Source organism: Oryza glaberrima, chromosome 4 (assembly GCF_000147395.1).
Source record: "Oryza glaberrima chromosome 4, OglaRS2, whole genome shotgun sequence".
Classification (NCBI taxonomy): Eukaryota; Viridiplantae; Streptophyta; class Magnoliopsida; order Poales; family Poaceae; genus Oryza; species Oryza glaberrima.
In genome coordinates this window covers 20482469-20538759 of record NC_068329.1, presented here as the reverse complement: position 1 = coordinate 20538759, position 56291 = coordinate 20482469, and the positions used below count along the sequence as shown (strand labels likewise).

Here is a 56291-nt window from a genome sequence, read left to right as displayed (position 1 = left end):
TTGGGCTAAATTAAAATACGTGCACATTTGTTGATTTTCTTCCCCACAAGCAGTGGTGAATCTTAAACGAAAATTACCACATATTAAACAAACTAATACGCTAATTATTTTTATAGTATAGTGTATATTTTGCAAATTCAACCTGTGTCCTACGCACCATATGTACCGTCAACGTAGCTTCGCTCCTGCCTTGATTTTGAAGTCCCAAATAACCTAAGATTTCGCAGGGGGTGAAAGAAAAGAGCACCGCATATACTAAAACTAATCATGAAAACTTTCGACGACATTATTGATCGATCCCTCATCCGGCCACATAGTACCACCCCCACCCCAGAATCCAGATACGGAGCGCCTACCAGTACTAAAACTGATCATCGGTTGAAACCAGCTGACGTCAGTCTTAGGCCAGCCGTTGCGAGCGAACCGGAATCGAGAAGGAAAAAAAAAAACACTGCGGATCGAAATGACCGAGACGCGCAGGACGCGAGGACGAGGACACACACCCCCGCATGGCCACGAACAACGCGAGGACGAGGATGCATTGCTAGCTGCACGGGTGGTGGATCCACTCAACGAGACGAGAGTTTTAATGCCCCCCTCGTGCGGCCGCGGGGGAGACGATCGAGCGAGCGAACGAGTTAACGGTCAAACCAAGCCTCGCCTCGCCTCGCGCCGCGCCCCCGCGCCCGCGCGCGCGCGCGGACGCCCGTACGCCACGCCCCCCCCCCCCCCCCCCCCTCCCCGGGGTGCCATGGCAGCGCAGAGGCCGTAGGCTGCGGCGGTAGGCCACGCACGGGCGCGAATCCCCACGAGCACCACCCCCCACCCGCGCCGCGGTGCGGAGGAGTACGAGAGTGGAGTACGCGGCATGCGGTGGCAGGGAGAGGTGGTGGTGGTGGTGGTGGCCGCCTGCAGGGACCTGGGTGCAGGCTGCTGTGGCCCGCCTGTGGCCTGTGGGTGGTGGTGAGGTGAAAGATGGTCAGTGCAGGGGGAGAGGAGGACAGGGACCTGGGCTGAGCCCTCGTGCCGTCTCGAGACCCGCGCCTCCGCCCCGAGGACGGCACGCTCACCGAGGCGCCTCGTGCGGGCAGGGCCATCAGTTTTTTCTTCTTTTTTTTTTCTGTTCTTTCGGAAAAGACGAGATATATATGCATGCATGCCTCCCCTGCCTGGTGCCCTGCCGCCCGTGTCCCCGTGACCAAAGTCGCATGTACGTCTCGGCGATCCATCGACCGATCGCACGTCCGGCAGGCCTGCTGGTCCCGACGAATCATGATCGACCGCACCTGTACGTGTGCAAGTAGACAAATGTTAAGGTATACGTAAGACCTTACACCTGCCGTGGTTTTGGATCTCCCAGCCATATGCTTCAATGCTTCATTGAACGGAACCCACTCGTACGTGCTAGTGTTAGCTAGCTACCACTACTCCGGTAGTACGTACACCGCGTTTTCAATGCAGCACTGTACATGTGGCCGACCCGTATCTGCGCCAAGTGCATGATCCAAAAACTAGATTATTTGGCATCTCGCATCACATCGTTAGATACTGATCCCTACTCTACTTGATCTGTGGACGACGACAAGACAAAGAGCCGGAGGATCGCGTGCAGCTGCCTGGAAACAGAGGCCGCCATTCAATCGGAAACAGGGGAAACACTAAACCCATTCACTTTAATATCGATCAGGACGGATCGATCGATCGATGATCGTCGTGTGGCATGCCAGCAGGTGGAGTACGCGCGTAGCAGCACACGTACTGCCGATTAGTTAATGGCGAGGCACCAAGTGCGCCGGGACAAAACAAAAAAACGCACAATTAAGTAGCAACAGCTTCCTCCAGATCTCGCGCCCCCCATGCGTATGCATGGACGATCCATGGACGGCTGAACCGTCCAAGATCGAGTACGCTGCGATCGTGCCGCCACCACACCGCGCGCTTAGCTGCTGCTGCTGCTGCATGCTGCGAATCCATCGGAAGATACGGGCGCAGCAGCAGCGCAGGTAGGTGACAAGAGGAGCGCACGGCGAGCGAACAGAATAATAGGACCTGTTCAGCACAACTCTAGTTTCAGCTCCATCTCTCATGAAGCTTAAACCTAGCCAAACGGTTTCATCTCCATTAAAAATGAGGGTGGAGCTGAATTTAGATTACTCCACAACTTCATTTTAGATTCAATTTCTGAATCTAAATTTACGAGTTGAAGCTTTACCAAAAAGTCGAATAATCAACTATTGATGGGAGCTGTGGCAGCCAGCGAGAGGGCATCTTGTTTGGCGTATGCGGCTACAATTCGTCAAAAAAAACGCCCTGCCCCCACATGCGCCCGTGCGTGCCGTCTCGTCTCTCGCTGCTGATTATATCAAACATGCAAGAGCGATCGATCTGGTGAGAATATAGTGATGACAAGATGAAAAAAAGAAAAAAAGAACACCACAACTTCTCCATGTGGATCAGATCGTGACTAGAGACTAGACTGCGTGCATACTTGTGTGCTCCGCTTTGAGAGGATAGCTAGCTTCCCCGTTCGGTACTCGTCCATTTTGACCCATATCACTGTGCCCAATCGTATGGTTCAGGGCTGGGCTGCTAGTGGAGACTACACACACTACAGTAGAGAAACGACTGAACCCCGGCCAGGCGGTGCTAGCTTACGTGATTTTTAAATTCTACAGGTGTCAATGTAGCACAGATGTTGTTCGGCGCATAGCTAAGCTAGCACCTCTCTCCTTGACTTGTTTTTGTCGTCTTTTATCTCTAGTCCACCCCCTCGGCCCACTGTCCAAGGTGTACACGTACACAATTGGCCAAAGTGAATCAATACTATATATATCCAAATAATAATAATTATTATATAGCCGCTCTTGCATACTCCCTCCGTTCCATAAAAAACCAATTTAATACGGGATGTGACACATTCTACTACTTTAAATCTAGACAGATGTATATCCGGATTCATATTAATAGGATATGTCACTACATTCGCTTTTTATGAGACGGAGAGAGCACTGCACCATCGCTACTGTCTTTATGCACAAATCAGTGGCCAAGATGTTGAAGAGATTAGCTAGCATTTCAATCACATTGACACTGAAAAGTGAAAAAAGGAATATATATGCAAGAGACCACTCGATCAAATATACTGATATCTGTCCTCCATTATCCGTACCAAAAGAAACGGCAGCGAGTTAAATCCATTATATATATAGTACTTGACATGCCACATCAAGGCCGGCTAATTGCAGTTTTTTTTGCCACCCGGCAAATTAGGTCAGCCGTCATTCTTTGTCAGAGAAAGTGGAGAATAGCCAGCACAAGCTAATCGAATTCCTGGTATTTTCACGAATATATGGTTTGTTATTTTTACAAAGAAAACCATCAGTTCAGGCTACTTAGACGCTAAAGCATCATTCCATAGGGTGTGGTCCTTCTATCGTAGCGTTTATTCCCAGCTCATGAGCTCAATCGTACTAATGAAGAAAGTAGAAGTAGAGAACTAGATAGATGTCGTCTCAAGTCTCAACACTGGGCATTCGTTTTTTTTTTCTTTCTTCGATCGAAACAATTCACACGACACAGTGTGAGGTTTATTGATATAGCAAAGAAAATTACAGGATTACAGTTTCGGGAGATTGTAATTAAGAAGAAAAAAGAACACCACCATCCTCCAATAACTCTGAACACACTCCTAATTAAGGAAAGGACTCCTCACCACTCTGCATTCGACTTGTTTAGGAGTAGCTCGTCTAGTTAGCATTAACCATTTTGATATCAAAGTATTGACAATATTTAGATGGCTGCTATTATATTTATGTAAATCTTTCACGTTCGAAGATGTATAGACAGTTCACATAATAGTTTGTCTATTTAGTTACCTATAATAGATTTACATAATTAATGATTTAGTTGTATATAAAAATGACATATATAATGATTATACGGTCTATTAATCAATAGACCACATTTCTCTATCATCGTTCTCTTCCTTTTTCTCACGTCGTTGAAAATCTCACGTGGCATCTTCTTCCAAATTAAAGAATGATGTGGCGTCTTCTCTTCCTTTTGTTCATGCCCTCATACATGTGTGAACCTGATTATCATCGCATGAGTATATTTAATATTTTATTGGACATATTTATTCTTATGAATTGGCAGCCTGGTAGACAAGTCCAGCGCCCCAGATATTATTCATGTCGAGTTAACCATTTTAGCCTAGTAGTTTTTATTATATTATTATTATATAGAAGGACAGAGTATTTGTGAGATGAAAAAGAAATGCAAGATCACAACCAATTACAACTGGCATAACCAATCAAACACTATTTATCGAACAGGATCCTGAAAATATGCTGGACAACTTGATGGCTAGAAATTAATTTGAAACCAGTGGGCAAAATCTGCCTTGCATTCTATAGAAGATTTTAGCATTCCTCTGCTTCCAAATATATCAACATGCCCAAAACATGATATCAATGAAACCTTTCTTAAAAAAACGCAGTGTTGAGCCAAGACAAGCATTTGGAATGATTTCTTGTTGGTGTTCCTCCTCAAACCAATTATGCATCTTTTTCTTTCTCTTGGACCAGAGAAGCAAAGAAAACACACATCTAAATTTGGCCATGGCCTCTGCCAATTTAAGAGAGGTTCTAGGAGGCTGCATGTGTTCCCTTTCCTTATTGATTCGGTATGAATGCCAACTTTCTCCGAAAAATATCACCATATTTGTTCCAAGGTTTAGAAATTACTCGTTAATCTAAGAAATATATGTGCATAGTCATGGTCAGCCTATTATGTAAATACATATTTATAATCAATTTAGTTGTATATGAAAATATAATTATATTTAGTAACAAAAGTCTAAGAGTATGTTACATTTGAAATCTAGCCCTCCTCAAACTTGCCGGGGAAAAACCTTTGTACAAAGGAAGAAAAAAAAACCCTTGAAATACCAATGCTAATAAAAGGATCACGCTCTGCTGCACTGCCCATTGTTTTTGGATAAAGCTCCAATCTTTGCTAAACAACTAGATCATGATCGAGCTAAGTAAAGAGAAAAGGGGTAATACAAGAGGGAGGGCACAGAGAAAGGTATGGTTAGATCTGACCAATTGGGAAAAAAGAAGTACGAGTAAATGAGAGATTAAATTTTGTGTTCGTGTGGGCACTCCAATCGATGAGGCTAAGGTGGACCTACCTGTACTGCAACCGCTGCCACTCGTGCGGTTCCTTAAATATATTACCCACCACCACCACCTCAAGGAATATTTTTTCCCCAACTGTTGCTCATGTCTCTGTGTACTCTCGGTCAAGCAAAGCCATTGCTACAAGTACATCTAAAATGTGCTCATGGAAATAAGTGTACAACCCAATTAAAATTTTAGAAACTTTCTTTTGACCTTTTTATATTTGGTGGGGAAGTACCAATTTATCTAGGTATTTTATCATGGTTAAAAAAATATTTACTGTTATACTTCAATCTTTTTTTAGTTGCACCTTAATATATACTAATATTGAGTTGTATCATCGCTACTCTCCACACCAGAATAAGATCACTTTTGGCTCCTCCCATTTGCCCTAACATAAATTATTTTTGAGTAATCATTTTATCGGAGTTTGTGAAAATGAAAAATGAATGCATTGAGAGTAGATAAAAATAGGAATAATTACATCGTGATTTGAAGAAGTTGGGGTATTCTTTTTTTTAGCTTTATATTGTTATGTATGGGATAAGTGAAAAATGTACCCCTCCGTCCCAAAAAAAAAAAACCAATCCTATCAACGAATCTGGACACATTCGTCTCCAGGTTTATTGATAGGATTAGATTTTTTTTAGGACGGAGTAGTACTTGTTTAGAGATAGATGGAGCACAATCTTAGGGCATGTTCACTTTGATGCTATTTTCAACTATACCAATTTTTAGGCAAAGTTACAAAAAAATATCTACGTTTAGTTTGTTGCCAAATTTGGTAAATATATAAGAAATCATGCCAAAATTTTGGCAATATTGTTATTTTGCCAAAATTTTAGCATTGCCAAAATTTATTAAGGTTTATTTTGGCTACAATCTAAACATGCCCTTTTAATTTGTGATGTCATGGTAACATGTTTCTCTTTTGTTAGCTTTAATAATGTCATCTTGTGCCAAATATCGTGGCTAATATTCTAGCTCGTTCACGTGAAAACTCTGGTGATGATATCCTTCGTAAAGTAATTCCAGATGATATTCGGGAGACACTATGTAATAATATGCCATGATCAATAAAGGGCGCCATTCTCTAAAAAAAGCAGGAGGCCATGTACAATTGTAGCTAACAAAACAGAATAGTAAGTGTAAGCTACTCTCTCCATCTCATTTTAAATATATTTGTGAAATTTTTGTTAAACGTTTGTCTGTCTGTCTGATTTATTTTTTTATGATTAGTATTTTTATTGTTATTATACGATAGAAACATAAATAATACTTTATGTATGACTTTTTTTATTTTTTTATAAAATTTTTAAATAAGATGGACGGTCAAATGCTGGATACATATACCCATAAATACACTTTAAATGAGACGGAGGAAGTACTCTTCTTGCGGTGGGCATAAGTAACAAATGCGAACATATATAAGAGAGTCAAGTCAGGACATCTGGTTGTGATAGTGATACGACGATGAATGCAGCAGTCAAGGTCCTAGGTGCGAGGACAACACCAAGTTTTTCTCCTTTCGTTTGATAGCATCAGGGCATCCTCAATCCACTTATATGCATATCTTCAATTCTTATGTGCTTAGTTTTCCTTATCCACCTATCCACTTAGAATTTTTCTGATTTAGTGAACTAAAGATGGCACAAAGCCACTGTATATGTCCTCATAAATTCGATCACATATTCTAGTTACAATAGAATAGGAGTAGAAGCAAATGGTATTTATAGCTGAGACTTGAAGTTTAATCCAGTGGATTCTTTTTAAAGTCCTACTCAAAGAAAGTTAATTGTTGGTGCTTGGTGTTGGGTACATTTTGGTGGCCATTGTAGGAGTAGGTCTAATAATTGCCAGTAGAGGTAAGATTATACAGGGCGGGGAGGGTGGCAGTGGTTGTCGGAGTTCCCCTGTTAGCAAGAGACCAGTTCCTGTTTGGTGTAAAATTTATACTTTGGCAAAACTAAAAATATCGGTAAAAAATGTATTACTGTAGAGTTTTAGAGGATAACTATCTTTAATGACAAGTTAAAAATGAATAACTATTTTCTCGGTGGTTTTCTACCGTTAGTGCTACTATAATCACCGGTAGAAGAAATCTCTCAGTTGTTGATTTATAAATTCTACCACCAATAGATAAAAAACATTATACTAATAGTTAGGGTGGCAGTATAAATAGATAGGATCCAGTAAAAAAACAGTCTAGATATCTATTATCAATAGAGACCATCGTAAAACACCTACTTCCTTCATCCTAAAATGTTGCTAGACAGATAATGTCCAGATTCATTGTTCTAGGATAGGTCAAATTACATCCTAGATAGCAACATTTTGAGATGGAGGAAGTATAATGTATTACCTCGCGACCACTTGTTATACGAATGATTTGTAGTATATATCTAGTTGAGTTAACTTGACACACTAAAACTTGAGCCATGCGCATATGCAATGTTTATACATATTATAGCGTCGCAGGATTTTGATTATGTTTTAATGTGACTTTCTTTCCATGTTTCTTATGAGATCGGATTGTTCGCACTTTCATTCTTCGTACACGTTTTTCGAATTGCTAAATGATGCGTGTTTTTTTATAAAAAAAATATAGGACAGTTGCTTTGGAAAAAAATGTATTAATCTATTTTTAAACTTTAAATAGTTAATACCCATTTTCTTTAATGGCTTATCTCGTATTCGTATTCCGTACTTCACAATCTTCTCATTTTCCTTCTCTCAAATACTCCATCCGTCCAAAAAAAAAAAAGAAACCCACTTCTGGGTTTGAATCTGGACATAAGTGTTTTTTTTTTTGGGAGAGTTACATGTTGACCTAGGACGACGAGATTGTGCATGCATGGGGAGACGTTTGACTTTTGAGCATAGCTCGGCAAAGGCCGGCCAGATTGCTAGGGAGAAACAGGGCCAGGGGAGACATGACATATGTTGTACACTATACAACATCTTCAGAACTGTGACAAAGCACACACAAGTCACCATAAAAAACACAGACAAACTGAAGTGAACAAGGCCAAATCGACCCCTGTTGCTGTAATTTTTGTCATGAAAAAGAAGGGCTTTAGGAAATGACACAGATATGAGTCATCGAAGCAGGGGATCCCCAAGAACAGATTGCAAAGGCAAGGTGTGTGCGCGCGCGCGCATAAGCTTCATCAGATTCAGAGAGCTTAATTATCACCGATGTCCCATGCATCGATCTGCACCTGGCTGTGCATGTACTACCCCAATGCATTTCTCTCTCTACCTGCGTGTTTGACTGCACCTTGAGCAGCAGCAGCAGCCTAGATGCTAGCTACTCTGCATTGGACCATCCTCCTAGTCCTAGGCTGTAGGCTCATAGTCCTCCTTGATAAAAGCTACTACTGGCACAGTATATGCATGCAGCCAATTCACTTCACTGCAGTAAAAAAAAAAAAAGAAAACAGAGAGAAACAGAGATCAAACAATGCAAGAAAGAAATACCCCTACTTCTACTTTAAAACAAGGCCAAAGCAAGGAAACAAAAGGCAGCCTCTATTTTTTTTTCCCTTCCCCCCCTGCTCATCACCCCTTTCCATCACTCCCTCCCTTTGCAAAGATCCTTCCTGCCTTTGCTTCTACTGCTATATAGCCTCCCCCCTCACCTTCCATTCCAGAGAAAAATAGAGGGAGGGAGAGGGAGAGAAGCAGAGTGTTGAGCACAAGCTAGTGAAAGGGTTAGATAGAAACTTGGTAGAATAGACAGATAGGCAGAGAGAGAGAGAGAGAGAGAGAGAGAGAGAGAGAGAGAGAGAGAGAGCTTAGCAAGCTAAGGCTTAGCTGCTGCAAGGCTCCATCCATGCTTCTTGTTGTGAGATGAGATTGAGATAAGATGAGCAGGGGGTGGTGGTGCCTGGTGTGAGGCAATAGGTAAGATGGTGGGAGGAGAGCTTGTGCTGGCTGCTCTGGTGATCCTGCTTGCTTTGCTCCTGACCCTGGTGCTGAGCCACTTCCTGCCTTTGCTCCTGAATCCCAAGGCTCCCAAGGGAAGCTTTGGGTGGCCTCTCCTTGGTGAGACGCTGAGGTTCCTCAGTCCTCATGCTAGCAACACCCTGGGCAGCTTCCTGGAGGATCACTGCTCCAGGTAAATTAAAATCATATGCAGTAAACATTTCTATCAGTATCACCACCACAACCACACAGGAGCAACAAGTGTCATCTTACCATGCAATTAAGTACTGTACCATTATTTCATGTGACAGCAAAAGGTAATGCTGCTGTCCTGTCCCAGCAGCTTTATCACGCCCTTTTTCTTCCTCCCTGATGAGGGGGGTGCTGTAACATGAATTGGACAGTGTTTAGCATCTTGTTAAAGAGTTGTGCAAACCTTTTCTTCCGATGAACAAGCGAGAGAAAAGGAATGTAAAGGTTGCACAACACTTAACTAGCTAGCATGCATGGTGGTAGTAACACTGATGATGGTGTGATGATGATGATGCAGGTATGGGAGGGTGTTTAAGTCCCATCTGTTCTGCACCCCCACCATAGTGTCCTGTGACCAGGAGCTGAACCACTTCATCCTTCAGAATGAGGAGAGGCTGTTTCAGTGCAGCTACCCCAGGCCAATTCATGGCATTCTGGGCAAGTCCTCCATGTTAGTGGTCCTAGGGGAGGACCACAAGAGGCTCAGGAACCTTGCTCTAGCACTGGTCACCTCCACAAAGCTCAAGCCCAGCTACCTTGGCGACATTGAGAAGATTGCACTGCATATAGTTGGGTCATGGCATGGCAAGAGCAAGGACAAGGGGATGGTCAATGTCATCGCCTTCTGCGAGGAGGCAAGAAAGGTTAGCAAGTGTACTAACTTGAAACCAGAGCCATATCACCACAAGGACATGATCCCTTGAAACAAGGGAGGGAAAACTTTGCACATGTTAGCTACATACCATCATCATCATGTTGTTACTTGCTGCTGCATGAATCTTTGTCCCAAGGTCACTTTGACTTACCATGGTCTTTTTTACCTTTTCTTTTTTTTTTCTCTCTCTGGTGTGCTCTCTTTCCTTGAGAACCACAGTTTGCATTCAGTGTAATAGTGAAGCAGGTGCTGGGGCTATCACCAGAGGAGCCGGTCACTGCCATGATACTTGAAGATTTCCTCGCCTTCATGAAGGGTCTCATCTCTTTCCCTCTCTACATCCCAGGGACGCCCTATGCCAAAGCTGTGCAGGCATGCAACTCAACATCTCATTTACACAAGTCGTTAAACTGTCAATAAAATTTTCAGGCCATTTTATTTTTGTATACTTACCATAATAACTTCATCCTTTTGTCCGCGAATCCTCACAGGCCAGAGCGAGGATATCAAGCACTGTGAAGGGTATTATTGAGGAGAGGAGGAATGCTGGCTCCAGCAACAAGGGTGATTTCCTTGATGTGCTGCTTTCAAGCAATGAGCTCTCTGATGAGGAGAAAGTGAGCTTTGTGCTGGATTCCTTACTGGGAGGATATGAGACCACCTCACTCTTGATCTCCATGGTTGTGTATTTCCTTGGGCAGTCAGCTCAAGATCTGGAACTAGTGAAGGTATACAGACTTCTCATGCTGAAAAAGACAGAGCAGTACTGGTAAATAAGTACTTAATTAAGTGGCCATCAATAAAATATATATTAACATGTTTGCATGCAGAGGGAGCATGAAGGCATAAGATCGAAGAAAGAGAAGGACGAGTTCTTGAGCTCTGAAGACTATAAGAAGATGGAATATACCCAACATGTAAGATGATCGTTCAATACATGCTTTAGGATTAGTTAGTAAGCCAGGGGTACCTTTTTTTCCTATTATCAGCAACTACACAAATATGTGACCCTCCAAATATGAGGTTTACTCATATTCAGAACGATTCTCCTATGCCTACCCATATATGCAATTTTTGAATTAAGCAAAAAAAAGAAAAAGAAACAGAGAGAGAAAGAATCTCATTACAATAGAGTGAAAAGGGCGGAAGGGACATGTTCTTCAATAATGGAAACTGTATGATGATGCATATGCTATGCCCTTACAGGTTATCAATGAGGCACTGAGATGTGGCAACATTGTCAAGTTTGTCCACAGGAAGGCTCTCAAAGATGTCAGATACAAAGGTAATTAACCCTACTTGAGGCTTTCCTTGAAGATTCCATTGTGCTCATCACATGATAATGGATCAGGCAAAGTGGATGGTTGCACCTTTATTACTGATTTTTAAGCATTGTTATTCCTAAAATACCTCAGCTTTTCATAGAAGATGCTCAAAAGCAAGTGGCTCTTTTTTCTTTGCTCTGTTGCAGAGTATCTGATTCCTTCTGGTTGGAAGGTCCTACCTGTTTTCAGTGCTGTTCATTTGAACCCCTTACTTCATGGAAATGCCCAACAATTTCAGCCCTGCAGATGGGAGGTACGTTTGTTTCCATAATCTGTGAATGCTCCGCAATACTTACTAAATGTTTATTGTTAATGACCTAATGAAAAATGTTTTGGACCAGCTAGGCCACGAAGCTTAGCTTTCACGTAGTATACTTTTCTATAATACAAATTTATAAAATGAAAAGTTCAGAGCACCTATCAAGAGAGCTTATCTGGAGCCTTGAAAGAATCTTCTTTAAAGGGTGTTCTCTAACTAATTGCTACCTTTAATTAGTGAGCGCCCAACTATGACATAATTACTCGCAACTATTCTGGTGTCTTCAGATGCCAAACAAGCTCCCTGTGGCTGCAATGCCTTTTGTGCATGGTCCTAACCATGATTCCTCTCATTCAAAGCCAGCATTCTTGGCTTTGCTTCCTTTTCTTAGTTTCTGTGATGAAGCTAATGGTCTGATTCATGTGTGTTCCTAATCTGATTGATGCAACAGGGTGCAAGCCAAGGGACAAGCAAGAAGTTTACGCCGTTCGGCGGTGGCCCCCGGCTCTGCCCTGGATCAGAGCTTGCAAAAGTAGAGGCTGCTTTCTTCCTCCATCACCTTGTGCTCAATTATAGGTAAAACAAAAGGGTATATTTGTCCTACCCGAGTAGAAGATGCATGGATCAAAGTTGACTGGCTTAAACAGCAATGAACAAAATACGTTCAGAAGTAATATTTAAGAAGCTGGTGCAGAGTAGTTGGTGTTTAAATAGGCCATAGAAAACTGTTGAGGCAAACATGAACAGGAAAACATACTGATGCAGTTACCACTCTCATACTGATAATACACACTACACTAGACCACTAGTAAGTAATGGCAAGAAGGCCATGACAGCAACTAGGCAAATTATTTATGCTTTTGTCTGTAAGGACCGCAAGTCTGAACTCAGCTATCTTGTGCATTTTCATAAGTGGCACTGTAGAGCATAGAATCAGACGACAACACACAGAACAAACATGACAGCATGGAGTTTTCGATAGGTAGGCTATGCAAGTTGAGTTGAGGGCTGCCATACAAGATAAAATATACTACCACGATATGATCAAACTCTTTTTTTTAAAAAAAAAAACTAGGTTCATTAGCAACAATCTATACGTGACAACTGACAAGAACAGGCAGATTTATGTAAATTATGCGGTTGTTTCAGAGTAGAGTCTACATGTACTTACTGAATATCCATGCCAGAGAAAGGCTGATCATCGTTCTTCGTTTCTTTCGTTTCTTGAAAACCTGTGCAGATGGAGAATCGATGGCGATGACATTCCGATGGCATACCCATACGTGGAGTTCCAGAGAGGTCTGCCCATAGAAATCGAGCCACTTTGCTCTGAATCCTGACAGGTTTGCAGTTGCAGCCACGGTGAGCGAGTTCATCAAATCATCCCCGCAAGCGAGGGGGAGATGCGCGCGAGAACGACGGACTGAGAGGATTAGTCAGTGAAACAAAAAAAGGAGAGAAAATATTTCAAGAACTGAAGAAATGCACTGGGCATTAGCTAGTAGTACCTATCAATGAGCCAAGCTGAGATTGTAATTTGCTGTACATGGTGTAGATATATTTTGTCCATGCCGATTGCTTGCGGTGGTGGTGGTGCGGTGCTTCACCCTGTAACATCCTCCACTGTTTCAACTTTCATCTGCTATTCTATAGAAGAAAAAAAAAAGAAGAAAATTGGGCTATTGGGCTATTGAAAAGATTTTGGATGAAGCCAAAGATCTTCAAAAACAAATCATTGAAACTTTGAAAGAGTACTCCTATCCTTTAATAATATGAACATGAACATGTATGGACTGTACTCTGCACTACTTCTCAGGGAATTTCGGAGCAGACAAATTCGATCGTGGATAATCCCTATCAATCGGAGATGGCTGGTCCCGTTTGGATTGGAGGAATTTCTGAAGGAATCCTTTCCTGCAGGGGAAATCTTAGTTTCAGTGTTTCTGGACTGAAGGAAAAAACCGGACGAACAGCAGCATTATTCCATAAGAGTGGAGTCCCCCCCCCCCCCCCCCCCCCCCTCACATCGCTAGACGATTTCACGGGATAACATTCCCCGAATCCACCACGCGTAACCTCGCCCAGGATCGAGGCCGAATTCCAGCCGAAGCCGCGCCGCGCCGTCGTCTCCGTATCCAATCCACCGCGGCGTCGACTCTCCCGCCGTTGCGCCCGGCCCAACGCCGGCGGCGGTCCCGCCTCTAGCGGCGCCCGCAGGATCATCTGCACACCCCCGCGCGACACCGCCGCCCGCCATGCCCGCCGCTCGAGCTCAACGTGAGAAGGGGAAGGGGAGAGAGATCATAGTATGAGAGGTTTACTGGAGAGGATAAGATAACGATGTTAAAGAGAAAAAAGGTATAAAAAAGAAAGAAAGAGAAAGATCATAATATGATTTTTCTATGTTTTTTTTACCAAAATTTTCGATGTTTATTTTTTACCAAAATTTTCTATGTTTGGTGGAGTAATCCTCAGTTTTTGCAGTCGTGTTGCTGTGTTTTCTTTTTTGCGCCTATATTCCTGTGTAATTTGTATAGGGCATAAAGTTTGTCGGAACTTGGGATTATGTGGAACATAGCATCGCATTGTTCAGGAATGAGGACTGCAATTTTGATCTTCGGGGATTTGATCTTGAAAAACATACGCACATACGAAATTGTATCACATTGTTCAGGACTCAGGATTGCAATTTTGATCATCAGGAATTTGATCTTGACAGTAGACACACACACACAAACACAATTTTATCACTTGTTCAGGACTCAGGAATCGCAATTTGATCTTGGCACGTACACACAATAACATAACATTGTTCAGGCAAAAAAAGGAAAAAAAAAGAATCACGATTGCAAGGAAAAAGAAAAAAAATAATGGCCCATGCAGGTCTCGAACCTGCGACCTTCGCGTTATTAGCACGACGCTCTAACCAGCTGAGCTAATAGGCCAATTTATTTGGATATGTCTGCTATAATATTTCACGTTATAATGTTCTGATTCTTTAAGCGAGAGATTAGGGCAGAATCGCCAATTAAGTCTTCCAAGATAAGCAATATTTACATGACACGACATATAACTCATTCGCCAATGGAGAACAACATTTCCTGCCACTTCATTTATTTATGTACTACAGATTTACAGCAATACCTGCTAACACGATTTCAAGTGCACACAAACACAAACCAGGGAGATCAGAATACCTAACATCTTATAGATAGATCGGCATAACAAGAGAAGAAACTGGATAGAAAGAAATCAAGCTTAACGTGTCAAGGCTCCAGGGAGAAAAAGTCATACAACCATGTCCAGTAACAGCACTTTTGGTCTTAGTATTTTGGCTTCATGAAATCTGGTTGGTTTGTGACTGATCTAACCCATGCCCATTTGTGATCATTCACATCTACCGGGTTCTTCGCCACAGCAACATCTTCCAGCGGTATGTAGCTATAGTTTCCATTAATCGGGCCAGGGACGAAGCCAGTGTACCCAGCCATGATCCCATGGATCGCCGAATGTGCCAACAATGTACAGTACAGATTGTCAGTGGCATTTGCTGGAACAGCTCGTATCATGTAAGTGGGATCGATATACTTCACAGTGAACAACTCGCTTGGGTGTTCTCTCTTCCACCATTTACCCAGCTCAGATTTTAACCAGGGACCCACATCAAGGAACACAATGTTGCCGGACTCGTCCTGCTCCCGCTTTTGATCGTCAGTCCTTGGAATCAATTCCTGACCAGCACCTTCAGCAACAACGACAACAGCATGTCCCTTCTGTTTTATCCTTTCATACAAGAACTCAAACAGGCCCCCCTTTCCTTCAAGATAGAAATCAACCTCAGGAATCAAACAGCAGTCAACATCGCGGCTGCTCAGGGTGGCATGAAGAGCAATGTGGCCTGTGCTCCTGCCCATAAGTTTGACAAGTCCAATGCCATTCACGGCGCTCACAGCCTCGACATGTGCTGCGTCGATTGCCTGCTGAGCAATCTCCACTGCGGTTTGGAACCCAAATGACCTGTCTATGATGCCGATATCATTGTCCACAGTTTTCGGGATCCCTGTAATAGAAATGTTCAAACCACGGCGCTTAAACTCGTTGAAGATGGCCACAGCTCCTCTCATTGTTCCATCCCCTCCAATTGCATAAACCTTCAGCAAGATATAGTCATGATAAAAAGTGTTTGAGGTCAGACACTTTAATAAGCCAAAATACAAGCAATAACTGAAACAAATTAGCATGTTGAACTAGCAAGACGACTCAACGCTGATCGATCAAATCAGTAAGACTTCAACCACTTGAGTACTTGACCACTCTAACCGACAAAGAGCCCGGTGGAAAAAGAAACTCTACTGACAAAGAAAAATTCTGGACAGACAAATTCTTTGAGATAATTCTTCCATAATGACACCTAACATAATAAGTACTACTCCATGTCAATTCAGAACAACCCCCATGATTGTACACCAACATACTAAAATGTCTAAAGCAAACTTGTAGCACCAAGATAGTATCCTTGCCAATTCAGATGACACATTGTACACTTGCAAATACCTGTAACATGTTTCTTGTGCTTCTAATCTTAACAAAATTGGCCAGCTTTCATTTGCCAGCTTGGCGTAAAAAGAAGCTTAGGGGTTTCCACGTGCACATGATTTGTGAGATCAGTTTAAACTTTAGCTATTTGCCAAAAAAATACATAAAACCTGAAAACTCTAAAAACGGTAGGGGTTTGCTCTCACCTGCGTATACCCGCGCGCGACGATGCCGTCAACGATCTTGTTGAGATCAAAGCCACCACGGGTGGTCTTGAGCACGGTGCCGCCCTTCTTGTGCCAGTGGTCGACGGCGGCCAGGTCCAGGCGGGCGTGGTCGGCGTCGGGGCCGTAGAACCCGCGGTAGCCGGCGGCGACGCCGAAGACGTCGCGGACGCCGTAGAGCTCCCGGAGGCCGACGACGAGCTCCCTGAGGACGGTGTTGAGGCCCGGGCAGAGCCCCCCGCAGGTGACGACCGCGGCGCGCGCGCGGGCGGGGTCCACGGCAACCCCCGCGCGCGGCCCCGCGCGGCGGTAGGCGACGAGCGGGGACGGCGACGCGGAGGCGAGGTCGAAGAAGGCGTGGCGGAGGGAGACGTCACCCGGGGAGATGTAGAAGGTGGCCGGCGGGTGGAAGTAGGGGTGGCGGGAGATCGGGTTGGGGATCGTGTCGGTCGCCGCCGCCGCCGACGGGAGCAGGGGCACGTCGCGGAGGGTGAGCGGCGGGAGGGTGACGGTGGTGTTGGACGGGGCGGTGGCGTCGGCGGCCGCGCCGCCGTTGGCGTCGCCGGAGTTGGGGGCGGTGGGGTCCATGTGTCGGCCAGAGAGAGAGGGAGAGGGGTTTATGAGCGACGGGTGGCGCGTTTGCAGATTGTGCGGGGAAGCGAAGGGAAGGGAAGCGCTTCGAGAAAATGAAGGGGGAGGAGGCGGCGTGTCAAAGGGCAAGTCATATACTCGTCGGCGTCATCTGTTGCGACCAAAAAGATGGCCACGTAAACAGTATTAAGGAGAAAACTAATGGATTAGTTCGATAACAACAATGGCAAATCGCCACGCGACGTGAGCAAACCACTCAAAACTACATGATCAAATAGTAATCATCTACTCCCTCCGTTCATGAAAATAAACCAATTCAGATTTATAGTACTGGAACATGTCCCGTTTCATACTATTTTCATGTTTTATGAAACGAACAAAATATTACGTATTCCTCTTATCCTAAAATATAAGAATTTTAGTCTGGTGTGAATATTCGTAGTAGTAAGATATGTTATATCCAACTAAAATATAAGAAATTTAGCTGTATAATTTGGAATGAAGGGAGTAGTAGAGTGTTTGTCATTGTTTGATGGGCCTCATTCCCGGCCAATAGACGTCGATAGGCCGGGATTTAGTAAAAGGAAAAAGTACACCGAAGGTCCCTCAACTTGTTAACGAGTTACAAAATCGTCCACAAACCGCAAAACCAGATATCCGACGTCTCTTAACTAATTAAAATCGGTCACATTGGTTCTTTGGTGGTTTTGACCCTGGTTTTGTCCAACATGGCAACTGAGTCAGCGTGGGACCCACATGTCAGGCTGAATCATCTCTCCCTCCTTCTCTCCCTTGGTTCCTCCTCTCTCTTTCTCTCTCTCTTTGCCTGTAGGCCGGTTGGTGGGGCGAGGCGGGAGAGGAGGAGGGTGGCGCCACGATGGCGGCTGGCGACAGTGGTAGCTTGGCAAAGCTCCGCGGCGGCCGTGCAAGGGCCGCGACGCCGGTGGGGGAAGCCTTGGAGTTGGGTGGCGGGCAGTGGCCAGTGGTTGAGGAGATGGGCTTGAGGGGTGGCGCCGCGCAGCGGGGAAGCGGCGCGGTGTGGCAGATGGGGAAACGACGCGGCGAGGATGACGGCGGGCGAGCAGGAGCGGTAGGGCAGCGGCGTGCAGCAGGGCGGCGTCCACCTCTCCCCTCTCTACCTCTATTTCCTTCGACTCTTCATCGGCGAGGAGGCAACGACGAGGTGGGATGTCCCTGACCTGCTCGGTCGAGTAGGCTAGGCTAGGGTAATCCCTGCTGATGCCGTCGAAGATGGACTCTGTCGTGGCGACGCCAAGCCTGTCGATCTGCTCGAGGCACCTACGCTGTGCGGAGGTGACGGCGTTGGAGTCGAGCTGGCCGTTACGGTACCAGGTTCCCTAGTGATCTCCAGCGACGGGTCGATGCGGGCGTCCGTGTAGATCTTCTCGGCACGCTTGTGGACTCTGTTGACCACCTTGAGGACACCCTTGGAGGTGAGGCCTCGTAGGTGCTTGGTGAGGGTGCTCATCAGCATCCGGTCTTGATCCGGAACTTCATCTGCGACATGCCCTTGTCCCCTCCCGCGAACACGAGCTCTGTAGATCCCCCCTCGTGGTGCGACATGGCGGCGAGGACACTGTCTGGGAGGACCGTCGGCGGAGGCGGCGCCACCGCCGCGGCGCTGGGTCTAGTAGGCTACGAGATCTTGGGCTTGGTTTCCGATGGGGCTTCTGGAGCCTTGGCCGGAGGCGGTGGGCGTTTCCGCAGCGGCATGGCTCGTCGACGGTGCCGGTGGAGGGGGAGGCTGGTCTGTCGACGTGGCATCCTGACGGCATCCTGACATGTAGGGCCCACGTGGGTCCCTCGCTGACTCAGCCGTCACGTCGGACAAAATTGGATTCAAAACTGCCGAGGGACCTAGTTTGCACTAGTTTTATAAGTTGAAGGATGTGTTGTATCCGGTTTTGCGGTTGGGGGACGATTTGGTATCTCGATGACAAGTTGATGGACATTCGGTGTACTTTTTTCCTTAGTAAAAAATCTTGGTCCACCTATGTAGTTGGGCTGCTATTGTGGCCTATCCATACGAGGCCTTAGAGAGGCTTAAATGGGCTACCCATTCCCACTTCCCAGCCTGCTCGGGCGACCTGAATCCATTCTCCCCCAAATCCCAATCCGTTTTCCTCTTCTCCTGCTTCGCCATGGCGCTGACATGAGCGTTCGGCTCCCACGACCACGAGCCTCCATGGCCACCACCGCCGCGCTCCCCTTCCACCCAACCCCTCGCCGGAAGCTCCCGCCTGCCAGCGCCGGCGCCTCCCTGAGGCAGCTCTGCAAGGACGGCGACCTGCGGGAGGCCCTCCGCCAGCTCGCCGCCCGCTCGGCGCGCGGGCGCGCCCCTCCTCCCACGGACCACTATGGCTGGGTCCTCGACCTCGTCGCCGTCAGGAGGGCCGTCTCGGAGGGCAGGCAGTTGCACGCGCACGCGGTGGCCACGGGCGCCCTGGGCGATGATGACGCGGGGTTCCTCGCGACCAAGCTGCTGTTCATGTACGGCAAGTGCGGGCGCCTCCCGGATGCCCACCGCCTGTTCGACGGGATGCCCGCCCGGACCGTCTTCTCCTGGAACGCGCTCATCGGGGCGTGCCTGTCGTCCGGGGGCGCCGGCGAGGCCGTGGGCGTCTACCGGGCGATGCGGGCGTCGGAGCCCGTGGCGGGGGCGGCGCCCGACGGGTGCACGCTCGCGTCCGTGCTCAAGGCGTGCGGCGCGGAGGGGGACGGGAGGTGCGGGAGCGAGGTGCACGGGCTGGCGGTGAAGAGCGGCCTCGACCGGAGCACGCTCGTGGCCAATGCGCTCGTCGGGATGTACGCCAAGTGCGGCCTCTTGGATTCGGCGCTGCGGGTGTTCGAGTGGATGCGCGACGGGAGGGATGTGGCCTCATGGAACTCGGCTATATCAGGCTGCGTGCAGAACGGGATGTTCTTGGAGGCTCTCGACCTGTTCCGACGGATGCAGAGCGACGGCTTCAGTATGAATTCTTACACAACCGTTGGTGTGCTACAGGTCTGTGCAGAGCTTGCTCAGCTGAACCATGGAAGGGAGCTACATGCAGCGCTTCTGAAATGCGGTACCGAGTTCAATATCCAATGCAATGCCTTGCTTGTCATGTATGCAAGATGCGGTTGGGTGGATAGCGCTCTCAGAGTATTCCGTGAGATTGGTGACAAGGACTACATATCATGGAACTCAATGCTCTCCTGTTATGTCCAAAATAGGCTATATGCTGAGGCCATCGATTTTTTTGGCGAAATGGTACAGAATGGTTTCAATCCTGATCATGCTTGCATTGTGAGCTTATTGTCTGCAGTGGGTCATTTGGGTAGGTTAATCAATGGCAGGGAGGTTCACGCATATGCTGTTAAGCAAAGGCTTGATAGTGATTTGCAGATAGCTAATACATTGATGGACATGTACATAAAGTGCTACTCCGTGGAGTGCTCCGCCCGTGTATTTGACAGGATGAGGATTAAGGACCATGTGTCATGGACAACAATCATTGCCTGTTACGCGCAAAGTTCTCGGTATTCTGAGGCAATCGGAAAGTTTAGAACAGCACAGAAAGAGGGCATTAAGGTGGATCCTATGATGATGGGAAGCATTTTGGAAGCATGCAGTGGTTTGAAAAGCATCTCACTGTTAAAGCAAGTGCACTCTTATGCTATTAGAAATGGCTTGCTTGACTTGATACTGAAGAATAGAATCATAGATATATATGGAGAGTGTGGAGAGGTTTGCTATGCGCTTAATATGTTTGAAATGTTAGACAAAAAGGACATTGTTACCTGGACTAGTATGGTAAACTGTTTTGCGGAGAATGGGCTGTTACATGAAGCTGTTGCCTTGTTTGGCAAGATGCTGAATGCAGGCATCCAACCCGATTCTGTAGCACTAGTTGGTATTCTGGGAGCAATTGCTGGATTGTCATCCTTGACAAAAGGAAAGGAAATTCATGGTTTCCTTATCAGAGGTAAATTTCCCGTGGAAGGTGCTGTGGTTAGCTCCCTTGTGGACATGTATTCTGGTTGTGGAAGCATGAACTACGCTCTCAAAGTTTTTGATGAGGCGAAGTGTAAAGATGTTGTTCTCTGGACAGCGATGATTAATGCTACTGGGATGCATGGACATGGCAAGCAAGCCATATATATTTTCAAGAGAATGCTGGAAACAGGTGTATCTCCTGATCATGTTTCTTTTCTTGCTCTACTCTATGCCTGTAGTCATTCAAAACTTGTCGATGAGGGTAAATTTTATCTGGATATGATGGTAAGCAAATACAAGTTACAACCATGGCAGGAACATTATGCCTGTGTAGTTGATCTCCTTGGTCGCTCAGGACAGACCGAAGAAGCTTACAAGTTCATTAAATCTATGCCTTTGGAACCAAAATCTGTGGTGTGGTGTGCACTCCTTGGGGCATGTCGTATACACAAGAACCATGAGCTTGCTATGATTGCAACTGATAAACTTCTTGAGTTGGAACCAGATAACCCAGGTAATTATGTCCTTGTATCAAATGTTTTCGCCGAAATGGGCAAGTGGAATAATGTCAAGGAGATTAGAACCAAGATGACAGAACAGGGTTTGAGAAAAGACCCAGCATGCAGCTGGATTGAGATAGGAAACACTGTCCACACTTTCACTGCAAGAGATCACTCTCACAGAGACTCACAGGCTATTCATCTCAAACTTGCCGAGATAACTGAAAAACTGAGAAGAGAAGGTCAGTATGTCGAGGATACTAGTTTTGTTCTGCATGATGTGAGCGAAGAAGAGAAGATAGATTTGCTGCATAGGCACAGCGAGAGGCTTGCGATATCGTTTGGTTTGATCAGCACTGCCTCAGGTACACCTCTAAGGATTGCCAAGAACCTCAGAGTTTGCGGCGATTGCCATGAGTTCACCAAGCTAGTGTCCAAGCTATTTGAAAGGGAAATTGTGGTCCGAGACGCCAACAGATTCCATCATTTCAGTGGAGGCACTTGTTCTTGCGGTGACTTCTGGTGAGTGGCCTTAGACAGTTAGATTGTAGAAGTATAGAACATTGATAGCAAGAATGGTGAAGAGGTTAGAACAAAGGCACATGAGTGATGAACTGGCTGAGAATGGGGAAGAAAAGAAGAAGGGAGAAATGGCTTGTCCTGCTCCCTGACAAATAGGATCTCGTTTGCCGCCCATTCCGGATTGAGTTTATTCACCATCTGTTTTTCATCTCTAGATGGATCATAGAGCAACTGAGGAAGAGTCTGAATGGCACGAGGACTTGTGATTTATAGCGTCAAAATGTAAAACGATGTAAAGGATTCTTTTCTGTAAAATTTCAATAGCTGATTCCTTTCACTGTTCATAATCACTTGAGTTGAGAGGCCTTCTCTCAGTTAGCGTTCATATGTCACTCTAGGGTTTGTTCCATGGTCTGCTGAAAATTAGTTTTTGGGCCAAAACTGTTGGCAAAAATGAGACTTACTCGTTGGACTTGAATTGTGGTGATCGAATAATTTCACTCTCGTTTTGGGCCCATTCCAATCGCCTTGATCGAGCCAACGTCCAATTAGTTGACGAGAAACTCAGCGTTGACTGCGAGTCAGCGAGAAATTAACCGGCTGCTGGCCTGCTGCTTTCGTTAAGCAGTGCTGATGTGGATGGTTCGACTGTGCCATTGTCGCGCAAGTTGAGACGTGCGTGTCATGCCCTAGCTTATGACAATGGAAGAACTTTCTTCTGGGTCTTATGATCATGTTCTGCAAAATCAACAAATGTACCAATCACATCTGTGTGAGATGAACACCATCATTCTAGAAAGACTATATTTTCCTCCTTCGGTAATTTTCACTTAGATTTAATTTGTGGTGTGGCTAATGTCATCAACAGTCATTTTACTGCGAGGGAGAAAAAAAAAATCAAAGGTGCTTGTGGATTCTAGGAACTAGGAAGGAACCAAGGAAAAGTTTCAAGACAGGAAACCAGATACAAAATTCAATTGCGCTCTCGAGAGGAAGATGAATGAGAAACAGCTAGAGCCAAAAATGTTTATTTTTTCCACCTGAACATGGCATGATAGTCTAAATGTGATATCATCGAGTCTTCTCAGGTTGGACTGAGGGGAAAAAAAATCACATATTGGCATTGAACATGCAGAAAATATATAATGAAAAATTTGAAAACTATTGTAAGATGAGAAAACATAAGTATGAGATTTATTCGCGTTATCATGAGTTAAATTTTTACCTCCTATAAAACTTTTTCAGGTTTTCATTACATATGTTTCCACGAGACCATCCACATGGGCGTGACATATACACACAGGCACGCCCATTTGGCTAGCTTGGTTTTGTCTCTGACTACCTCAAATATGGCATAACTCGTCTAAATACGACATCGTCAAGTTTTCTCAACTTGAACTAGAAAAGGAACACGCACAACTATGACCATTGGGGCATTGGGCCCAGAGGGCTTTTCTCTGGCCACTTCAACATGACATGACGATTGTGTAAGGCCTGTTTAGATCCCACCCCAAAACTTTTCACCATGTCACATCGAATGTTTGAACACCTGCATGAAGTATTAAATATAGGCTAAAAATAACTAATCGCATAGATTGTGACTAATTTGCGAGACAAATCTTTTAAGCCTAATTGCTCCATATTTGACAATGTGGTGCTACAGTAAACATTTGCTAATGACGGATTAATTAGGCTTAATAAATTCGTCTCGCGGTTTACTAACGGATTCTGTAATTAGTTTTTTTATTAGTGCCCGAACACCCCATGCGACACCCTATATAATACCCTATGTGACACGCCAAAACTTTACACCCCTGAATCTAAACACCCTCTAAATATGCCATCTTCAATCTTATTGGCTTGGACAGGAAACAGGAGAGAACATCGGCTCCACACGTTGGCAAAAAAACTATAGTAGCTTCAGAGAAGGAAAAGAACATAAGCCAATCCGTGTAAGCACAAAAATTTGTGAATAGACACAGTTATAAAGCTTGAGTGATCTTAGGATTAAATTTTGAGCAATTTTACAGTCCTTGAGAAGATACCAAGTGATACCACCTTTTTTTATTATAAATTTGGTATCTCATAGGTACCTCATGGTACCTCCTAAAAGATGGTAAAATTGCTCTTAAATTTTAGTGTAAAATCATGCTCTCGGTACCTCCAGTAAATTTTGGTGTCTTTCAAGGACGGTAAAAATTCTTATAATCTTGTCTCATGTCATCTCAAGATAACATTATCAACCAATCGTGTCAACACAACATCAGTAAGTCATCTTGACTTGGACTAGAAACATTCAAAAGTGATAGAGAAGCGCGAGATGCATGATTGCCATGTCATGCTCAGAGAGTTACAATATTGCCTAACTTGATAAGGACGGGATATGGATCTGCTGCATATTGTACAAGTATGTCATAAATGAGAATTCTTTGTGCCATGTCAAAGTGCGAACTTTCGCTCGAAATAATAAGGCTAATGTGACAAACCTCCAAAATATAAATGTGGGGTGGACATGGTAATGCTTCATGTGTGGCTTTCCCTTACTACAAGTAGTAAAGTGGAGGACGGATATGCATAAAACCATGTTATAGAGATGGACTACATAATTAATACGCACGCATATTTACTTAATTTAGACATACAACAACATATAATTGAACCAGTAGAAGACATAAACACAAAAAGACATAGCAAATAAGGTGAGACATTATGTAGACAACAACGTGTAACCTCCTAAGACGTCTTTAAACAATGGCACATAATTAGCCTAGCGGATTGAAGACATAAACTCAAGGATTTCATGAATTTATGATATTGAGGTGAGAATTACACTGCAGAAAAACACAACGTGCAAGACCTAGAAATGGAATTAATTAGTTAATGCCATTTCTGAGTGGAAGTGTTTTTACCTAAACCAGCTTCGAGTGCCAGGTTTAATTGTGATACTAAAACCTAGCTTAAAGCTAGTATTAACAATTTGCTGTTTTGTAGAATATGATCTCACACGAATATTAAAATCAAAACAACCGGCCGGCCTACATAATATCACACGACGTCGGTCTATATAGCTAGCAGCATATATAGGGTACGGCCCTAGAGCTAGTTAGGCAAACCACCCCTCTTTTATATATATCATAAAGTTTTACTGTACAAGTACGCTTTTTAATTTGTTCCCCTCACACAATGCAAATGTTCCGATAGAGGATGTGTTTTCGAAGAAAGAAATGTGCCGAGGATATATCATGGTAGGGGGTTAGGCACGGTTCCCTGTTGCCCCGGTTTCTGCATGCCACACCTCTCCAACTAATCTGTGTTCATGCATGGGGAGAGTATGTGTTAGTCTCTCCCAACTTGCACGGTCGCAACGTACGTACGGGGCGCGTCATTAGTTTACTACATACGGAACGGAAGCAACACAACGCCTTGAACGCCGCAATCCATCGTCAGAAAAACACGGCTAGCTAGCTACTAGCTAAGCTGATGTACGTGCCTCCAACCGGGAGTCCGGCACGGACGACGGCTTCTCCCTGCCTCCCCTCCATGCATATGTTGGTACCCTCTGTGAGACTGCGACAGTGACGACGACGACGAGGTATGTATAGTAGTATGTAGTAGCTAGCGTGCGTAACAAACCTAACCCCCCTCGTAGTCGTACGTGTGCGGCTGGGTGTGCGTGATGAAATTCCAAGCCCGGCCATCGGCCGCACATACACGTACGAGTACGCGCGATGGAGTGCGCGCGCGCGCGACCGACCGTCCGACGTCCCACCATCCGCGCGCGGGCGGCGGCGCGCGGATTCGCGGGTCGCGGCCATAGGCGTTGATTCGCGGGCCTTTCGCCCACGGCAAATTGCCAAGTTGCGCGCACGCATGCCTAGCCTCGCCTGCCCTAGCCTACGCGCGCGTGCTAGCATAGTCGCGCTCCGATCCCGGACGGACGTATAGCATGACAATGAAGAAAATCTGCAGGACGTAACGCAGGAATGCAGGATGCGGGCAACCGGCAACACAACAGCACGCGCGTCGCGTTGCATGCGGTTCGGGGCGATCGAGCTAGCGAGGCGCCGCGACCAGCAGTTCAAGAGAGCATGGGTGTGTTTAATTAGTTAACGCTAAAATTAAAAGTTTGATTGAAATTAGAACGATGTGACAAAAAGATTAAAATTTTATGTGTAGAAAAATTTTAATAGGATGAAAAAATTAAAAATTTAAAGAAAAAATTAGTAACTAAACTAGGCCTACGTACACACGGACCTGACACGGTCGACAGCCGGTGTTTCTAGCTGTAGGTTACACGAGTTGACAGATGACAGCCAGAGCCTGCATGCAGCTTCGTCCTTGGCTGACAAAAAAGATCCGGGCATCCAGCTAGCCTGCGCCTCTCTTCTTCTAAGAGCAAGTATAATAGTAAGTTATAAGCCGGCTAAATGCTGAGGTGGAGAAGAAAGAGAGGAGAGAGAGAAGAAACAGGCTGTAAATTTATAGCCGGCTTGGACATAAGAACTACAAAACTCTGTGAAAGAGACAAGTGGGCCATGTATTAATTGTAAATAGCTAACTATTATATGGGCAGGCTGAGAGAAGGCTAAAAAAAACTTATAGCCAACAGGTCGGCTGTATTATTAACATTTGCTATAACCGTGGGACATGCATGCATGTGTCATATGTGTTTGAATCGGTCAGGTGCTGCCAAATGCACGTACTACGTATATATACACTGTACTGAACGGCGAAGGAGATCAGGGATCATGCATGAGTTGGTGAGCTGAGATGCATAAAAATCAATCTTCGATCGATCGCCCATTAATTCAATGATAGACTGGCATGCTGGAGCTACCATATAGCGCGCGCGTGTGTGTCTTATATATATATATATATATATATATATATATATATATATATATATATATATATATATATATATATATATATATACATATATATATACATATATATATATACAGAGAGAGACAGACAGAGAGATAGAGAGAGACAGACAGAGAGAGACAGAGAGAGAGACAGACAGAGAGAGAAGAGAGAGAGACAGACAGAGAGAGACAGAGAGAGAGCCTAGACAGAGAGAGACAGAGAGAGAGACAGACAGAGAGAGACAGAGATAAGACAGACAGAGAGACAGAGAGAGAGAAGACAGAACGAAGAGAGAGAGATAGACAGACAGACATAGAGATAGAGATATATAGACATAGACTATATATATAGATACATATATATATATATATATATATATATATATATAGATATACATATATATATATATATATATATATACATATATATATATATATATATATATATATATATATATATATATATATATATATATAGCTAGCTAGACTAGAAGTTAGGTATTTTTAGACTAAAATCTACCTTGAAAACAATACTTCCATAATGTGTTGAACGTTGACTAATTAACATGTTATCGTGATAGATAGAAACTTGTGCTCAAATTTTTTTATGCAAATTTAAACAAAAGTCAGTATCGAAACATATGTACTCCCTCCATCCCTAAATGTTTGACGCCGTTGACTTTTTAAAATATATTTGACCGTTTGTCTTATGAAAAAAAATTAAGTAATTATTAATTTTTTCTATCATTTCATTCATTATTAAATATATTTTTATGTATACATGTAGTTTTACATATTTTATAAAAGTTTTTAAATAAGACGAATAATCAAACATATTTAAAAAGATCAACGGCGTTAAATATTTAGAAAAGGAGGGAGTATGAAAAGGAGGGAGCATATACGACCAGGGTTCGTTACGCTGTGATTGGAGTACACATGTTAACATGAGTAAAAAAACTGAAAAAGGTCTACTAACGACTACTTACCAAATGTACAAACTGCTTAATGCAGTGAAATGGACATATATCTATGTGTACTGTATATGCAAGATAACTGACATGTGACACAAATATATTAGTTGAAAACCCGACAAAATTCCAGAGAACTGGATCGACGACCTATTCTAGAGGACGACTTTTGAACTATTTAAGAATGCGAGAGCGACTGTTAACTCACACCATCCCACAGCTTCTTATGTCCAAATTGCTAGGGGAAGATTGACGATTATTAATGCTACAAGAGTGGAAGTTTTCTTCCTTTGCCAGATTGCTAGAGTGTCAACATTACGATCGAGTACCAATTCAATCATATGACCCTGAAAAATGAGCCGTTCCAGCCCCTTGTTTTTTCACTTCCCATCAATGGTTATTAGCACTTATTAGTAGTAGATTGCTGGTTGCTATCAAATAGTAGTACAGTACGAGGGATAATTATTTGCAGCCTCTTAGAGCAAGTTTAATAGTATAGCCCACTACTAACTGCAATTCACCTATAACCAATCTAGTAGCCAATTCATACAATAATTGCTTACTATACTATTAATATATAGTCCCACCTGTCATATATACACACTGTGTCTTGGAGTCCGCTAGTTACAGATCTGTAGCCCGCTGCTCTTCTCTCTTATCTTTTATCTCATTAAAAATATATTTATAGTCGGCTAATAGTTTGCTATTGTACATGCTCTTATGCATGCATGCTGCCTGCCTACCCAACTGCTAGTACATTCTGCTAGCTATAGCTAGCTGATCCACACTATTAGCATCATTGGGCAATTTTAAGCTAGTCGAACTGCGGTGTTGGGTAACCAACCACACGAAGAATTTGCATCTTTTAGATTGAGCTCTCGAAAAGCTTCTCGATCGATTTTAGAATAGCCGTTCACATATCAATTTGCATGCGCCTCAAAAGATACAGTACTACTACGCGCAACTGTGTACCAAACGAATTGAAGGTAGCAGAAGAGGTCAACGGCCGGATTCCACGACCATGAATGATCAAGTGGGTTAATTTATGGTGGCAACGGAAGAATATTCAAGCAAGCCTGTACTTCTGAAATTGGAAAGTAAACGCCACGGGTCATCGCCTGAACCAGTCAAGCAGTGTTGCTGCAGCCTGCAGATCAGTTTACCCATGAATATATACAGCGCAACGACAGCCGTACTATAGTTTGTCCACAGTACGCTGGATTTTTTTTTTCTAATCTTTAGTTTTAAAGATAAATATATCCAAAACTTATTTATAAGATCTGCACCTTTTTGACCGAACTAGCGTGCTAAAACAATATTATATCATACTAGTCTGATTGGCATGGCAGTATTATTTGACCACGCCAATATAACCGCCGTGACTAAAAGAGTTTAGATTTTTAAAATTAGTTTTATGATGGTTTATTTTTAAAATAAAAAAGTTTCAGACAATAAAAAAAACATTCCAGTATGCTGAAGGTTGACGGTTTTCAAATTTTCAGGTGTACCCATGGTTTCTGGTAGTAGGATGTATGTTCAAATTAAATTTAAATTCAAATTCTGTGAAAATATGTCCAGAATTGAAAAAAAAACTGTTCAAACTATCCAAAATTTGGGTCCCCCGATATTAGAATTTATATATTGCATGTATTCGCAATGTGCTAAGTTTATGCATCTCTGCTCCTTGATTAATTAGTCAACGTACGAGCCAGGGAGCATAATTAACCTAGCTATAGCTAGCTAGATGGCGAGCCAGGGAGTATGGTGCAGAAGCCAGAAGTCAATCGCGAGCATGCAGCGGACGAGCTAATCAAGTCATGCCCAGTTCCCTCGACGTCGTATTTCTCCATAAAAAAAACTTAAGGATGTGATACGTTAATGAATTTGAATATGGGTTATCCAGATTCATTATAGTAAAATATGTCCTACTTCCTTCGTTTCACGATGCAATTCATTCTAACATTTCCCACATTCATATTGATGCTAATGAATCCATACATATATATCTATTTAGATTTATTAGCATCAATATGAATGTGAAAAATGCTAGAATGACTTACATTGTGAAACGGAGGGAGTGTCTTTAACTAGGTTGGGTTTTTTTGATGGATAGAGTAGACGCCTACTCCGGTGTTAGTACGGTGGAGTAGGGGCCAGGTTTTACTTATTGCACGATAATCGTGCGATTATCGTGGTTATCGCGCTTATCGTGGGGGTACGGTAGGGGAAACCGGCGATATGGTTTGGATGAATTTTGACCGAATTCAAAATTCCGGGAAAAAATCGAAAAAAACTGAAAAAATTCATGGATGTAGTTCTTGATTTGTAATTGCCAATTGTGAAGAATTTTTTTGAAATAGAGTAAGCTAAATTTAAATTTGAGGGTAAAACCAAAAATGGTTTACAAATTAAAAAGGAAGAGAATATTAGGCCTTAAGTATCCTACATATTCTTCCAATTATTCTCAATTTCTAGTTTTCTACACATATTCAACCATATTTTTGATTTTTTTACCCTATTTATTTTACATTTACATGATTTCAGCTATACAGCCCGCGATAACCGTGTGAATATCGTGGTTATCGTGGTAAACCGTGTGATTATCGCGGTGAAACCGCGCCGCTGAGTTTTGAATTCGAATTTTTGGATGTGATTTTTGTACGATTTTAGACGATTATCATGCGATTATCACGCGATTATCACGGTTATCGCGCTACCGCGGGGTGGTGATAACCCCAGCCCAAGCGATAAGGTAAACCCTGGTAGGGGCACGATCGACTGAATCGAAAGCTCTGTACATGACGTTTGCTGCTCCGCACGCTGAATCTTGCACGCCGCCACGCGCAAGTTGATCTGTGTTCGTGCTTAGCTTGCGCGCGCGAACACTTGACCCGGTCATCGTCTTCGACGTTTAGACCGATGGACGGACCCCGACGATCAGTTGATGATCGATCGATCGGTATAGAAAATATATTATACTCTCTCCGTTTCTAAATATTTGACGCTGTTGATTTTTTTAAATATGTTTGACCGTCGTCTTATTCAAAAACTTTTATGAATATTATTCAAGAACTTGAGTAGTAGTAGTATATTTAACAATGAATCAAATTATAGGAAAATAATTAATAATTACTTAAATTTTTTGAATAAGACGAACGGTCAAACATATTTAAAAAAGTCAACGACGTCAAATATTTAGGAACGGAGGGAGTACAACACACGAAGTGAATGTTGTGAGTATCTACATTTATACTATATTTTTTTTTAAAAAAAATCATACGATACAAACGTATCTCGGCAAAAGTCGAGTCACTCTCTAATATTCTCCACGGGTGAATCCTCTTGCGTGTGGCGTCCGGACTTTCCGATCATGCGTGCATCGATCGGTTGCATGGTCACTAGCTCTCGATCCCGAGAACCCGGGCGTTTAATTGGTCAGTCATCAGTGTGTGTTAGGAACGTACGTAGTTGTCCGAGTACTAATTATTACTAGCTCGATCGGAGCTTAGCTGCTACTGTACGATGGAGTGCGATGTGTGGTTCCGATCGAATAGGCTCGTGTTGCTTCCTTCTCTCTCACCTGCGCACACGTACTGTACATATATACGCCCCGGCCCGGCCCCTAGCTAATACCTGCAGCTGTGTGTAGTATATATAGAGCCGTTTGTGCGTAGCTCGGTCGATCGTATCCATCACGATTCACAAGGCAGTTAATTTGATCTTGGTTTTTCGAGCTCTAAAACTGCTGATCGATTCAATACTCAGTAGCTAGCTAGCTATAGCCACCCAATTCATCGCCACGTACAAACGGACATCTGCTTTCTGAAACTGTTTCTGTTGATAGCCGGTGATCATAACAGCGCAGATAAACGTACGGCTTCCAAATGAAGGTAAGAAAAATCGGTCTCCGATGAACTCCATCTCCTCTGAACATTCTGACGCAGAGAGATCAAGTGGTACTGCAGAAGAAGAAACGAGAAATGATCTCGTTTAATTTCTTAATACATATATGGTCGTTCTTTGATTTGTATTGCGCAGCAAAAGATCGTGATCAAGGTGTGCGCGCCGTGCGAGGGGTGCCGGGCGAAAGCGCTGGAGGTGGCGGCGAGGGCGGCGGACGGGGTGATCTCGCTGGCGATCACCGGCGACGACAGGGACAAGCTGGAGGTCGTCGGCGTCGGCGTCGACGTGACCCGCCTCGTCATCTGCCTGCGCAAGAAGGTGTGCTACGCCGAGATCCTGCTGGTGGAGGAGGAGAAGGAGGAGGAGGAGAAGAAGGAGCCGGAATGCAAGCCGTGCTACTGGCCTCCCTACTGGTGCCCGCCGCCGGAGGATCCGACTTGCAAGCCGTGCTACCCTCGCTACAGCTACGCGCCGCCGCCGCCGGCGGTCGTCGTCTGCGACGAGCCCAGCGCCTGTTCCACAATGTAAAAATGGAAAAAGAAATTAAAGAAAAAAAATGAGATTTGAAGGAAGAGATGTCTCTTCAAGCACTTTTTTAAGAAGAAATTGTGAACGTGTTAAGGATATTGAACACGGGATATTGAGATTGAAACCACATGACCCTTATATTACACTATCAAGTGCACCTCTGTTCCATCACGTAGATTAGTCACTCAACTAAAACCGGCGAATATATATACCTTACATGCATCGGTTGTAAAAACTAATGCTGCTTAATTTCATGGTGCTAGACCAAAACCTGTACACATGAGGATTTTAGAATCGGCACTAACGAGGTTTCTTTGCTAGTGCATCATGTTGTGTAAGCAGAGAGACGTTAACATACTTGCGGTTGCAATTAGGTTGCCACGAAATACCTTTGTCACCTATATTGATAGTATTTTGTTACAAATAACATTACCAGTAAATTATTGAATTTTTAATATTTACAGAATACTCCGCTTAGTTCTATTAACCGCTCATCACGTAAACATAGAGACGACATTGAACTTATAACCCAACAAGATGTTAACATGTTTTACAGAGATGTTTCTAATTAAATGGCGTCTTACTCATTTGGGGAAAAAAATAAATGGCATTTTGTTGTTCATCATTCACTTGTTCTATACCCCAAATGTTAGCTAATTTTCTAGCCTGCTAGTGAGTTTTTTTTTTTGTAGTTTGCGCTACTAGAATAGAAATACCAAAATAACCCCTTAGACTTACGGCAAACGTGATGTGATAAACTTAGCCGTCAACCAAATAGCCCCTCACAGTACAATGGAACAAGACCGATGGACTTCATTTAATTTGCATATCGATCGGAGTTATGTGGCTACTGAGAACGGACATCAAAAGTGGGTAGATGTCTCTATTTACGGTAAAACATGCATGAATCTTTGATATCATTATCCTAACACTTAAAAGTTTGACTAATTAAAGCTTTAATCAACTGGCTAATAAATATCTTTTCTGACATAGTACTCCCTTTTTAATCCCTGGCCTGGCTAGTGGGCTGTCTTGTCCCATGGGCCCAAATCAACTTCCTGGACCACCCCAGTGCCCCACGCGGTCGCGACGAAGTCGGCCTCTCCCGCTGCTCTTGCCCCTTCTCGGCCGGCGCCGCGGTTCTTTCAAGATCTAGGTTCGAAAGAGGCTGTGTTTGTGCTCAGGTATTTACCTTGAATTTTTGCTATATATGTTCGTCCTTTCCAATAATCACATGTCTTTCCTTGAGAAATACTGTACAGTAAAACTGCTGTGCATGCTTAGTTTCTGTTCCTTTTTTTTTTTTTGGAACGAATCGACTTAGTTTCTGTTCTAGAAGAGAACTGAGAAATTAAGGAAGAAAACTGTTGTGCTCCGGTCACATTCTTCTGTCGTCAGCTCTTTGATTTAGTGTCCATCTTTGTCATGCTTTGTTTCAATCATGTGGGAGAAAAGGTGACACGGATATCACTGCCAAATTAAGCAAGATGTCATATTCTTCTAACCTAAGGTTTAATTTGGTAACCTCCTTGAAAAAACTTCTTTTAAAATAATTGTAAGCATAAGGGCATGTTCAATGGTAAAGATGAGTATGGTCTCTTAAACAATACAAGATTATTTAGTGGCCGTGTCTGTACAATAGTTGAGACGATAAAGACTCTAATCATTAACTCAAAAATATTATTTTTTGTTAATATTCTTTCCATTCTTTTACCCTCATGCAACCATATTTCCATATTATAGTGATTAAAAGTCGTTGTTAAGCCGTTGTCATGCATAAGAACGATGTTTTGTCTCTCATTTTTCTCTTTCTTCCATGTCAACAAGTATTCCTAATTAGCAACGTAAAGAGACCACTGTTGACAACTATTGTACATGCCATAACAAGTGAAATCCTACAAATAAAAAATAAAAAGAGAAATGACTAAAAGTTATTTTTATTCGAACCAGATGTCCGGTTGTTTGAACCATATTTTAAGTCCTCATATTACAAAACTGAGAATAAATTGAGGTGGCTGCCAAACTTGTAGCTTAGCATGTAATTTCTGGCATGAAGAATCAAGTAGGAAGGGCAGAATTGATTTTTTTTTCTGTGATAGATTAATTAATTGAGGAAAAAAAACTACCAGAAGTTGTTAGGAAAATGTATCAATAATAATCGAATAGGAGCATTGAAAAAGAGCCCATTTCTCTAATACCTTAAATCAATATCGGTAAATCCAATCTCTGCTAATTTTCTCTTTATAGAAGAAAGACCATTGTATTTATAATGACATCACTTTTTGACAGAAAACCAAGCAAGTAAAATCCTCTGCTAATTTCCAAGTACCATAAGACATCTTTACGATGTCACATGTGCATATGCAAGTTGCACAACACAGTAAATTAAACAAACCCAAAGGTGGACCTACATTATTAGGCTATATGATGTGCAGGCTGATACTGGCCGTTTGGGTTTCCGTTTTCAATATTAGACGACATTATTCGGTAATTAAAGTTTCAGGTATGCCAAATCTGATACCCGCATCCACGTGACATATACCAGACATTTTCGTTTTTGATACCACGGTTTTCTTATAGAAAAAATGAAATTAAGCAGTAGAGTATCAACTAAGATCCTATTCGAGATTCTAAAGAAACAGATTGTGAGTAGCCAACTATTCGTAATCTAAAAATCTAGATTTGTTACTCCCTCCATTTCATAATGTAAGTCATTTTACCATTTTCCACATTCATATTGATATCTATCTAGATTCATTAACATCAATATGAATATGGGAAATGCTAGAATGACTTACATTATAAAACGGAGAAAGTACATTCTAACCTTTTAGTTTATTTTCTGGGTTATATACAATTACATAGTTTTGGAATCTAGCTAGATGATTTAGGAAAAAGGCTATAGAGCTGCTAGAAGTTCCTGTTTAAACAGGACATAGGAGTGTTGGACTAAACGGCACTTCAGCAGTCCTGGCAGTCGTACTCCATACGTTTTAAAATAAATTAACATCTTTGTACGAGATATGTCACGTTTCATATGAGGTTGGTTTATTTTTTTAAAAAAATAGTATGCTCGTAGCAGTAGCACAACTGAACTCTGCTGTCAGCTCAGGCGTGTGCTAGCTAGCAAGCTCGAGCTTGCCGTTAAACTGAATGGCCGCTGCACAGCCACGACTGGGGCAATTAATTAATAGAATTTCGCTCGCGCAGCTCATCAGATCTGGATCCTCGACGACGACGTCAACCAACAAGATTACAAGAACCAAGTCAAGTCGTCGTACGTCCACCTGTACACAATCACACACACAGTCTCTCAGAGCCTGATTAATTAGCAACTCCAATCGGGAATAACCCGTCGGCCAAGAGATGGATGATTAGTTTCAGACATTAATTTGATCCTGACACAGCCAACGCGTTCCGTCAGTGGAGTTAGTGCGCGTTTGTTTAATTGGGAGATTAGCTGCGTGGAATGTTCTTAATTACGTCGTCGCCAAACCTCTCTGCTAGCTAGTACGGTGGCGAGCAGTGTTAGCTGCCGCGCGGCACGGCTTGCCAGCGCGTGTTCCCGCGCTATATAAGGAGCTCCCCGGCGTCGCTTTCTCCTCCACAGCTTTAGCTACGATCGCGACGCACGCAGCTAGCTTCAGCTGATCGCGAACGAGCTCACATTGGTCGATCGGCGTTTGCATCTGCATTGTGCATTGCAAAACGATCGAATTAGAAAGACGTGCAATCGTATTGCGCGTTCGCGAAAAAGGATCGAATTCGACGGAGCCTCTTTAATTCACGCAGAACGCGATGAAGGTGTGAGTTTTGCTTCCATGCAGCTTAGTTTTCGCAATATTTTTGAGCGTTTTCTGAAGCTGATGGATTTCTTATTGGCGTTGTTGATGAATTATTTGCAGCAAAAGATGGTGATCAAGGTGAGCATGCCGTGCGGGAAGTGCCGGTCCAAGGCCATGGCGCTGGTGGCGGGGGCGACCGGCGTGAGCTCGGTGGAGGTCACCGGCGACGGCAAGGACCGGCTGCAGGTGGTCGGCGACGGCGTCGACCCGGTCTGCGTCGTCAACCGCCTCCGCAAGAAGATCGGCCACGCGGAGATCGTGCAGGTGGAGGAGGTGAAGGAGAAGAAGCCGGATCCGCCCAAGAAGCCGGATCCGCCCAAGCCGGAGCCGCCCAAGCCGCCGGTGGTGTGCTACCCTCCTACTCCCTACTACCACCACCACTACGGCGGGCCGCCGCCGCCGGTGGTCTTCTGCGACCAGCCGAGCCCGAATGGCACATGTTCCATCATGTAATTTTTGTTTTGGAGTAGTTTCTTCATCATCATCAGCGATTAAGTACAGCAATGGAGCGAATGAAGCATATTAGGCAGTTGATCAATCATATCCTGCAGAGAGAAATTCGAGTTGTAAACAAATTTTAGTTGAATTTCAAGCAGTTCAAACAGAATTTAACCAAGTTTGAGAACAAAATACAAATGTATAGTTCAAAAGAAATTTCCGGAGTATCCGAGATAGTGAGATTTTAAACCATCTATCTTAAATGATACTAAAACATCTAAACCATGGCCATAAGAAACGAGGTCAAAGACCATGTTCCTATATGACCCGGCAACATGGTCCCCGTCTTGAAAATGCCAGGACATTTTCCTCCCACCTGGTAAAAAACCACTCGTCAGTAACATATCGTGTTTCTCTGTACATTGACGTAAGAACTTTTGTGATTATGACCTGAAAAAAAAAAGATACGGTGAATATTGAAGCTCAATAGTTATTATGCAGTGATTTTGTAGGAGCTGGTCTTCTGCTGGTCTATGTTTTAACAGAGGCGTGGTTTTCCTGGTCCTCATGAGCCGGAGAAAATTCACCGGGCTTCTCTTCTTCTTTCAGGACAAGAAGTACAAACTTTCTGTACAAAGGATCGATCTGCCCCACAAGGCCACAATAATCCTCACATTTAGATGGTGTTTAGAAAGAAGGGACTAAGAGAGACTTATACTTTTGTGAGAGAGACTTATTCGTGTATAAATTCAGCCCCTACTATATACATGGATCATCTTAGCAGGTCTAAAAGGCTTACAAGGCAGTATCTCTAGATTTGAGAGATGGGGTCATCATCATCACTCATCAGATATTCAGATTTCTAGGAATACTTTCTGTAAAATAATAGAAGGGCTAAAATCTCCAACATATATATCTGCAGATGTATTTCTAGTTGATCTGAACATATATACTTGTATTTGTACCGACATTAATTTGTATACGGCCAGTATATTTTACTATTAAAGCAAACCAAACAAGATTACGAAGCACATGCTGCCAGCAAGACCATATCATAGGGTAATGTTTTTACTGCCAACGTACTGTTGTACGTGTTCGGTGGGGATATTCCTAGCAGTAGTATCTATATCATTATTGGTTGAGCATAATCGTGTGATAGGAGTATGACATATGCCAATTAATTGACAACAACTGATCTTTTATTGTGCTTTTCACATAGGCATGTCGGCTGCAACAGCTACGGCGGCTGCGTATAGTGAGTGTGGCACTGTTCATGTTGGCTGTAGCGCAGCTGCGAAGGCAGTAGCTGAAGGCCCATAAAATTTCAAGTGCAATATCGATGACATATTTTATATGATATAAAGTGTTTTCTACATAGTTGTGTAATACTATAACATATGTCAATTGATATGGAAAAATATGTAGTGCAAATAATGTATATAGTATAACTCTAGAAACTACCATTGTATAAAAAAAATGAACGCCTGAGATTTGTTCACGTCAACAGTTTTACCAATAATGACGTGAACAAATCTCAGACGTTTATAGCCATCTTATGATAGCTTCTAGATTTATTCTATATATGCGATTTGCGCTATATATTTTTCTCCGATGCACTCTTTTATTAGGGGTACTTGTGTTCCTAGCTGCTGTTGGTTTAGGGCAGTCCTGGCAGTAGTATCTATCGTTGCCAAATCAGATGGAAAATTTAGTAGTAGAAAGTTTAGCTCTAATGGAAAATTGTTTATCCTCTAGTTCTTATACCGATATCATCCAAATCATTATTAAAAAATTGAAAAAAATATATGAGTTAGATTAATATAACATAAACCACTCTACAAAATATGCTATTATTTTAAAGACATGCACAAGTTATAAAACAACAACAATATATAATTGTGAATACATGTATACTAGTTTCCCTCTTAATTTCAGATCAATTTGTTCTTTTTGTTACAGATTGTAGAACTTGAATTTAACCTTGTCTCCGTGCGTTGGGTTCTGTATCTTATATTAATCTATCTTATTGATTTTTAAAAAATTTAAATAATTATTTAGATAATATGTAAAAGACGAGGGTATCCCTTGAGAGGATGAAAATCCAGTATCTGTATATCTCTGGTAGGAATAATAATAACGGTATCGGTAAATCTGCTGTCAGCGCTTAAGTGTGCTATTGCTAGCAAAGCTTGTGGCTTGTGCTAGCTCGCCGTTAAACTGAGCTGCTGCTGCAGCTAGCCATGCACGCTACTGGAACAATATTTTGCTCGCGCGGGCTCAGATCTGGATCGATATATCGACGTCAACCAAAGAACCAAGTCAAGTCGTCGCGTCTACCTATACAGCGTCGTCCCAGCTCGATGATTAGCTAGCGCGCACCCTCCAACCGGACACTCACCCCCCATGACCCATCTGATTAGCTAGCTAGTTTCAGATGATTATACGTTTTCCGTCAGATCGAGTTAGTTAGTTAGGTCGCATATATACTCGTATATTTGTTTAGTTGGGCGAGCGATATAGCTGCGTCGAATGTTCTAACTACGTCGTCGCCAACTCGATCGCCGTTTAATTTAATTAATTCAAGTCTCCGCTACTACAGTGGCGATATTCGAGCATTAGCTAGTGTGCGTGTGTGGTTCTCGCGCTATATAAGGAGCCCCCGGCGCTGGCCTTCTGCATCCACCGCTAGAAATAAATCGCAACGCACGCAGCTTAGCTGCAGCAAGCTAGATCATCTTGCTCGCGTTTGCATCTCTCTTTGTTCATATCACGTATCGTATACGTATAGTAGAACGACGAGATGAAGGTGAGGTTTATACCTTTGACATTTTGAGCATTTCTCTGAAGCAGCTGGAGTAGCAGCGTATGACAGAGAGACTGATCGATCGCTTTCATGGCGTACGTTTTGTTGAAATTTTGAAATATTAATTGCTGTAATTAATTGATTGATTGCAGCAAAAGATCGTGATCAAGGCGTGCATGCCGTGCGACGGGTGCAAGGCGAAGGCGCTGGGGGTGGCGGCGAAGGCGGACGGGGTGATCTCGATGGCGATCACCGGCGACGACAGGGACCGCCTCGAGGTCGTCGGCGACGGCGTCGACGTGACCTGCCTCGTCACCTGCCTCCGCAAGAAGGTGCGCTTCGCCGACGTCCTGCAGGTGGAGGAGGTCAAGGACAAGAAGCCGGAGGAGGAGAAGAAACCGGAGGAGGAGAAGAAGCCGCCGGAGTGCCCGTGCCAGGCCACGCTCCCCGTGCCGTGGTGCCCTCCTCCTCCGTGCTACTACCCGCCGCCGTCGATGGTCTACTGCGAGGAGCAGCCGAGCCCCTGCTCCATCATGTGATCAGTCACACAGTACAGAGATCGATCGAATTTTTTGCAGTAATATCGTATCTTCATCGATCAGCAATCAAGTACAGCAGTACACACCGATCGAGTGAATTGATGAACCATATATATCCATGAATTAATATCCATATATGAGTGCATGGATGGCTGTACAAAATATAAGTATTAGTACTACTTTTGAAAATGATCGAACTACGACACTGGTGTGTGTACATCTCAATGCTGGTTTGCGTCCTCATGAAGTTCGGAAACGAATGTGATTTTCTTTCCGGCGGAAAATTAAACGCATGTGATCGATCGATCTCATCTACTCCTAGCTATAGCTTTCAGATGTGCTAATCTGCCATCCATGGCTAGCCAAGCCAATCAATATTAGCTGCTCACGTATGACGAGGGCCAGAAGTCACAATTATCAACGTGCGTGTAAACAAATCAAACGTGGAAATATGTACTCTGAATTGTATCGATCGACACGTCCTGCCGGCTGCATCATATCGTTGTTCGAACAAAAATAGTCCCAGAACGTGTCCCAGAACGGCATATGTACAAAAATTTAGCATCCTGAGAACTGTAGTCCCAGGGTGGCATATGTACAAAAATTTAGCATCCTGAGAACTATAGTCCCAGAACGTGTAATACTCTAAATCTCGCAGGGAGAAATTCAAAGTGTAGACAAATTTTAATTGAATTCCAAGCGGTTGGGGAACAAAAATTGACCAAATTTGACGAAACTAGAATATATGTGAAATTTTTGGTGAGTTCAGAATTAAAAAAATGGGGAGCCTCTCCAAGATATATATATAGCGAGATTCCAAACCCAGCCGCAAGGAACTGATCTAATGCTGAATGTTAAAAGAGAAATTTTACAGTCGTTAAGAAAGTAACGTGAGGTAGCAAAATTTTACACTAATTTTTTAAGTATCTTAAGATATCAAATTTTACACTAGAAAATATGGCACCTCTAGGTACATTCTCAAGGATGGTAAAATTACCCATGTAAAAAACATTTGAATATGAAAAATGCACAGTGGGTAAAAATGCTCTATTATTACAGTGATTTCTTAGGCTAGGGGATGGTCTTCTCCTGGTCAATGATTTAACAGTGACGTGGTTTTCTTTTTTCTTTCTCCTTTTGAGCCTATAAAAATTCAACGAGGAAAACCAACATCCATACTAGATTCCACAGTCTCTTTTCTTTTTCAGGACAAACGGAAGTACAGGTGCAGCATTTAATGCAGGTATTCAAATACCCAGGAATAGTTTCTGTATCGTCTTCAGATATTCAGATTCTTCTCAATTTTTTTTTCAAACTTTTATGTTTTTTATCACATCAAAACTTTCCTACATACATAGGTGGTGTTTAAGATGAGAGAGACTTATTTTAGTCCCTCTCACAAAAACATAAGACATTTTTTTTGTGAGAGGGACTAAAATAAGTCACTCCCATCCCAAACACCACCATAAACTTTCAACTTTTTTTTTCAAACTTTCAATTTTAGCGTGGAACTAAACACACCCATAGTCTCTGTGAAATAAAAAAAAAAAAACAGGAACGGCTCCAACATACTTGAAGATATATTTAGTTGATTTGGACATAACCATTTTGTATTTGTGTACCGACATTTGTACTCTAGAGTCACTCCTAATCATTTATATAATTTCAAAGATACATTATATTATGACTACCAAAATACGAGTAGAATCCAGTGCCTACACCTACCACTTCATGTTTGAAAACCATTCGTCATGAGATGCACATATATATACACGATTCGTTTTCGCCAAGATACTTTGGCCAAAAGTGCGTATTCCTACCCCATTTCTTGCCTATTTCTGCTATCTGATGGCCGTGACATCTAGTAGTAATAAGTAGTTCAGATAGGTTGAAAGGCACAGCCCTTGTAAGAAACAATTTTCCAGCTTGTAACAATGTCCTTGTCTACGTATACTTAAGTTCAGAGACGTGTGCATCTTCAGACTAATTTAGTGTTGACTACATCATCACCATCAAATCCACCAAAAGACAGAATAAACCAACAATAGTTATATGAGTCAAGTAATTTAATTAACACATAGCAAGTGGAATTATTGAAAGCTAGAAGCTGAGGTGGCAGCTTTGTTAAGCGAGCGTGTTCACACCGAAGGTTGATATACTTTGCAGCTTCTTAATAAGGGATAATTGCTGAAAGTACTCCTAACTTTGTACATTTCCAGGCATTTATGGGTTAACAGAAAGTGCTTAGAGCACTTAACAGATTTTAGTGCTGCAGACTCTCGTACTTAGCCATAAGAAATTATTTTAAGAACGAATTACGCCAACTTCGTGCATTATATGAGTCAGTCATTCTGATTTTCTGGGCGTGTGAAAAGGTAACTTCTCTTTACATGGTGTTGGTGTTAGGTTATCTCTTTTTCCCCGTTGGTTTCCAAGTCTCGTCAATTTCTTATTTATGATTCTGTTGAGAGTTCTGTAAGCTGGTAGTATATACTAGTATACACACACATCTTTAGCTGGATATAATAATTTAAATCACACCCTGACAAAATAAATGTGAACGATCAAGGAAGTAACATACCACCTATAGTTTTGTACTTTTCCCCATTTTTCTCTGTACTTCTTTTCCAATTTTCTCTCTGTTGTCTTGTGCAATTTGCACGCTCAATTATGCAAGTCCAAGCGTCAGAGTGGTAGTCAGAGAGTGTCAAGACTGGCAGCTAACCTCCAGAAAATTTTTAACAAAGACGGATAGATGCAGCACTCAGACGAATAATGGCGTCAATAATTCAGTGAACAAACGCAATCAAAGAATCAACGATTTCATCTTGGTCTAGCGAAAAGCCAACACGCTTTCTACGGTGTAGAGATCAGCGTGCAACAAAAGCAAGCTTTTCGGAAAGGCAAGTCCTAAACAAAGAATTACCCTGCAGTCTAGTGAAGTCTGGGTTGTTTAATTGGCTCTCAAACTACTCAGAACCTTCTTGTTAGATGAAGTCTTATCCTTAATTGGTACACAAAGTACATCCCTTCGGCCTAAGGCAAGTGATCGCATAGTACATATACTTCCTCCCTTTGATATATTATAATACGTTTTTACCTTCCTTTTTCGTCTAGATTTACTAATATCTATATAAATTTGAACACGTATATAAAACACATACATATAACCATATATGAAATCTATTTAAAACCCAAAATATCTTATAATATAAATCAGAGAAAGTAGTATTTAAGTAGGATCAGCAGGGCCTGCTGCTAAATTCATCAGCCAATGCAGCAATCTGTCGGCTTCATATCACAGTTACAGCGGTAACAAAAAGACGAAGACGTAAACATTTCCATTATCCGAAGAATTATAGGATTTCAAATTATCACTTTGCCACAGTTTAGTTCGTAAACGTCAGATTAATGGACAGATAATGCACCGCGGCATTCTACAAAACCACCAATGCGTTTGTCTATTTGTAGCTACCATTTGGGCTGGAAGCCAGTAGAGGCGGGGTGGTCCACTGGTCTGCTCCTCCTTATTGGGCCGGGCCCAAACCGACCACTCGGGCTGGACAAGGCAAGGTGGCCCACTGGTCTTCTCCTGCCTATTGGGCCGTGCGTTCTAGGCCAATATTAGCCTCCGTGGGAGTGGAAAGAAGGGTGGGAAATTTCGCTATGGCAGAGTAGCCGCCGCCATCGCCTCCTTCCCGCGCTAAGCTACCACCGCCGTCGCCGCCTCCTCTCCGCGCCGAACTGCCGCCATCACCAGCCGAGCAGCCGCCGCCGTCGCCTCCTCCCCGCATCGGGTCGTCGCCACGGTCGTTTGCTCCGCCCGCTAGGGAAGCTGCCGCCACCGCCTCGCCAGGGAGGGAGGTGGCTGTTTTGCCATCACTCACGAAAAACAGAGCGGTCCATTAGCGCGTAATTAATTAAGTATTTGTTAATTTTTTTTAAAAAAAATGAATCAATATGATATTTTTAAGCAACTTTCGTATAGAAATTTTTTACAAAAAATATACACTGTTTAGTAGTTTGAAAAGCATGTGCGCGGAAAACGTGGGAACATAGAGTCACCGCCGCTGCTTGGAGCTCCCTTCCTTTGGCTTATTCACAGTTTGGGGCTGTGGTCCGACTGGGAATGGGGTAATGGTGTCGGAGCCTGGCTCCCTTCCTTTCTTCTCTGCCTAGGGTACAAAAGGTCAACAGAAAAATACAAAATCAGTATTCCTTCTTTTTCTTGTTTTATAGCTCTATAATTCAAGGTCCACTAAATTCCGTCAAAAACAAGAGTAGATGTCTCCTTCGTTTCAAACAAGTGAGGACAAAAATAAAAACCTGAAAATAAGGATAAAATCAATATCGAAGTAGAAACGAAATCATCCCATGTATCTTCGTGCTTGCTGTTAGCCCTGAACTGAACTGGCCGCGGCAGCCACTGCTGGAATTAACAGAGCTTTGCCTTCGCGAAGCGGCTCCCATCAGGATTAATTCAGGGTCGTCGACCATGAACCCAATTTAGTCAAGTCGTTGACTGGTCGTCTACACTACAGATCGAGAGAGAACGTACAGGCACCCAGGCTCAGCCATTCAGCGTGACTAGACGCTCCGATCGGAGACTAGTCTGTGACTAATCCCAGACTTAAATCTGAAACTGACAGCTGACGCGTTCCGATCCGTACGTGCCAGAGTAGCTGCGCGGAATGCTCTTTCGTCGCCGTCTCATGCCAGTGGCCTAGTAGTAACGATGGCGATGCGCCGGTATATAAATGAGCTCCCAGGCGTGGCCTTTCTCCTCCACGGCTAAGCTCAGCTAGCTACAATCGCAAATAGCTGCAGCGATCGAGCGAATATTGATCGTGCTCGATCATCTTAGCCGCATTGCAAACGATCGAATCGATCGGCCGATAGCCTTTCTCGTTGGCATTTTATTTCAAGCAGAACACGATGAAGGTGAGGGGAAAACTGTTCGATTGTGGTCGCTTAATTTTGGCATGCAGCTTAATCAATTCTGACCAAATCTTTTTTAGCATATGCGACTGACAGCTTAATTTCTGTCCGTTGATCGAATTATTGCAGCAAAAGATCGTGATCAAGGTGAGCATGCCGTGCGAGAAGAGCCGGTCCAAGGCGATGAAGCTGGTGGTGATGGCCTCCGGCGTGAGCTCGGTGGAGGTCACCGGCGACGGCAAGGACCGGCTGCAGGTGGTCGGCGACGGCGTCGACGCGGCCTGTCTCGTCACCTGCCTCCGCAAGAAGATCGGCCACGCGGAGCTCGTGCAGGTGGAGGAGGTGAAGGAGAAGAAGCCGGAGGAGAAGAAACCGGAGGAGAAGAAGCCGGAGGAGAAGAAGCCGGAGCCGTGCTACTGCCCTCATCCCTGCTACTACCACCACCACTACGGTGGGATACCGGTGGCCGTCGGCGACCAGCCGAGCGACCCCTGCTCCATCATGTAATCATATATAGTCACACAGATCGATCGAATTTTGCAGTGATTTCTTCAGCGATTTGGTATGGCTATGTACAAAGAAAATAGTAGGAGTGGTAGATATACTATACTACTATATCCTTGTGGGGCTTCCTTCGCCTTGTTTAAATCCAAACTTAATTGGAAATGAAAACTTACTATAATGTTCAGTAGCATGATTGCGTCCTCATGATTGTTCAGTAACATGCGATTTTCTTTCAGATGTGCTAATCTGCCAATCCATGGTTGGCCAATCAGCAAGCAATGCAATCGATAGCTTCGATCGTATGACGACCACGAGAGGTCAAATTAGCAAACGTCGATCACTTGGAAAGAATGACGTCACGTGAATTGACGTATCGGTGACATACCTGTAAATTGCTCCGAGCTGATCGATACGTCCTGCACCATTGTTTAGCCATACATGCTACAGTCGTACGAAAATTTGGCATGTTTTGTGCGGTTCTCTCAATGGCACGTATTCTTTTCTGTCCACTATTTTCTCAAAAAATAAATTCACAAATATCCCTAAACTACAATACACTAGTAGCCAACGTATATAAACCCATATGAACCCATATGTGAAATATTTTCTAGAGACGATTGACTTAAGATGGCAGCCTCTGAAGATGCACATGTTTTCATAAGCGGCCATCTTAAGTGATCGTCTCTGGAAAAATACTTCTATAAAAATATTCATGGAGGGCCTTTTTTTTTTACCTCTCTCAGACATGCTCATTCTTTCTTGCTCTCTCCCTTTCTGATTTTCAGCCACTACCTTGTGGTGATGACAAATCTAACCAATGGACGGGGAACCCTAATTTCCTGTTGGTTTTGGGGGGGGGGGGGGGGGGGGGGGGCAGATCTTATGGGATAAACCCGACTTTTAATTTCATATCTCTTCTTCTATAAAGCTAATGCCCACTAAACATCTAAAACTCAACATGCAAGCATAGCATTTATTAGTACCCCGGCCCTAAAGCCTAGCATGCAAGCATGCCACATCAACCCACTAAACACATAAAGCTCAACATATAAGCATATAGTAATTATATCTACAATTTATTTCATTCTAAAACTAAACTAAATATAAACATCATTCTCAAATCATTTTCACAATATTTCAATCCAAATCATTTAATCATTTCTACAATATTTAATATATATCCCGCAACAAAGCGCGGGACATTATCTAGTTTCTCATAGGAGCAAGTGCAGAAAGTAGCGGCGGCCGGAGCGACATCAAGGAGCGGCCGGAGCGACATCAAGGAGCGGGAGTGGGAGCGGTGGCAGTTGGAACTAGAGTAAGGAGCGGGACACGAAGTGACAGAGGGGGTGCAGCAACTCCACATGAGCCAGAGCTGTGGTGGTTGTAGTGCGAAGAACTCTACGGGAGTAAAAATGACGACGGGAGCATGAGTAAGGAGCGAGAACTAAAACCTTGCGGCTACCTGATTTCTTCCGCTTCTCCAATTCTGAATTATTTTGTTCTTCTTTTTTTTTTTGCTAGTATTCTAACTTGATATGTATTTTTGGGCTGTATTCTATATTGTGTATGTTGTTATTGTGGAAATGATTTTAGATTCAACAAACTATTGAGTGCATTGCGTATTTTTTAATCGTATTTGATATTATGTACGTGATTATTTCTTTAGGGTGTGTTTAAGAAAAGGGGAAGAGGAAAGATCAAGAAGATACGCAAAATAAGATGAGCTAGCCATTAGCGCATGATTATTTGAGAATTCATTATTTTAAACTTGATAAGTTAGATTAATATGATTTTTTAAAGTAATTCGGGAAGGGTAGGCGCGTAAAACAGGACACTTTCTATATATGTGGAATTTTCAATTAGTTAAGGTTCAAATATATGTGAAATTTTCGGTTAGTTCAAATATATGAATCGGTAAAAACTGGTCTATGCTAAATCTGAGAAACACCCAGAGGTCTTCGACTACCTCCACGAGGTGGTAGGCTAGACAACCTGGGTTCGAAACCTCACAATTATTTGATATTAGGTCACGAGTATTTGCTTTTTTTTTTGTCTACGCTGAATCATAATAAAAACATCTGGATAAGAACAGATCGTGCGTAAAAAAATCTCGATTACTATGCAGTGATTGCGTAGGAGCTGGTCTTCTACTGGTCAATGTTTTACAGCAATGTGGTCCTCTTGTTCAAGTCAAACCAACAATCATAGATTCCACTTGTCCAAGTCTTCTTCTTTTTCTTCTTCTTCTTCAGGACAAACAGAAGTGCATCACTTTCTTTCATGAAGTCCATTTCTGTACAAGGGAGTAAACTCTAAACTTGGGTGATTGTCTCACCAGATATTCAAATTTCAAGAACTAGTTTTTTGTAAAATAAAATGAAGGATCAGAATCTCCAACATACTAGCAGATGTGTATTTCGCAATCGATCTGGACAATTGCACTCTGGAGCTGCTCCTAATCAGTTAATCACTCCATTCTTTTTTTCAAATATTTGACCGTTGGTTAGTTCAATTTTAAGCTAATCACCATAAAAATAAATAAATAAAGTAGTATATAATTTCAAACATGCATTGTATTATTATACTACCTCCGTTCCAATTTAAGTGTAGTTGTGGGTTTCCGTGTATAAAGTTGGACCATCCGCCTTATTAAAAAATATGAAAAAAATAAAAAATAGTCACACATAAAATACTATTTATATTTTATTATCTAATAACAATAGAAAATACTAATCATAATTTTTTATTCAAATAGGACGGTCAAATGTTATACGGTTCGTTTTTGAAGAATAGTATAGGAATACAACTCGTGGAGCTGAGCTGACAGACGCAACGGGAGATTTCGACGGTTCCCCTGGTCAAATATATTGAATTGAACTAAACTTAATTAGTTCTCCAAAACATGAAACAATTTTGACCGGAGAGAGTAGTGAGGAGACCAGATAGGTTGAAAGGTACAGGTTCTTGTCTATGACTCTTGTTTTCTTCTTCTTCCTCTTCTTATTCCTCTTCATTTCTTTTCTTTTCTTTTTTTTTAGAACGACTCCACTATATCTATTTAAGCTGAGAGACACGTGTATCTATAGACTACTTCTTTCATCCTATAAAAAATCAATCTAGTACTACGAATCTCTACTGTCCAGATTCATAATACTAGGTTATGTTACATTCAATTCTAGATTTATTTTTTTTTAACGGGGGAGTAGTTTAGTGCTGACTACTAGCAACATCGTCATCAAATCCACCAAAAGACAGAAATATATCAACGATAGTTAAATAGGTTAAGCAATGTAGTTAATTTAGCAAATGGAACTATTGAACGGTGATGATTAGTGTCACGTAAAAGCTGGTTGATGAGTGGAAGTTTCGTTAAACGAACGGGTTCACATCACACCGAAGGTTGCCATGTTCATGTTTTGCACCTTCTGATACTGATATCTGGCAGTACGTACTCCTAACTTTGTACGTTTCCGGGCAATTGGGGTTAACAGAAAGTCCTAAAACAAGGACTAATAACATGCAGAACCTTCTTGTTATATGAAGTGTTATCTCCATAATTAGTACAGAAAGTACATTCCTTGGGCCTACTGCGAGTGATCCTACTATTTAAAGCAGAATCAGCCAAGAATTCCCCGGCCTCACAGTTATACAGCGCTGCGAAAGAGCCTCGAATTATATGGAGAATATGGAGAAAATTTCTTCACTTTATTAGGATTGCAATCAATCAGACAATCACTCACTTGCCACAGTTTTATAGTTCATAAGTTTAAAAGGGACATAAGGGTGAGGTCCAATGTAATGGTGTGTGCCGAATTTTTCATGTGTAATCGGGGAAAAAGAATATCATAAGCAGAAAGGAATAAGTTCACCGGAGGTCCCTCAACTTAACAGCGAGATTTTTCGAGGTCCCTTAACCACAAAACCAGAAATCTTCACCCCTGAACTATACAAAACCGTTCACTCAAAGTCCCTAGGCAGTATATATGGGTGGTTTCACTGATGTGGCATCCTAGCCAGCAAAAAAAATTAAACAAAGCACGTGGGGCCCACATATCAGCTGCATATATTATTTTCTTCTCTTTTCTTCTCCTTTCTCTCTTCTCTCTTCTCTTCTCCCTGCTGCTACTCCCGTCCCTGCCCCGGCCGTGGGACACGAGATCCGCCGCCGCCGCCGGAGTCCTCGTCATCGCTGCCGACTAGAGACCGTGCAGTTGTGTCACACCCCAATCCGGCACCACCGTACAACGGCACCTGACAGGAGCGTGTCGTAGGAAAAACGACGCGAACCGCTTCCTACGAAACCGCGATCACAGTACCAGTCCCAGAACATAGTGCTGGTACCCACGGTGACAAATATGAATCATTGCAAAATCCTTAAAATAAATAGAGGACTTATTTACCTTAACTTAGGTTGTAGCTCAGGACAGCCTGAGAATACAACCGAAGACACAGACGAGGACACACCAGCAACAGCAGCAGCAGCGGAACCAACGGTCTAACACCCAACACCACAGGCGACGGCTGGGAACCAGGACGAAACCCTAATCTTCACTTTTCTTCATCTTCAACTTCCGGGCGGAGGAACTATATATATTTATATAGAGCAAGGGTGAGTACTTTCGTACTCAGCAAGTCACGGGAATTTAGGTGTTTAATGCAGGCTTGGAAGAGAGGCGAGGTTGTTTTGCAAATCTTTTGTTTGAAATCCATTTTGAAACCACTAAGTGATTTATTTCTTTTTAGGTTTGGGTCGAAAAGAGACTTGCGTCTCAAATCGACTTAAGAGATGCTTTTCAACAACTCAATTGGTAATGTACCGACCTCCCGGGTCAGATCATTACTTATCGGCTCCCAGAGCCATTTCACTTGATTAAGCGGCTCCCAGAGCCTTTTTCATTTTTGCGGACTCCCAGAGTCCAGCTGCCCAGCAGCAAAGCAATCCGCTTCCACTCGGGAAGCCTAGTCTATGATGCCTGTAGACATCCCGAATCACACAGATTCGTTTCTGACCACTCAGGTCATCCATCTGCCACATAGGCTGATTCTGGTTACGATTCCCACACCACAACAACTCTTCACAAAGCACTGGCAAACAAATCTACGCAACGGGAAACACCTCACATCCGCCCATGACCGTGGGCACGGCTATTCGAACAGTTAGTTAACCTCTGCAGAGGGGTACACTTTACCCACAAGACACGAACTTACTCCGGACACTGGCCGGTGTCAGAGGTTCGCGACAAAGCCTTTCCAAAGCTAACTTTGGGTCACCTCATGCCACATAGAGGTTCTCCCTGACCAACATCGGGCCAACTCCGGCTTTCCTTTTAGGACTCCCGGATGCCTTCCTTTGTTTCGGACTCCCAGGATGCCTCTACCCCCACATCCCGGCTTTCCGCCTCTATTGACATACAAGATTTTCCAAAAGCAGCTAATTACTTAGCTAGGGTGTCCCATACCACCATGTGGTTGCAATTGTTATGCTTGATGAATTTCCCAAAGGAATCGGTCCTTATATGCGAATACGGGACAGTGCCACCCAGGCACAGCACCCGCATCGCGAGTTTTCACAATTCATTTTATTTTCAAACACGCCGACACCACATGTCGGGTTTTAAAGGCTTCTCAAACCTATTTCCCAGATTATCGACAAACAACGGTGTATGTGGAATAGTGGGTATACGCGCTCAGAGAGCACGGATACCGAAGTACCACAAAGGTGGAGCGACAAGGAATCAGGGTAGTACAGCCTACAGGAATTAGTGCGACTACTAGGTAGGTCCGTCGGTTTGGCACGCAAACCGAGGCCAAGCATGTTATAAATGTGTGTTGCTAATAATGCGAGTTGCAAACAAATTAATAATGATTTTCCAATTATAGGAGCAATTGGTCAAAGGGTGACTTGCCTTGCTCAAGGTCTCCACGAAGCTTCACGATTCTTCGAGAAAACCCGCGATCGACAAAAATCCGGTAACCGCAACTATACGCAAACAATCAAAAACCTAAACAAAAGACCAAAAGAAAGATCCTATTTAGACTAAATAATAGTGCCATTAGATAGATCTCAATTTTACGGAATTACTGGAAGTTGAACGGAGTCAATCGGATGAGCGGTTGAGAAGATATGAATTTTGGAAGTTTAAATGGATTTTCTGGACGAGGAAATGATTTATTGGAATTTATAGAAATAATATTCTCAAGAATATTATTGACAGTCACTGACGTGTGGGACCCAGGGAAATGTTTTAGGGAATTTTGGAATGGGGAATTGATTTATGGAGGCAAAGGAAAAAGGATTTAATAATTTATTAACCCTTTTTGGAAAGAAAAAGATGGAGGGAAAGAAATCAGACTTTTCCCGTGCGGCTTGGCGCGGCCCGAGAGGAAATGCACGGCTCGGCCAAGTTTAATGGGTCGGCCGGCCTGGCGAGGCGGCCCCAAGGCGCGCGGGAGAGAGAGGGGGAGGGGAGCCGGGTGGACCGGGCTCACCTCGCGGGGTCCCGAGCGGGCCCACATGTCGGTGGCACGGCTCACCGTGGGAGCGGTGCATGCGGCGTGCGCTAGGGTTCGGTGAGGAGGGGCGGTCCACGAACGGCGCGCAGGTAGACGTGGTTAGCGGTGGGCCTACGCGTAGCCTCACGGCTCGCGGTGGACCGCGCGCGCGCGAGCGGGGAGCGGAGGGAGGCGGCTGACCGGCTCGGCTCGGTCAAAGCCGAGGTGGCGCCGACGTGGCGCCTTCGTGGCAGCCACGCGGGCCGGCGGGAGGAGGAAGAAGGGGAGGCCAAGATGGACGGCGGACGGCGGCCGTGTTCACCGGAGCAAGCGCGACGGATTTGGTCTTCGGGGAGCACACCGGAGTGACAAGGGCGTCGAGAAGGAGCGAGTCAACGGCTCGGATTCGCCGGAGGGAGTTCGACGGCAGTGGAATTCGATAGTGGCGGCCAGCGGCGAGAGAAAGGGGAAATCACCGAGGGACGACGAGGACTCAATTAAAGGCGGCGGGAGCATCTCCGGTGTTCAAGGAACTCATTTCCGGGGTCAGATGGGTCTGAGCGGCGCCGTGGAGGTCCGGCGACGAGCGGCGGCCTCCGGGAGCGGACGGCAATGGCGGTGAGGCCATGCCGGGCGGCGGCGAGGCTCGGGGCAGCATCCACGCGCGTTTGGGAAGGTCTAGGCTAGCAATCGCGCAAGCTAGGGGGAAAGAGGAAGAGTGGGGAGGGAGAACGGGGGCTACCGCGTCGGAGATCGCCGGGAAGAGCGTCCGACGGCACAGGCGGGATCACCTCGGTCTCGGGCCGGGGAAGGGGAGGGAGAGAGGGCGACCGGAGTCCGCGTCAGCTCCTCGTGCGCACGCCGGCTTCACCAGCACGTGCGACAACGGAGGGAGGCGAGGACGGCGGCAGCACGGCGGGGATGGTGGTTCGGCGGCAATGGCGCTAAGGGAGGAAACGAGTGGGAGATCGAGACGCTGAGGGGGCTCGGGTTTTTATAGCGGAGGGGGAGAGGTCGGTTTGGAGGAGGGAAACCGACATTGGCGGTCAAGGGATGCAGGGGCGACGAGCTGGCGGTCATCGACGCGTGCAGCCAAGGCGGCGGCAGGTGATGACGCCGGCGGTGTCGAGCAAAAGTGGAAAAGGAGAGGGAGAAAGGGAGCTCTGTCCATGCCGATTGCGGAAAAGGCGAAGGAGGATGAGGCGAGGCACGGAGCTCTGCCTCCCATCCTTGGATGGATGTGCACAGGTGTGGGGATGGGCGGCAGTGTGCGACGCGGGCGGCGCCAAGGCGGTCGGCCACCGCGCGGGAGCGCGCGCGCGCGAGTGCGAGTTCAAATGGCAGCGGTGGGATTTTTGGCGCCGGGGGAGGGAGTTCGTCGGGAGAGAGAGAAAGAGAACCGAGAGAGAAGGAGAGAGCTCTCTCTCCCGAGCGGCTCGTGTGCGGCGCACGTGGGAAGGGGGAAGGCGGCTGAGGGAGGGAGGTGGGCTGAGGGAGAGAAGTGGGCTGATGGGAGAAATCCGGCCCATCCAAAATTAGAAGGAGGCAAAATAGACTTAAGCAGAGGAATTGAATTGGAGAGAATTGGAGTTTGTATTTGGATTCAATTCAATATTCGAACTCGAGGGTTCAGGGAGGAATCAAGGAAGACTCAAGGTAGGGTTTGATATTTTTCGGAATTGGGAGCGAGTATTCGCCGAGGATTCAAAGGAATGGATTGACTTTTGGAATTTGATTTCGGAGACTTGAATTTTGGATAGGAAATCTTGAGGTGGAGGATTTTTGATTTCGATGAGAGGGAACAACGGGATTGAATTGAGATCCATGGCACGACTTAGACTCTCACACAAAAAACGAAAATCTTCGCAATTAGGATTTTGCGGAATTTAGTTTTTTTATTGTCTCACGAAAAGCGGAGCGTTACAAGTTGGGGAGGTCGCTATTAGAAGTATAATCTTGTTGTTTTATTTTCAGCATATTTATTTGTATGGTAGTAGCTGAGTAGAAGTCACATGTATGTGTGTTGCATGGCATGAGTGCTAGCTTAGTGGTTGTGCTGCATGGCTTAGTGAGTAGAGAGATTAGCATTGAGTAGTGGTTGATCGTGTTGCCAGGAGGTGAGGGTACATCTAGCTAATTAGTTAGCCATGCATGCAAATGTGGCGAAGGGATCAGCTCAGGAGCAAGAAGCGGTTGAAGTTTGCATGGGCGCATGCATCGGAAATTGACCAGGATATATTCTGTTAGACGTGGGTGAGTTTGTTATCTAGGATTCTTGCATTTCTTTAGGCTTAAGCAGGTTATGTGCATCTTTAAATAGAGATCAATGTAATCAGTTTCAGTGTGAGAAATAAACAGAAAAAGAGTGCTACGCAACTTGCAAACTCTCTATGTTCTGAGTGCTTGTGTGTGTGCGCTTGTGTTCTTGTGGGATTGAGTGAGTGAATAACTTTGATTTCCAACAGTCGCGCTGGGCTCCTCGTCCTCCTCGTTGCAGCTGCCCCCCTCGCCGTCGTTGTCTCCGCCGCTGGCGCCGGCCGGTTCACGTCGATCGACGCGTCGCCGCCGCTGCTCCACCACCACTCTCGCCCGCCGTTGCAGAGGCCGCAAGGGGAGCAAGGCGTCGGCGGCGGCGAGGCGGTTCTCGGCCGTGGCCAGCTCGACCTGGAGTCTCTCGAGCTCCTCGCCGGGGGCATGGAGGGACAACGCGGCGGCGGCGGCAAGCCAGGCGCAGGAGGGACGACACGGCAGCGGCATGGCGGGATGACGCGGCTGCGGCAAGCCAGGTTGAAGATGATGTGTGACGATGCATGCACCGCTGCATGCGCAGGATGATACTGATCTCTTAGGTAGTAGTACTAGTATCATAGTAGTAGAACTTTGGTAGGATCGGAATAGTTGGTTTGTGCTACCTTTGTTTTCGGTTTATGCCTCCTGGTTGGCTGGGTACGTTTGGGTAGGAGATTTTGCTTGCCAGACTCGGTTAATTACTGAGACACCTCCTGCCCGCTGCACATGATTTTTTTGGTTGGATGCGGCAGATTTGGCGGCACTGAGGAGCTCCGCGGTGTGCAGGCACGCGTCGCCGCGGGCGTCGTGGTGCGCAGAGAAGGAGAACAGTGGGCAGCGTGACGCGGCGGCGAGGACGACGGCGCCCAAGCCCGCTCGTCCCGCGGGCGCCGCGAAGAACTTCATGGCGCCGACGATCTCCGCCGCCGCCGCCACGTCGTCGGCCGCCGGACCTCCTCTCCGGCCTCACCCCGTCGGTCTCCTCCGGGATGGCCGGGGACGAGAGGCGGAGCACAGCGCAGAGTGAGAGGCCGAGGGAGGTGCGCGTCCATGACAGCGCGGCGAGGTCGAGGTTGGTCTCGTAGACAGAGGTCGCCAGGCTGGGCCCCGCAGGGCCGGACGGCGCGTAGCGGAAGCACGCCGCCATCGCCGCTCCGCCCACCGCCAGCCTCCTCACTGAAAAAGAGAAGAGGGAAGAGAGAAAAAAGAAGAGAAGAAAACAAACGTGCAGCTGATCACATGTGGGCCCCACGTGTTTTGTTTAAATTTTTTTTTTCTGACTAGGATGCCACGTCAGCGAAACCACCCATATATACTGTCTAGGGACCTTGAGTGAATGGTTTTGTACAGTTTATGGGTGAAGATTTCTGGTTTTGTGGTTAAGGGATTTCAAAATATCTCGTTGTTAAGTTGAGGGACCTCCGGTGAACTTATTCCTAATCAGAAATGAAACTTGACCACTCGGGCTGAATGAGGCAAGGTTGCCTGCACCTCCCTAGTGGACCGTCTCAGTCCTTTCTAGGCCCACATTTGGGCCCAAGTAAACCGATTCGGCACGTTCGCGCGACGACGCCGTTATGGGCCGTCAGCTCTTGGCCGATTATTAGGCCCACACGACGCAGAAAATTAGCGGCACAAGAAAATTCTACTATATGTTTTTCAGAAAATTTAGATAACGGCATTCCGTAGGAACGGGGATGACTTAAAAGGTCTATGTTATTTCTATCAAAAAAATTGTACATGCATGCGGCACGACTTTCTACTAAGTGGCAGGTCTATACTCCACAACACATCCACGTGTATGTGTCCTTCCTACAGCACGAGGACTCTAGATACACTGGTTGGGCACTTGGGCCATGTGAATCAATTTGGGCATGCACATCTGTAGGCTTGATTTACATCTTCTATATACCACAGTCATTTTTAATTTTTTGTTTTCTCCTTTTCTTGTTTTGTTTCTTTTCTTGAGTGAAACACATTGAGATTTAGTATGTCGTGTAAATTAATTGACACAATGATATTATGTAACATAGATTTTACTTTTCTTTCTCTTTTTGATTGGTGTTCACTTTTCTGCCGCTATGCTGATACCAGCTGATACCAGTATGGTATCAGTTGCATGGTGCCTGGTACCTGTGACAGCTGGTACCCGATACCTGTGATACCTACTACCTGATACCTATGACACCTGGTACCTGA

The 56291-nt window shown here is 44.2% G+C and overlaps 7 protein-coding genes, 1 long non-coding RNA gene, 1 other non-coding gene and 1 pseudogene across 10 annotated transcripts; 6 read left to right on the top strand and 4 right to left on the bottom strand.

Moving 5' to 3' along the window:
• The first annotated feature begins 8868 nt into the window (after positions 1 to 8868).
• On the top strand, positions 8869 to 13300 carry LOC127769428 (cytochrome P450 724B1). Its single transcript, XM_052295011.1, has 9 exons — positions 8869 to 9303; positions 9661 to 10006; positions 10237 to 10389; positions 10509 to 10745; positions 10848 to 10934; positions 11224 to 11302; positions 11489 to 11595; positions 12053 to 12177; positions 12842 to 13300. Exons 1-9 carry the CDS (start codon positions 9095 to 9097, stop codon positions 12939 to 12941), a joined length of 1443 nt encoding a protein of 480 aa, XP_052150971.1. The 5' UTR covers positions 8869 to 9094; the 3' UTR covers positions 12942 to 13300.
• LOC127769430 (uncharacterized) lies at positions 9869 to 13931 on the bottom strand. 2 transcript variants are annotated; one of them, XR_008016789.1, is made up of 7 exons: positions 13627 to 13931; positions 13401 to 13515; positions 13110 to 13248; positions 12773 to 13024; positions 10471 to 10763; positions 10106 to 10381; positions 9869 to 9987 (listed from the first exon to the last, which is right to left on the bottom strand). It is a non-coding gene; the product is annotated as an uncharacterized LOC127769430 (long non-coding RNA). The 2 variants fall into 2 exon arrangements; XR_008016790.1 differs by lacking the exon at positions 9869 to 9987 and having other exon boundaries at positions 10243 to 10381; positions 12773 to 12937.
• A 541-nt stretch (positions 13932 to 14472) lies between these two features.
• Positions 14473 to 14546, bottom strand: TRNAI-AAU (transfer RNA isoleucine (anticodon AAU)). The gene has a single exon. It is a non-coding gene; the product is annotated as a tRNA-Ile (tRNA).
• Positions 14547 to 14671: 125 nt separating this feature from the next.
• Positions 14672 to 17056, bottom strand: LOC127769429 (ATP-dependent 6-phosphofructokinase 2). Its single transcript, XM_052295013.1, has 2 exons — positions 16344 to 17056; positions 14672 to 15752 (listed from the first exon to the last, which is right to left on the bottom strand). The coding sequence occupies exons 1-2, from the start codon at positions 16947 to 16949 to the stop codon at positions 14925 to 14927; spliced, it is 1434 nt and encodes a 477-aa protein (XP_052150973.1). The 5' UTR covers positions 16950 to 17056; the 3' UTR covers positions 14672 to 14924.
• Positions 17057 to 17082: 26 nt separating this feature from the next.
• Positions 17083 to 18686, bottom strand: LOC127770869 (uncharacterized; annotated as a pseudogene).
• A 376-nt stretch (positions 18687 to 19062) lies between these two features.
• Positions 19063 to 22500, top strand: LOC127769427 (pentatricopeptide repeat-containing protein At3g63370, chloroplastic). Its single transcript, XM_052295010.1, has one exon. The coding sequence runs from the start codon at positions 19126 to 19128 to the stop codon at positions 21976 to 21978; it is 2853 nt and encodes a 950-aa protein (XP_052150970.1). The 5' UTR covers positions 19063 to 19125; the 3' UTR covers positions 21979 to 22500.
• Positions 22501 to 31478: 8978 nt separating this feature from the next.
• Positions 31479 to 32387, top strand: LOC127772044 (heavy metal-associated isoprenylated plant protein 47-like). The gene is made up of 2 exons (XM_052298018.1): positions 31479 to 31700; positions 31849 to 32387. Exons 1-2 carry the CDS (start codon positions 31695 to 31697, stop codon positions 32239 to 32241), a joined length of 399 nt encoding a protein of 132 aa, XP_052153978.1. The 5' UTR covers positions 31479 to 31694; the 3' UTR covers positions 32242 to 32387.
• Positions 32388 to 35661: 3274 nt separating this feature from the next.
• Positions 35662 to 36734, top strand: LOC127771562 (heavy metal-associated isoprenylated plant protein 16-like). The gene is made up of 2 exons (XM_052297487.1): positions 35662 to 36045; positions 36147 to 36734. The coding sequence occupies exons 1-2, from the start codon at positions 36040 to 36042 to the stop codon at positions 36537 to 36539; spliced, it is 399 nt and encodes a 132-aa protein (XP_052153447.1). The 5' UTR covers positions 35662 to 36039; the 3' UTR covers positions 36540 to 36734.
• Positions 36735 to 39207: 2473 nt separating this feature from the next.
• On the top strand, positions 39208 to 40066 carry LOC127771564 (heavy metal-associated isoprenylated plant protein 16-like). The gene is made up of 2 exons (XM_052297488.1): positions 39208 to 39330; positions 39480 to 40066. Exons 1-2 carry the CDS (start codon positions 39325 to 39327, stop codon positions 39864 to 39866), a joined length of 393 nt encoding a protein of 130 aa, XP_052153448.1. The 5' UTR covers positions 39208 to 39324; the 3' UTR covers positions 39867 to 40066.
• A 4571-nt stretch (positions 40067 to 44637) lies between these two features.
• LOC127771559 (heavy metal-associated isoprenylated plant protein 16-like) lies at positions 44638 to 45498 on the top strand. Its single transcript, XM_052297483.1, has 2 exons — positions 44638 to 44807; positions 44934 to 45498. Exons 1-2 carry the CDS (start codon positions 44802 to 44804, stop codon positions 45309 to 45311), a joined length of 384 nt encoding a protein of 127 aa, XP_052153443.1. The 5' UTR covers positions 44638 to 44801; the 3' UTR covers positions 45312 to 45498.
• Positions 45499 to 56291: the final 10793 nt, after the last annotated feature.

Coding starts and splice junctions, on each gene's coding strand:
- LOC127769428 (XM_052295011.1), top strand. CDS start 9,095: ATGGTGGGAGGAGAGCTTGTGCTGGCTGCTCTGGTGATCCTGCTTGCT. Junction 10,746..10,847: donor AAGATCTGGAACTAGTGAAG/GTATACAGACTT, acceptor GTTTGCATGCAG/AGGGAGCATGAAGGCATAAG. Junction 11,596..12,052: donor TTCAGCCCTGCAGATGGGAG/GTACGTTTGTTT, acceptor TTGATGCAACAG/GGTGCAAGCCAAGGGACAAG.
- LOC127769429 (XM_052295013.1), bottom strand. CDS start 16,949: ATGGACCCCACCGCCCCCAACTCCGGCGACGCCAACGGCGGCGCGGCC. Junction 15,753..16,343: donor TCGCGCGCGGGTATACGCAG/GTGAGAGCAAAC, acceptor ATCTTGCTGAAG/GTTTATGCAATTGGAGGGGA.
- LOC127769427 (XM_052295010.1), top strand. CDS start 19,126: ATGAGCGTTCGGCTCCCACGACCACGAGCCTCCATGGCCACCACCGCC.